This window comes from Bubalus kerabau, chromosome 1, assembly GCF_029407905.1.
Source record: "Bubalus kerabau isolate K-KA32 ecotype Philippines breed swamp buffalo chromosome 1, PCC_UOA_SB_1v2, whole genome shotgun sequence".
Lineage (NCBI taxonomy): Eukaryota > Metazoa > Chordata > Mammalia > Artiodactyla > Bovidae > Bubalus > Bubalus kerabau.
In genome coordinates, this window is record NC_073624.1 from 215,908,176 (window position 1) to 215,978,951 (window position 70,776).

At 48.6% G+C, this 70,776-nt stretch overlaps 1 protein-coding gene and 1 non-coding gene across 2 annotated transcripts; one reads left to right on the forward strand and one right to left on the reverse strand.

Annotated features, from left to right (window-relative positions):
- Positions 1-20,256: 20,256 nt before the first annotated feature.
- TRNAA-AGC (transfer RNA alanine (anticodon AGC)) lies at positions 20,257-20,328 on the forward strand. The gene has a single exon. It is a non-coding gene; the product is annotated as a tRNA-Ala (tRNA).
- Positions 20,329-27,747: 7,419 nt separating this feature from the next.
- On the reverse strand, positions 27,748-35,082 carry CXCL14 (C-X-C motif chemokine ligand 14). Its single transcript, XM_055554355.1, has 4 exons — positions 34,786-35,082; positions 34,506-34,611; positions 30,815-30,928; positions 27,748-27,890 (listed from the first exon to the last, which is right to left on the reverse strand). The coding sequence occupies exons 1-4, from the start codon at positions 34,847-34,849 to the stop codon at positions 27,875-27,877; spliced, it is 300 nt and encodes a 99-aa protein (XP_055410330.1). The 5' UTR covers positions 34,850-35,082; the 3' UTR covers positions 27,748-27,874.
- Positions 35,083-70,776: the final 35,694 nt, after the last annotated feature.

Here is a 70,776-nt window from a genome sequence, read left to right on the forward strand (position 1 = left end):
TCTAAAAAGGGATGACAGAGCGGGAGGTGAAGGGTTTCAGGTGTCCCCAGGGGCTTGCAGGCCAGTGGAAGAGCTCCAGTATTGCCCTTTCCTGAGGCTGTGGGGAGTTACCTGGTTGTGTGACATCAAACGATCTCCTCTCCTTTCTGGTCTCCCTATCCGTAGGTACACAGAAATTATGAGGGACCAGAGAGCTGAGCTTTGCTGTAGAGCTGCAGTCAGTGGCCTCTCTGAGTGGTGGAGTCTTGTTCTGCTTGGTGCAGAATTTATGGTTCTAGAGTTTGTGATCTGTCCTGGGCTTCTTGTCACCATGTCCCCAAGGATCTCAGCATATCCTGGGCACCAAGAGACCCTCAGTTACTTATTTTCCTTAGCTCAGTAGTTGTCCATTCATCCATTGCTGCGATTAATGGGGTCGCAAAGAGTCGGACACTACTGAGCGATTGATCTGATCTGATGAGGTTGGTTAAAAAGATCACATAACTTCCCTGCCTAAAAACCCTTCAAAGGGTTCTCACTGCACTTAAATAAAATGCTCGTCTTTTAATTGTATCCCTGGTCAACAAGGCTCTGAGTCATCTGCCCTCTGCTGACCCGGGGGTATCTCAGCCTCACCGCTAGTTCCCTCTCTCCTTCTCCCTCTGTGTTCCAGCACCACTGTCTTCATTTAGCACTTTTAATGCCCATCAGGGCTTTACAGTACTGTGCCTTCTGCCTGGAGGCACTCCCCCTGTGCTTTCTCCTTCTCAGAGGAGGACCTGCTGATGATCCTAGCCAAAGCTACCCTCCCTGGCCCAGATGTCACTCTTCATCACATCGCTTTGTCTCCGACATGAATCTGCGGGTAGCTTGCATATTTGTGTGTTTGCTCTTCCTTGTCCATCCCTCTGGTTAACTGAAAATTCCATGTAGTGGCAGTGCCCTGTCTTAGCTTATTAATTCCATCTCTCAATGTCTAGAGCAGGGTTTGCCATGTGAGAGGTGCTCAGTGTGTTTTGTGGTTGAATGTGGACACTGATTTGAATGTATTTTAAAGTGTGAAGTGTGTGCCCTGCTCTTGTGTATGTATCCAGCTTCCCAGCTCCAGGAAAGTCTGGGCTGAAGAGACAATGAATCAGGTGTGAGTGGTTTAGCTCTGCATAGTGCCAGGTGGTGTGCTTCTAAGGGGAGGGTGTCTAAGGTGGATCTCTAGGCATGGGGACATTGTCTGACTTGATTGGACAGAGCACATTTCTGACTTGGGTCTAACTCCCATAGGATGGTTTCGTGTCATGCCCAACTCCACAGGACTCTCTGAATCACACCTTTTGCGCCAGAGGAGACCTCCGCACCTGCTGGAGTTGGAGATGTCTCTTCCTTTTATGAAAGAGCTGTGCGACGTGCTTCTCTAAGCAGTGGACATGGGCAGGCTTTCCAGTCCCAGGCAGAGAATGGACATCCCCGTAGTGCTCATGAGGGGTGGGGAAAAGAAGGAGCTTCTTAAAGCAGAGTGACGCCTGAGTCGTTGCTGAGGACAAGGCACGCTTCTGTGGATGACCATCAGCAGGAAGAGACCAGGGACTGGTTCTAGGGAAAGCCGTTTGCAGTATAGCAGAGGCCAGAAGCGTACCTCCATGGTTCACAGGAAATGACCTGTGGTGGTAAGTTTAGGGTGGGAATATGAGGGACCTGCCCTCCTCTCAAGCTCTCAGCGTGCCCCTCTCAGTTGCTCCCTCCCCTCCCGTAAGTCCTGACTCTGCCCACTGAGTACTGTCAGGGGTCCAGCTGGGCTGGATGTGGGAGGAGACCCTATTCCTGCCCTTAAAGAGCTGCTAGTCTGCCTGGGAATCAGAAATATGCAAAGCAGCTGGAGGTCAGAATTTGAATGCGACTCTGCCAGAATGCTCTCACCCGCTTAGCCAGTCACCCACTAGTCATTTATGGAGTGCCTCACAGGCACGGGAGTCACTGTGTGGAGCGTGGGGAAACCCAAGGAAACCCAACAGAGTTGGGTTTCTGCCCCTCTGGAATTTACTTTCTAACAGGAAAACAGATCTCAGCCACAAAAATGAATAAACATCTAAGATCACAGCATCTGTGGTGGTGGTAGTGGGTTAGTCACTCAGTCGTGTCCAGCTTTTTGCAACCCCACAGGCTGTAGTCTGCCAGGCTCCTCTGTCCATGGGGTTTCCCAGGCAAGAATACTGGAGTGACTTGCCATTTCCTCCTCCAGGGGATCTTCCCAACTCAGGGATTGAACCCATATCTCCTGCTTGGCAGGCGTGTCCTTTACCACGCCACCAGGGAAGCCCTGCGACAGTTATAATAAGGGTTAAATGAACAGGGTGCCATTGTGGGGAAAAACAGGAGAAACATACTCAAGCTGAGTTGGCAGGGATCTCTGCGGAGATGATGTGGAAGCTGAGACTTGAAGGACGAGAAGGAGCCAGCCATGGACAGAGCTGCAGGGAGAGCATTCCAGGCAGAAGCCCTAGCGAGTGCTGACTTGGGGGCAGGAATGAGCTCGTATTGTGTGAAGAACGGATGGAGACCAGAGTAGGTTAAGAAAGGCTTCAGGAGTGAGGGGCAAACTGTGGACAAACAACGTATGTCTACACAGCCTGACTAAGAACTGACATCTACTGGTTGCTCACAGGGAGCCTAGCACTGTGCTTTTGTCGCACCTGATTGAATCCTCACGCCACCTGAATACTTCTAATCTCGGAGAGGAGGCAGTGGAAGTCAGTTGCCACAGGCTGTGGAGCAAGTCAGCGGTGGGATCCACTTTTGAACATAAGTCTGATTATTGATCATAACCTCGAAGTGATTCTGTCTCCCAGTGCACAGGAGAACAGTGCAGACTGCACAGACCTGCGACGTGGACAAGGACCGAAAAGGGAGAAACCAGAGAAAGTTGTAGTCATGGCTTTAGGCTGTTGGGAGGATCATGTAGAGAGATGTGTGGATAATCATGTGATGGAAAAACGATTATTAAAGCTCTACTGCAGCTTAGGGAGTTTATTATTCTTAGATGACAGGGCTTCTGTAGAGCCCTTTAGCAGTCTAACGGTGGAAAGCAGCGCCACCTGTTGGTGGAAAAGGGTGATGGCTGTAAAACAACTCAAGAACACTTGGATCCGTCCCTGATGAAGTGTTTCTTGGTCTGGTGGGTGAGGATGTGGTGAGAGGAGTGGGTCCAGGGCTGGGGGGAGTGCAGGAGAACTCAAAGGCACAGCTCTGCCTCCGGAATAGAGAGGGCTGAGTTGGGAGGTTGGGCTCTCCACTCTGTATTCCTCATGGGCACCAGAGGATCTCAGAAAATAGAAAGGCGATGTGGAAAAAGTGAGAGATCTTGAATGGCTCAAGAAGCTCGGAAAGGCTCCAGCAAAGAGGCAAAACCTGAGCAAGCAAGTATTTGTGCATAACTGTGAAATGATGTAAGCTTTTCTCTGCAATATTGTTTGAAATATGAAAGTTGTGTCCCATGTGCCCATCAGTAGGGGGTTGGTAAATAAAGTATGTTGCATACATATAACAGAATGCTACACAGCAGTGAGAAAATGGTGAGCAACTCTTTATGCACCAAAATGGGAAAGTCCCCAAGATGTATTAAGAGAGAAAAAGCAAATAATAGCAAAAACTAAGGTGTAGAACAGTGTGCACAGTATGCCATGGTTTATGTAAAAAGGAGAGAGGATATAAAATAAATATTCATCTTGCTCATCTGAGCCAAAGGAAACTCTGGAACACATATGAAGGTAGTGGTTTAGTTGCTAAGTTGTGTCTGAATCTTGCGACCCCATGGACTATAGCCTGTCAGGCTCCTCTGTCCTCTGTCCTTGGGATTTCCCAGGTAAGAATACTGGAGAGGATTGCCATTTCCTTCTTCAGGGGATCTTCCCAAACCAGGGGTTGAACCTGGGTCTCCTACATTGCAGGCAGATTCTTTACTGACTGAGCCACCAAGGAAGCCCAGAACATGTACGGGAGACTATTAATATTAACATAGTGGCTGTCTGAGTGAATGGGTGAGAGTGAGAGGAATGGGAGTAAGATCATTCATCTCATATCTTCTTATTTTTTAAATTTTAAATTAAGTGTATAAATCCCATATTCAGGGTGATGGTTTTAAAAATGAAACTTACAAACAAAAACTGAGATGAAATTCTGATCCCTTTGTAGCTTGGCACTGCTTCTCCCCCACTGGGTCTTTGCCTCCTTGGGTCCAGAACTGGTAAGCCCTGTGGGCCACATGCAGCCTGGAGGTCTTTTATCCACTGAATTGGAAACTTGTAAACTTTATATGTGTGGAATAACTTGTACCTTGAAGGATTATTGTTAGACTTTGTTCATCCATGTTTTCTGATTCTCATGAGATTCACAAAGTTGCAAGCATAAGCTTTTTGTGCTTTACTGTAATTAGTGATGAGTCCAGGTAGCTGTTCATTTGGTTAGTTTCAGATATTGACTGAGCTCCTATGAAGTTTTTGTGCTAGTCTGATCCCTGGAAGTATTGCCAAGAAGCCTTGGCCCCAGGTTTTGCCCTTGGAGGGCTCACCATCTAATGAGATCAGGCTGTGACCAGCACCACGGTGGAGGAGAGCAGAGGATCAGTGGGTGTCCCCGACTTGAGGGAATCACTCTAATCTGTCTGGCAGAACTGGGAAGGCTTCAGGGAGGAGGGAGCACTTAAATGGAAACTCAGAGCATGAGTGTTGAGCAAATGCACCTCCAGCATAAAGAACCAAGAAGAAATGGCTGAGTTTGTTTTTAGTGCTCAGAGTAAGCATTTTTTTTTTTTTTGGTGATGCATGTACTAAGGGGTACCAAGATTTGTGTGTTATTTTTCAAGGACTCTACATTCATTTAAAAAGAGAAAGATGTGCCTTTTGTTTATTTCTTGTAGTTTCCGTTAAAATTAGTGTAAGAAACCATTTTCTCTGCACCCAGGTCACATAAAAGCAGTTATTGCTTCCAGTTTTATGGTGGGGGCAGGAGGACATCAGAGAAAGCCCCTGTCTTCCTATCTGCAGCCTGCCCCCTCAGCTCTAGGGGATCCAACTTACTATACTGTGGGGCTGGATGAGACTGGGGCCAGGGCCTCGGTGATCAGGGAATGCCACTTCCTGTTGTTGCACAGGGTACTCCTAGATTGCTGTCCCCCTGGCCCTTGACGAGGCCTCATAACTAGGCTGTGTTCCCTGTGTGACACCAGTCGACCTGTCTGAAATAAGAAGTCTGGACAAGGTGATCTGTTGGAGGCCTTCTGGAACTCAGCGCCTACAACCACGATGCCAAACTCAGGGGGAAGTTCACGTCATTTCCCAGGGGATGGGCTCCAGTATGTTCAGGTGGGCATGGCCTCCCTCCACCTTTCTGGCACAATAAAGGTGTCTCTTTCTAAGCCTCAGTCAGAGGCAGTGTGATTCCATGAAAGCATATTCAGGAACAGAGCTGAGGACAGATTGGGATTTAAGCTGAGATCCTTCCCCCTTTTGGGCGTCTCTTCCTGTCTAGTGATACGAGGCCATTGGATCAGGCCCGTCCCAGCTCCAACTTTGCCAGGACGATCCCTTGTCACTCAGTGGCAGACATGGAATCTGGGCCCTGTAGGCCAGCCTCTCCCTTCTGCCTCCCACAAGTGCTTTCTCAAACATGTTGTGGGAGTGAACTGGAGCTGTGTGTGCCAGTGGTCCATGAGAGCCTCTTACTCAGGCAGTGCTCCACAGAGAGGACCTTGGGGCCAGTGCACAGAGGAGTCGTTTGGTCCAGCCTCCCATTAGAGATGGGCTGCCATTTAAATTTGAATGTTGTCCCCAATGAGTTTATGAGACAGGAGGTAGATGGGCCCCTCCAGGGTGAGTAACAGGGGTTTGTTCCTTGTGGACAAAAATTACAAAATATCAATAGCAGGACAACTGAGAGAGGAGGCTGGGCCCGTCCCAGAAAAGAGATAAGAGATGATATATTTCTCATTCTCCAAGTCAAGGAGACCTTACTGACTAGAAAGCTCCTTGGAGGTCAAAAAGGGAGTGATGCTAAACTACCCATAGGTCTTTTCACTGGAATCCATCTTGGCTGATGGGAGGATCCTGAGATATGCCAAACGTCAAATCACAACCAGCCAAATCAAAATGATTGGACAAAGGAAACCTGGAGGAAATGCCCCAGATAGGTGATTTAAACTACCACAAGGGAGTGACTCTTTCTTGGAGTCCACTCTTGTTTCTATCCACACATACTCTTTTCTTTTTTCCTCCTAATAAGTACTTTACTTGCTTCACTACTTTCCATCTTTGTGGAAATTCTTTTTAGCCAGGCCAAAGGACCAGGCCTTTGTCACTGATCACTGGTCTAGTGGCTAGGATTCGGTGCTCTCACCACCATGACCAGACCTCAGTCTCTGGTGGGGACCTGAAGCCCTGCAGAGGCTACCCAAGATTGTTTATAATCACAAGCAACTGGCTGAAGAGAAGACAGGTAGCACACAACTTTGAATTTATCTTTGTTTCTAGATCACAGCATATTATAGTATGAATTAATGTTTTTAAAATCTGCCCAAAATTGTATGGGTCCTGTGGAAAAGCTTCATTAAGTATTGTGGCAGAGGTTCAGAACATTCATTTATTAAATGTAGAACGGAGATGCTATAGCATTCTGTTTGGTATTTTGTCTTGTTGAGGGCCTCAGTGGGTGGATGCAGCCTTCTCTGAGGGCCTCCAAGGGGCTCCTTCCTGAATAGCAGAGGAGCTTTTAGGAGTTGATGTGCAACTATGATCCTGGGTTAAACCAGTCAGTCCTAAAGGAAATCAACCCTGAATATTCATTGGAAGGACTGATGCTGAAGCTGAAGCTCCAGTATTTTGGCCATCTGATGAGAAGAGCCAATTCATTGGAAAAGACCCTGATGGTGGGAAAGATTGAAGCCAAAAGAAGAGGGTGGAAGAGGATGAGATAGTTAGATAGGATCACTGATTCAATGGACATGAATTTGAGCAAACTCCAGGAGATGGTGAAGGACAGGGAAGCTTGGTGTACTGCAGTCCATGGGGTCACAGAGTCAGACACAACTGAGCGACTGAACAACAATAGCAACCAGGTCCTGGGTGGGACCTGGCCTAATTTTTGCAGGATGACTCTTCTTCTGTAGGCATAGTGATGAAAAGGAGTGAGGAAGGAGGAGGTGAAGGTGTGAAAAGTGCTGGATGAATTTGTGAATGAAGTCTGTGGAGCATTTGCCAGCCTTGGGATCACTTAGAAATCCTTTGCCACCTCCAGGGAGTTGTCTGAGCAACCACAAGGTGGTGCTCTTTGTCCACCTCCGAAAGGCATCTGCGCCCTCTTGGAAGGCTTTTCCAGACTGGGAAGTGTGGAGGTGGGTGTAAAGGACTTGCAAGGAAAAGCGCCCAGAGGGCAGCTCCACAGTTCCTTCAAAGGGATTCCAGTGTCTCTGCCTTGAAGGAAATTCCCTTCTTGGCACCCAGACAAGCCGCTTTCTGCTCTAATAAGTTAGTGATGTTTTTATCCCATCACAGTCCAGGGCTGTGAAGCTCAGAGACATTTCAGGTTCCCAGAGCCAGCCTGGGGCGGAGCCCAACTCCAAGTCCACGTCTTTCCCTGATGTACATCCTATCCTGTATCGAGGGGACTTTAGTATTGTCCCCAATAGGTTGCTGCACTGCATTATTCCAGGAGGCATCTCTCCTTAGCAGTTGGTGCTCCCTGAAACCATGGACTATGGCAGCCATTTACTGTCCCCCAAAATAGAGTTCTAGAAAACCAAATATATAAAGCATTATTGTTTTAAAAAACTCGCTCCTTTAAAAAATATAATATATATGCAGAGGAATTAAAGTCAAACAATATGAAAGGGAAAGAAAGTCTCTAATGAAGTTTTCTAATGAAAAGTTTTCTAATGGAAAGAAAGTCTCTGTCTGTTGGCCCCAAGTGTCCAACATCCTTCTCTGGAGGTAGCCATTATTACCAGTTCCTTGGGGGCTCTTCTGGAAATATACACATGTACTTTTGCATGGAACAGACTTTATTTTCTTGGGCTCCAAAATCACTGCAGATGGTGAGTGCAGCCATGAAATTAAAAGACACTTGCTCCTTGGAAGAAAAGCTATGACCAACCTAAACAGCATATTAAAAAGCAGCGACATTACTTTGCTGACAAAAGTCCATCTATGCTATGGTTTTTCCAGTAGTCATGTGTGGATGTGAGAGTTGGACCATAAACAAAGCTGAGCACTGAAGAATTGATGCTTTTGAACTGTGGTGTTGGAGAAGACTCTTGAGAGTCCCTTGGACTGCAGGGAGATCCAACCAGTCCATCCTAAAGGAAATCAGTCCTGAATATTCATTGGAAGGACTGATGCTGAAGCTGAAACTCCAATACTTTGGCCACCTGATGTGAAGAACTGACTCATTAAAAAAGACCTTGATGCTGGGAAAGATTGAAGGCAGGAGGAGAAGGGGACGACAGAGGACGAGATGGTTGAATGGCATCACCGACTGGATGAATACGAGTTTGAGCAAGCTCTGGGAGTTGCACACACAGGGAAGCCTGGTGTGCTGCAGTCTGTGGGGTTGAAAAGAGTCAGACACGACTGAATGACTGAACTGAACTGTGGGCTCTAGAGCATGGGCTCAGTAGTTGCAGAGCTTGGGCTTAGGTGCCCCATAGCATGTGGAATCTTCCTGGAGTAGAGATAGAACCCATGTCTCCTTCATTGGCAGGTGGATTCTTAACTACTGGAGCATGAGGGAAGTCCAAGAAGCATTTTTAAAGCCAATGTGAGGGAGAGGAGTCCAGGGTATGTAATTAACTCATGCACTCAGGTCTCGGGGCTATGTACTCATGGTCCTCAAATAGTTAATTTAATCCATTTGGTGGGAGTTTTAGCATCTGTACTACAGCTCTGGAGATGGGCATCAGATATGACTACCTAGATACTTCAGAGAAGAACTAAAGCAGAGGATATGGGGGGAAGGATCTGTCCCAAGGAAGCCCCATAGCTTCCTGTGTGCTCAATTGCTCAGTTGTGTCCTACTCTTTGTGACCCTATGGACTGTAGCCCACTAGGCTCCTCTGTCAATGGAATTTCCCGGGTAAGAATCCTGGAGTGGGTTGCCATTTCCTACTCCAGGGGATCTTTCCAGGCCAGGGATCAAACCCACATCTCCTGCACTGGCAGATGAATTGTTTACTGCTGAGCCACCTTGGAAGCCCAAGGCCCATAGGGTCCTGGTCAATTACATTTTTAATTGCCCCATTTCAGTGATCATCCACTTAGGGAGTGCTGATCAAATATTTTGTAGGATACCATAAGTGGGCTTAAAAAATTTTTTTTAGTTTATATTGAGGTATAGTTGATTTACAATGTTATGTTAGTTTTAGGTGTACAGCAAAGTGATTCACTTATACATACACATGTATCTATTCTTTTTCAAACAAGAATGGGAGTTTTTGATGATACTGTTATGTAAACTCTTCTCTCCAATGGCTGAACCACTGCAAGGATCCCAGGATCCTTGAGCAGGGCTTTTGTGTGCAATTGGTTGGCTGGTGGAAGTGATAAAGGAGAGAGAGTTGAAGCACTACTTTGGGGAGAGAGGTCAGAGGACATTTATTTGGGAACAGCCTGTTTGAATGGTTCAGTGAGAAAGAAGCCTCTTGAAGAGAAGAAGCAAAATCTCCCATATTTTTGCACCACAATCTATCCTATGGGTCTGTAGATCTTCTCTGCTGAGCACAGGGTTTGGAGAGGGGCAGGGTGGTAGGAGACTGAGTTAGAAAGAACTCGGGCTGGAGTCTGACAGTGTGGGCTCAGCTCCAGCTTTGTCACTTGCTGATTGCACGGTTCTTTACAGTCTCCAAGCTCCAGGTTCACATCTGCAGGGTGGCGATAAGCTTTCCTCTTCTCCAGGAAGCAGAATCCTCAGGTGGAAACCCTCACATTTTAGCTGCTGTGGAAGGGATGGTTTTGATGATGATGACTGGCCCAGAGAGGAATTGGGAACCCGGAAAATGCATGAAGTCTTTGCCCTTAGAAGCTGTTTAGTCTTTGTGGAGATGGAAAGAGCCACTTTCCTACCTGGGAGAGGGTATTTAGAGAACCCAGGAGTCTAAAACTGCCTTGGCTTTTCTTTCAGGATAAATATGCTATTTTAGGACAAGTAAATTAAATCAAAGCTTCCATTGAGTGTCTTCTTCAGAAACCTGCCTGGCACCTTATTTTGGAGGAATGCAGTTAAGGCTTGTTTGTGAAACTATTGGATTGGCTAAAAAGTTCATTTGGGTTTTTCCGTTAAGATGTTATAGAGAGATACTTGAATGAAATTTTTGGCCAACCTGATACAATGCATGTATTTCTTTGTATTTAGAAACATGTATTTAACAATCTATATCTATCTCTATTTTTTTCCTTGAATATATTTAGCTTTTTCAAAAATGAAGGTTTCAAGATTCTGAAAACCATGCCGATTCTACCAGAATGGGGTAGAAAATGGGGACCGCCCAACTCATGAAAATCTTCCACCGACCATTTCTGAACTCGCAGGAATAATGTAGTGATGTGGAGGAGAAAAGGGATCCAATGTTTCTTCCGGGGATTAAAAGTGAGTCCAAAATTGCAAGAACTTGGAGAAAAAGGCTCTTGTTGAGTTTCCCTTTGAATAACCGAGGCGCTTTCTCTCTGAGCACTAAGTGTTGAGAGGCAGCATCCTTACTGCCTAGAAACCCAACAAAGACTGGCTTGGTGGCTGCTTTGAGGTTTCTGTTCCATGTAGAATTTTAACCATGAAAAGATACAAAGATTGGTTTCTTCTGAGTCCTTAACTGAACACCACAAAGGGGGACAATTAGTGGGGAGCTGGGCTGCTGTCTCCCACCAGCTATGCTGCTGCCATTCGGAATCTTGGACCCCACACTCCAGAGCCATGTGGGGTACACCACCCCAGTCTTTCTCCATCTCCAGGGTTTGGAAATGTGCCATAGACTTAGCTGTGGAGTGTGGTGGGTGTGGAGTGTGGTGGGCTCCAGAGAGGCCATGAGTTGTGGATTAGAGAGAGTGGGTTGCTATTTAGTTTTGTAACCACTTTAAAAAAAAAAGTGGTTGTGTCATCTTTACTTGCTGGAGGTCCTAATTTGTAAAATGGGATGAAAATTCCTGGATTGAAGGCCTGCTGTTAGGGTAAGCTGAGATAACTGTAGATAGTGTTGGCTCAGGGTAAGGAGGTAATCGGCTTCCCTTGTGGCTCAGGTGGTAAAATATCCACCTGCAATGTGGGAGATCTGGGTTTGATCTCTGGGTTGGGAAGATACCCTGGAGAAGGGAAAGGCTACCCTCTCCAGTATTCTGGCCTGGAGAATTCCATGGACGGTATAGTTCATGGAGTCATGAAATCAGATTGATTATATTCTTTGCAGCCAAAGATGGAGAGGCTCTATACAGTCAGCAAAAACAAGACCAGGAGCTGACTGTGGCTCAGATCATGAGCTCCTTATTGCCAAATTCAGACTTAAATGGAAGAAAGTAGGGAAAACCACTAGACCATTCAGGTATGACCTAAATGAAATCCTTTACGATTATACAGGGGAAGTGACAAATAGATTTAAGGGGTTAAATCTGATAGACAGAGTGCCTGAGGAACTATGGACAGAGGTTCATAACATTGTACAGGAGGCAGGGATCAAGACCATCCCCAAGAAAAAGAAATGAAAAAAGGCAAAATGGCTATCTGAGGAGGCCTTACAAATAGCTGTGAACAGAAGAGAAGTGAAAGGCAAAGGAGAAAAGGAAAGATATACTCATTTTAATGCAGAGTTCCAAAGAATAGCAAGGAGAAATAAGAAAGCCTTCCTCAGTGATCAATGCAAAGAAAGAGAGGAAAACAACAGAATGGGAAAGACTAGCAATCTCTTCAAGAAAATTAGAGATACCAAGGGACATTTCATGCAAAGATGGGCACAATAAAGGACAGAAATGGTATGGACCTAACAGAAGGTGGCAAGAATACACAGAAGAACTGTACAAAAAAGATCTTCATGAACCAGATAATTATGATGGTGTCATCACCATCCTAGAGCCAGACAACTGGAATGTGAAGTCAAGTGGGCCTTAGGAAGCATCACTACGAACAAAGCTAGTGGAGGTGATGGAATTCCAGCTGAGTTTTTTCAAATCCTAAAAGATGATGCTATGAAAGTGCTGCACTCAATATGCCAGCAAATTTGGAAAACTCAGCAGTGGCCACAGGACTGGAAAAGGTCAGTTTTCATTCCAATCCCAAAGAAAGGCAATGCCAAAGAATGTTCAAACTACCACACAATTGCACTCATCTCACACACTAGTAAAGTAATGCTCAAAATTCTCCAAGCCAGGCTTTAATAGTACGTGAACTGTGAACTTCCAGATGTTCAAGCTAGATTTAGAAAAGGCAGAGGAACCAGAGATCAAATTGTCAACATCCATTGGATCACTGAAAAAGCAAGAGAGTTCCAGAAAAATATCTACTTCTGCTTTATCGATTATGCCAAAGCCTTTGATTGTGTGGACCACAACAAACTGTGGAAAATTGTTAAAGAAATGGGAGTACCAGACCAGCTGACCTGCCTCTTGAGAAACCTGTATGCAGGTCAGGAAGCAACAGTTAGAACTGGACATGGAATGGCGGACTGGTTCCAAATCGGGAAAGGAGTACATCAAGGCTGTATATTGTCACCCTGCTTGTTTAATTTATATGCAAAGTACAAGATGAGAAACACTGGGCTGGATGAAGAACAGCTGGAATCAAGATTGCTGGGAGAAATATCAATAACCTCAGATATGCAGATGACAGCACCCTTATGGCAGAAAGCGAAGAAGAGCCTCTTAATGAAAGTGAAGGAGGAGAGTGAAAAAGTTGTTTTAAAGCTCAGCATTCATAAAACTAAGATCATGGCATCTGGTCCCATCACTTCATGAGACGTAGATGGGGAAACAGTGGAAACAGTGAGAGACTTTATTTTCTTTGACTCTAAAATCACTATAGATGGTGACTGCAGCCATGAAATTAAAAGATGCTTCCTCCTTGGAAGAAAAGTTATGGCCAACCTAGACAGCATATTAAAAAGCAGAGACATTACTTTGCCAACAAAGGTTTGTCTAGTCAAAACTATGGTTTTTCCAGTAGTCATGTATGGATGTAAGAGCTGGACTATAAAGAAAGCTGAGCACCAAAGAATTGATGCTTTTGAACTGTGGTGTTGGAGAAGACCCTTGAGAGTCCCTTGGACTGCAAGGAGATCCAACCAGTCCATCCTAAAGGAAATCAGTCCTGAATATTCGTTGGAAGGACTGATGCTGAAGCTGAAACTCTTAATACTTTGGCCACCTGATGCGAAGAACTGACTCATTTGAAAAGACCTTGATGCTGGGAAAGATTGAAGGCAGGAGGAGAAAGGGAGGACAGAGGATGAGATGGTTGGATGGCATCAGCGACTCAATGTACATGAGTTTGAGTAAACTCATGGAGTTGGTGATGGACAGGGAGGCCTGGTGTGCTGCAGTCCATGTGGTTGCAAAGAGTTGGACATGACTGAGTGACTGAACTGAATTGAACTGAAAGATGTAATAATGGTAACCTTTTATAGAGTACTGTTATTCTCCCCATTCTAGGCTTTATGGCACAGATACTCTGTCTGACTTTCGAAGCTCCTCAGACCATTCCCAGCTCTATATCTTCTGCTTTGACTGAATAGGAGTCCATGATGTCTCCTGTTTATCTTCCTGGTACCCACAGGGATAAGGGACCATGTCCCTGACTGGAATGTGTGTACGTTCAGTCACATCTGACTCTTTGCAGCCCCCAGTTTGTAGCCCGTCAGGTTCCTCTGTCCATGGGATTTCCAGGCAAGAATACTGGGGTGGGTTGCCATTTCCTTCTCCAGAGGATCTTCTGACCCAGGGACTGAACTCAAGTCTCCTGCATTGGCAGGCAGATTCTTTACCACAGAGTCTCAGGGGAAGCCAAGCCTTAGATTGCTCACCTTTAAAAGAGTTTGCAAAACAGTTCCTAACAGTTTAAATTGTTTTAGGATTAAATTATATGAAGTATGTATAGGGCTTCCCAGGTGTGCAGTGGTAGAGAATCTGCCTGGCAAGCAGAAGACTTGAGTTTGATCCCTGGATGGGGAAGATTCCCCAAGCAAGAATACTGGAGTGGGTTGCCAGTATTCTCTGGGGGATCCCATGGAGAGAGGAGCCTGGCAGATTACAGTCCATGGGTTTGCAAAGAGTCAAACACAACTTAACAACCAAACAACAATGACAAACAAACATGGCTAATGCATAGTCCATAATAAGAATTGAATAAATTATTGTTGGTCTTCAACGAATGTTTGAGTAAATGTTTCTGTAGTCAGCATATGAATGGCTTGCCTGTCTACATGTATTTAGTGAAATTAATGTACCATAGCGTTCTCAATTGTATCCTAACCTTTTGAGTTTGCTTTCATTTTTAGTTCTTTATTTTCACCTATAGTAAATAAAGTTGCAGTGAACATCTCCATGCAAGTATTGATTTCCTTGAATGGAATTCTTAAGACAGAATCCTAGGAATGAGATTATTGGTTTACAGAGCTTATTCAGCATTTCCAGAGGATGTTTCCATTTGGCCACATAGGCTACAAAGAGAAATTTAACAATACAAAATACTCAGAAAATGTATATTGTCCTAAGCAATTCTTTTTGATCTTTTTGATGGATGTCTTGCTTCCATTTAACTTCTCATTTTAGCTAGGTAGAAAATCCATGGCTTTAAAATTTTTATGATATGTAATTATTTCAGTTTTTTTTATTCAGTAGAGCTATTATGCATAGTTATTTGTTTTTAAAAGGCTTATTGCTTATAACAATTAATGTAGCTGTTATCTATTTTATGCAACTAGACCTTGGGTTTTTTTCCCCCTTTCTGCCTTTATTAGTGTGTTATGTCCCTTCATAAACATGACAGACAATTGACTCTAACTAGATTAATGTATAAATTAATTTATACATTTATACAAAACCAGAATAAGCTGGCTCTTGTAATCAGGAAAGAAGGGCTGGTACATCTTTAGGCAAAGTTGGATCCAGGGGCTAACCCATGTGGCCATAGTTTTGTCCTTCCATTTCTCTGCTTTAAATCCTTCTGTGTGTTGGCTGTGCTTCTGGACAGATTTTCTTCAGAGGATCCCAGAGATGACATCTAGTCCTGAGAAACCACACCCTTTTGACTGTGATCAACCAGAAGAGAAGCCTTTCTCCATCTTCCACCCAGCAAATCTTGTGAAGTCCCTGATTGGCTTTCCTAGGTCATGTGTTTATGTCTCAGCCAATCAGTGTGCTCGTGGACTCCTGGGGTAAGGTGCTGCTGCTAAGTCACTTCAGTCGTGTCCGACTCTGTGCGACCGCATAGACAGCAGCCCACCAGGCTCCCCCGTCCCTGGGATTCTCCAGGCAAGAACACTGGAGTGGGTTGCCATTTCCTTCTCCAATGCATGAAAGTGAAAAGTGAAAGTGAAAGTGAAGTCGTGTCCGACTCTTCAGGACCCCATGGACTGCAGCCTACCAGGCTCCTCTGTCCATGGGATTTTCCAGGCAAGAGTACTGGAGTGGGGTGCCACTGCCTTCTCTGCCTGGAGTAAGGTGAGGGTATGCCTATGCATTAGTGCTCAGTCCTGTAGGCTCTTTGAGACCCCAGGGACTGTAGCTCGCCAGGCTCCTCTGTCTATGGGATTATCCCAGAAAGCATGCTGAAGTGGGTTGCTGTTTCCTCCTCCAGGGGATCTTCCTGACCCAGAGATCAAACCTGAGTCTCCTGCCTTTGCAGGCGGGTTCTTTACCACTGAGTCATCTGGGAAGACCAAAGTGGATGCACTTTTAAAAGTAAATATTTCTTCATTGACTTCTCATCAATTTACCCATTTAGGTGAGGGTGAGTATCATAATATGTAACCCCTCAGGCTTTACAGGTTAGAGAAGGGGCTTCAAGAGTGGGATATTGTTACTGAGGAAGTGCTAAGGTAAACAGCATGCAAGTTGTGAAGTAACCACCAGATGGCACTTTCGATCTTTCGCCTTCAGGCGGCAGCTGGACCCAGACCGCCTTCCTTGGGTCTTTCTTTAGATCTCTTAACCCACGGAGAGTTAGTGCAAGCTCTGGGAGCTGGTGATGGACAGGGAAGCCTGACTGTGCTGCAGTCCATGGGGTCACAAAGAGTCGGACATGGCTGAATGACTGAACTGAACGCTCAGAGATATGTTCAGTGGAACTCCTGCTTGATGGGTTTCAGAAAAATTGAGGCCTTGCAGTTTGTAAGAAAAGGAACAAGCCTAGTGGGGGTTATATACCATGCGGGAGCGTGGAAAAGCAGTACAGAGTGGACGGACCTATGGATGGAACGGGCTCAAAACCTAGATGGTAGTTTGGCTCCAGTGGTGGTGGTTGGTTCTTTTCTGTTAAGCTTCCTCTCTTTAGCCAGACTCCTCAGTACAAAATTCTGTGAGTTCACTTAAGAATGTGTTTTATGAAAATGTCTGAGTCGGTCAGGAATTTGGCTATCCTCTCAAGAGTAGTGAGAGATCTCAAACCAGAGGCTTCCTGAACCTTCTCCCTCCCAGTGCACAGCCTGCTGCCTTGAGGAGGCCAGCTGTGTGATGGAGAGTGGGGGGCACGCTGCAGGTGCCCACTGCCGGGCACAGGGGTGGACAAGGGCATGGGAGGACACAGGGCCGCTGCTTCCCATCTGCTTCCCCGTAACTCGGGTGAGTGAATGTTACAGTCTTAGGGCCAGCATGGTCCTGTGGGCTAGGGACCCAGAACTTTCTGGTCGTTCGGACAGACCTTATAACCTGGCGGCCCGCAGGGTAGAATAGAGGCTCGAAAAGAAGGACCTGAACTTTAGGGCTCCACTCTAAGAAGCGTTTTCTCACACACTAGCCCCCAGTGGCCACAGCGACCCCTTCCTTGTCTTCCCTCCCCCACTAGTCATAAAATACCTGCTCTGTGCCAGGCACTTGCTGGGGGCTGGGAATTCAGAGACAAAACCTATACACTATTGTCAGAGATCCCACAGCCCAGTTGGGGAGATGGACATATGTAGAAAAACACCATTCAGTGTGGACATGCTGAGGGTGTAGCGCGACAGTGTGATCAGACAGGCCTGGGTTGAAATCCTGGGTTGGCTAGTTGGTAAGTGGATGATTTTAGGCAGGTGATGGAGTCTCTATCAGACTTTTCTTGTTTGTAAAGTAGGGATGATACTATAGACGTCAATACCTATTTCATAGAGTTGGTGTGAAGAGTGAGTGAGAATGTGTGTAAGGCACCTTGTCCCGAGCTTCAGACAGAAGGATTTGCAGGTCTCATTGATTTTCTTATCTTGTATATGTCAAAGCCAAGAGGCAGAATGAACATACTGGGTGATAGAATGTGAGCCAGACTGTGCTTGAAGGTTTGGAGTGCTAGGGAAGAAATTGGTAAGACTTAATTAATTGGGACAGATGTAGAGTGGTGGGCTTGGGTTCAAAAGATCAGTTGCCCAAACCCAAGGATGGAATGCGGGTCTGTGTGGCCTGACACTCTGCTCCTGTATGAAGAGGCCTTGGGGACCATTTAAGTGCCTGCTTAATGGATGTGAAGGGGTCACTAGCACAGTTAACAGGGCTTAATAGAAATCTGATGTCCTGACAAAGGAAATGAGCCACCTCTGTGTAGGAGATGGTTTGGGGAGTTGGGGTGTCCTGGATGGCTAAGGGCCCAGAAGCCATCGTCTGGAATGACTGAGTGGACAGGCAGCTTTTGCCTGGAGAGGGTCACATGTGTCACTGCCTTCCAAAAACATCAGGTGTTGGCACCTGAAAAAGGTATTGTGCTTCCTCTGTGTTGCTCTACAGGGGGACCTTAGGAAGCCTCATTTAGGTTTCTGATTTAAGGATGACTTTTAAAACTTTTTAGCTGACTCGGATTTTTCCAACATAGAGTGAGCTGCTTTATGAGTTGTGAGGCTCCTGTTACTAAAAACATTCAAGCAGCCTCTGGAGGCCCTATCTGGGATGACCTAAGGCAGGATTTATACAGGGTCCAAGACACCATAAGGATAACTTCAGAGGAATACAAGAATCCTCTGAAGCTGTTTACAAGGTTGTGCCTTTCTTTGAGGGAAAAAGAAATAGAGTATTCATCAACTTTTCAAGGGCACCCAGTGTCCAAAGTGATAAGTTGCTCGGTCATGTCTGACTCTTTGTGACCCATGGACTATAGCCTGCCAGGCTCCTCTGTCTATGGAATTCTCCAGGCAAGAATACTGGAGTGGGTTGGCATTCCCTTCTCCAGGGGATCTTCCCAACCCAGTGATCAAACCTGGGTCTCCTGCATTGCAAACAGATTCTTTACCACTGAGCTACCAGGGAAGCCCCCATGTCCAAAAGCAGTTAAAAAATTCACAAGTTCAAAGAAATTTGGATACAAGGTAGGACTAGATTCTAAGGTGTTTTCCTTCTGGAATTTAAGAGTCTTTGGATTGTTAAAATCTTCTTGTAACATGAAATTTTTGTTATTATTAGCTATCATTTATTTGCTTGGTATGTGTCACATGAAATTTTACATATTCTATTTGAATAATCTCATCTAGTATTAAAAATAACTTTGAGATTAAGCACTACTATTATTTCTATTTTACAAGTGATGAAACTGAGGTATGAAAATGTGATCAAATTCTCAGAATGTTCAGGTTCCCTGGATAGATATGTGCCCCAAGTTTGGCCTTTTTATGTCTAATAGATGTGATGCTAATCCAAGTAGGTCCACATAGGGTAGAAAACCACAGTGTTCCCTTGGAAATTTTAAAGGCAGGATGATAATAATAACTACCATGTAGTGACTGCTTACTTTCTGTGTTGAGACATTCATCTCATTTAGTGCTCATGGTAACCCTGTAAAGTTGAGACTGGGAGAAATTAAGGGGTTGGGAGAAATAAAGTAACTTGCTCATGGTTGCAGGAGAGAAGCCTGCATTCTCAGCTCTGCAGACATGAGGCATAAACACTGGGCTGGGGCCTGGGTGTCTTCTGTGTATCTATCCGATGAGGGACACTTTCAGTACATTTGGAGGGAAGTGCAGAAAATCCCTTAGCATCTGAGGTGAGTCAGCTCAGATAGAGTGGCAGGAGGTCATATCCTGAAACCTCAGAACAGGAAGCCAGCCCAAGGACTGAACATGGAGAGGACAACAGTCAGTAAACCTAAAGTGCCCAGGTGACCCTTCCTCTTTGCCCCCCCAACCCCAGAGCTGCCTAGGCTGCAGGTGGCTTGGTGAGCCTGAGGCTCCAGCATGACCTGTGTCTTGGGATTCTGTCCTCTCTCCCACCCCAGCTCCTCCCAGGTTCAGGGAAGGGAGTGAGTCAATAGCCTTATGGTGGGAAAATACTTCAGACTTGCCCACAGCTAACATTCAAAGGGGTCGTGTGTTGTTTGGGACTGCCGTGAGGGGAAGAAGTTGCACCTTTGGGACTCCATAGTTTTCCCCAAGCTTCCTCATATGCATCAGCCCTCTCCAGGCTCACTGGGGGAATAAGATGTCAAAGACCCATATCCCATTACTACTTCTCCGAAGTAGCTAATCCCTCCCTTACAGGACATGCCAACTTAATTGTCAAGGAAAGATATTCCTCAGTCCTCTGGGAAATACAGCTGCTTAACTGACTTTTGTTCTCCTGAAACCAGAATCTGATACTCTCATTGTCTGGGGAATACCATGTGGACAGACACACAGAGAGGGGGACAAGGATTTTGATTTGGGTCTTTATTCAACAGATGGGACTCCCCCAGTAAACAATCTATGGGCATTCACTCCAATCTTTGTCTGGAAAAAGAGGGAGGCCAGGGTGAAACAGGGAAGCCAGAAGATGGGCCAGGAAGATTCTCTTAAGTGCTCTGTGGGGTTTAAGGGTCACTATTACTTCCCAAAGGCCCATACTCACTCAGGTTGTCCAACGAGAGAAATCATTTCTTAGACATCGCACAATCCCAAACCCTATGTACTCTCCCACTAGGCCCTGAAAGTGGGCTGATCATATAATTTATCAACCACACTAGAGCTCTTTTAAGAGCATGGAAGGGAACCCTTTTCATAATTATACTGGGATGACTGTCCTAGACCTGGATTATCTCAGGAAACCAGGACATAGGGTCAACCTACTAGGAGTGTCCAAACCAAGATCTAACTGTGCTCAAGACCACTTGCCTAGACCTGGTGGTATAGCTCAGTGGTAGAGCACATGCTTAGCATGCATGAGACCCTGGGTTCAATCCCCAGTACTGCCATCTTCAGGCTTCCCTGATGGCTAAGATGGTAAAGAATCCACTTGAAATACGGAAGACCTGGGTTTGATCCCTGGGTCGGGAAGATCCCCTGGAAGAGGGCATGGCAACCCACTCCAGTATTCTTGCCTGGAGAGTCCCCACAGACAGAGGAGCCTGGTGGACTACAGTCCATGGATCCCAAAGAGTCGGACATGACTAAGGATCTAAGCATAAGACTACTTGGCCACTCTGTGACTTTGGCCAAGTTACTCAGTTTCTCTTTGCCTGAAACTCTTCATCTATAGAATGGACTAACAAACATAGAGTTTGTTGAGAAAGCACTCAAGTATTGGTGGTGGTGGTGGTGATTATTTTTATTAAACTTTATTGCCCTGCAGAGTATGGCAATCAGCCAGGCTGGTATCTTAGCAGCTGTAAAGGAATTGAGGGATGTTCTTTCTGTCATAATTCTCTTGGTTTATAATACTTTTTGGCTTTACTAATGCAAATACTTAACTCCTGTCTGTCTTTTCTGGCCATTATTTCCAGAAGACAAAAGCCTTTGTAATGTAGAAATGATTCCTGTGCGAGGGCTGCTTTCAAAGACACAATGGGTTGAAAGAGCCTGTTGCTTCACCTTCCCTTTTGCTCCTGGGGGAATATCCTTGCATATTAGATGAGTGTCTCATCTGCATCTAATTCGACATCCTACTACTGTTCCCAGAATATCAGCTCTCTTCGTTGTGAAACAGGCTGTTTATTTTAAATCCAGCTCTGAATTAATTTTTTAAGTCAACATCTTGATGGTTTCAACTTGTTTCTGACCAAAACATTGAGTTGAATTTGATATCATAGTCATTTTGCTTATTCCACGTATTTGGTACATGCGTCTTCTGTCGTGTCTGACACTCTTTGTGACTCCTCCATCCATGGAATTTCCTGGGCAAGAATATGGGAGTGGATTGCCACCTTCCTCCTCCAGGGGATATTCCTAACCCAGGGATCAAACCGGAGTCTCCTGTGTCTCCTGCATTGGCAGGTGGATTCTTTACCGCTGTGCTGCCTGGTGGTGGTGGGGAAAATCTGTGACTGCTTCTACTTAGACTGAATTTGTGTCTATCAGAGGTGGGGCATAGCAGCGATTCCACAGCTGTGGGGCCCACTTTGCTTTGTCGGATGAGTGGGAGAAGCCCTAGGGGAGCATGTGGCTGTAATATTCTGTTTCTGAAAGATGAAATGAGGCACACCCAAAGCACATGGGGCTGTACTGCTTGGCCATGTGGCCCAAGTTCAGTGGATGATGAATCTCTACTTAGTCAACAGTAGGTGAGGCCTGGGTGAGGGCACAGTATAGTCTCGTGGGCTGAGATCGGCAGGAGCTCTAAGACAGCGTGTCCTCTTGGGGCAGAAGCCTATTCTGGAGCCCGACACAAGGGTTTAAATTCTCCGTCTACTGTCTGCTAGCTTTGTGAACTTGGGCAATCTGTATTCACCTTGCTAAGCCTCCGTTTCCTCATCTGTAAAGTGGAGCTATAGGACAGACTCCCCCTCCCCCCTGCTGTGGTGGTTACCAGGATTGCATGGGATAAGGCTGCAAGGGTCTCAGCACAGGGTCTGGCTCAGAGTAAGTAAGGAGTGTACCAGTTCTATTGTCCCTGTCTCACACAGCCCCCAGGGAACTTGGAGAGCCCTTGGCGGAGGCTTGCTGGCTCTATGCTGCCCTCTGGTGGCATGAATTGTCATGGCCTGGTGTGGAGGAAGCTGGGAAGATGTTACCTTAACCCATTATTATCAATATTTGTTTTTATTTATTTATTTGGCTGCACCAGGTCTTAGTTGCAGAATGTGGGATCTAGTTCCCTGACCAGGGATGGAACCCGGCCCCCCTCCATCGTGTGTAGTCTTAACCACTGGGACCAGCGGGGAAGTCCCTTAAGAGTAAAAAAATTGCTTTAGGTTTTATTGCTTCCTTAAGCACAAGCTGGAATCAAGATTGCTGAGAGAAATATCAATAACCATATGCAGATGACACCACTCTTATGGCAGAAAGTGAAGAGGAACTAAAAAGCCTCTTGATGAAAGTGAAAGAGGAGAGTGAAAAAGTTGGCTTAAAGCTCAACATTCAGAAAACTGAGATCATGGCATCTGGTCCCATCACTTCATGGGAAATAGATGGGGAAACAGTGGGAACAGTGTCAGACTTTATTTTTCTGGGCTCCAAAAATCACTGCAGATGGTGACTGCAGCCATGAAATTAAGACGCTTCCTCCTTGGAAGGAAAGTTATGACCAACCTAGACAGCATATTAAAAAGCAGAGACATTACTTTGCCAACAAAGGTCCGTCTAGTCAAGGCTATGGTTTTTCCAGTGGTCATGTATGGATGTGAGAGTTGGACTGTGAAGAAAGCTGAGTGCCGAAGAATTGATGCTTTTGAACTGTGGTGTTGGAGAAGACTCTTGAGAATCCCTTGGACTGCAAGATCCAACCAGTCCATCCTAAAGGAAACCAGTCCTGGGTGTTCATTGGAAGGACTGATGCTAAAGCTGAAACTCCAATACTTGGGCCACCTCATGTGAAGAGTTGAGTCATTAGAAAAGACCAGGATTCTGGGAGGGATTGGGGGCAGGAGGAGAAGGGGACGACAGAGGATGAGATGGCTGGATGGCATCACCCACTCGATGGACATGAGTTTGAGTGAACTCCGGGAGTTGGTGATGGACAGGGAGGCCTGGCGTGCTGCGATTCATGAGGTCGCAAAGAGTTGGACATGACTGAGCAACTGAACTGAACTGAACTGAATGACTTCCAAGATTATCTGTTCAACTTTTCAAAAACAGGAGCACAGGGGAGGGTTCTAAAAGCAGTATGGTGTCTTCTTTGTGTGGGAGAGTGAGCAGAAAACCTATGATGGGCTTCCTTGCCAGTGAGGTTAGGGAGGTCCCAGCCATGGTTCCCTGGCAGACCAGACAGGAGGTGAAGAAGAGGGAGAGGAAGGGAGACGGATGAGCTGGAAGTGGAGGTTGGAGCTGTGCCTGGTTTCCCTGGACGTTCAACTGGGGCATAGCTGGTATTCCTGAGGCCCCTGTGAATTCCCTCACATCTCTACTTCCGGCCCCAGAGCTCTGTTTCTGCTGGCCTGTCTCATCGCACATGGACACAGGAGTCATGGGCCACGTCAGGGACAGGATGCAATCAGGACTTCCTGCCGTTGCCTGAGAACAGCTTGCTATTTGCCAGGAGCCCGCTCCAGATTGATAGGCCTTGGTCAGAGGGGGCCCCTTCTCTGAGACTGGGTGGGACACCTCTTTGGGGTGTCCCCAGAGCCTGCCGTGCAGCCATCTGGCTTAGTGTTAGACTGACAGGAAATTTCAGCAGCTTCTTTGTCCCCACTGTGGACCTGTTGTTTCTAGAGAGGTTGTCCCCAGCATCCAACAGTTGGCGACGCATAGCAAATACCTCGTGATGGAGCAGTGGCTGGCTCGTGAATGAGGCAGTCTGCCCTTGAGGGTGACGGACAGCACCTCACCAAGCCTTGGCTCCCCTCAGTGCTCAGCAGAGGGCTTTGCTTGCAGTGGTGTCTCCGTGAGTGAGTGCAGGATGCACGTTCTCAGGGGACTCCCTAAAACTAAGATTAATTCCTGGTGTTTGAGTACGTCCTAAGAGCTATCATAGGTTCTGGGAGATTTTTACAAAGAGGTGTAAAACATAGTCCCTGGTGTCTAAGACTATGTCTTGTTGGCTGTTGAAGTTCAAATAAAGGCATTAAATTGTAGGAAAAGTCCTATAATAACTCAGGACCCAAATGGGCCATCCAGATGGGTGTTAAAGTTGATACCCAAGTGGTAAGGCAGGTGCCATGGGCTTGCGGTATGAGAGCTGCACAGAGCCCTGTGCTGGGGCTTCATGCTCTGCTGTTGCCATCTTGAAATTCTTCAAATTTGAACAGAGGGCCTTGCATCTTATTTTGTACCAGGCTTGCAGTTGTGTAGCTGGTTCCGACCCCAGTTATATAGCTGGTTCTGGCTGCAGTCCAAGATGATCAGGAAAAGCTCCATGAGGGAGGTGTGGCTGGGTGCAGATGAGCAGCAGAGCTGGGCTGGAGCTCTCCGAGGATGCAGTCGTCCTGGTGTCAGGTCTGGGCAGCACTGCGTACCTGCTCAGGACCTGCCTGTGGGAAGAGTGCGGAGTCCAGGACCTGGTGTTTGGATCCCGAAGTATGCCCATGTGTGAGGAAGCAGTGTGGCTCTGGAGGTGGGGCCTGCAGGGGACCTGGTCTGCCTGTGGGCAGAGGAGCGTGTTCACACCTCCCCAGGGAGGCCCAGGAGAACCGCTTAGAAGGCAGCCTGGCTTTGCTTTGCCACACTAGAGTTACCCTCCTGTCTGGAATGCAGTGGGTGGATGCTCATAAGGCTTCTGGGAAGCTCAGAGAAGAGAAACAATGAGAAGCAGTTCTGTAAGCGGGAAAAAGAGTGTTTTCCCTGGAGCCAAGCACAGTTCCTGGCACTGCGGGGCCCTGTTGATGTTTGGCAAAGTTTGGAACTGAGAGCCCGTTCTTAGTGGTCCAGCTAGTACCTGTCTGTTAGAGGACAGGGTCCAGGTCATCCACGAAGCATTCCCAACCTCTGTTCTCCAGGGGCACACAGTCCCTGCAGGGGATGAGATGTTTGCCCATAAGACCTCCGCTCCTTCTGCTGACACCCTGGGGCTTGAAGTCCAGCTCTCCTCACTCTTACTATCTGAGTTTCTCATGCAAATTGTGTCCCCTGTCTGGACACCTTCGACACAGCACTTCTGGGAGGGTAGAGAATGAGCAGCAGGGCCAATCCCTCGGCTAGTGCTTGACCTGCTGTTGGGGGCATTGTTACTGTTATTAAGAAGCCAGTCAGTGACTTGCAAGGTCAGAGAAGGGACAGGACTCATGGGCCAGCAGGGCTGGAGGAGGAGATGCTGGGATAAAGTAGAACCCTGAACTTGGGTGGGGAGATGAGTGTAGTGTGTCTAGAGTGAGTGGAGGGCAAAATTTGCAACTCAGGGATCAGCACCGAGAATCCTACACCCCCGGTCGTCATGCCGTCAGGTGAAGAGGCCTTTGCATTGGCAGGGCTGGGCTTGAGAAGGGTGGGATTTGGGGGAGGCCAGGGAGGATCCTGCAGTCAAGTTTATTATGGGGGCCCTGTCCTGGAGAGGCCCCACCCCAGCACGGTGTGCTGATCTGGGGTCAAGAGGTCTCAGAGCTTCTGGGAGAGAGGGGCTCGGCCTCTGCTCTCCCCTGCCCTCACACTGCGGCTTCCCTGTTCTGCCTGTTGGTGCCTCAGCTTCCCTGTCTAGTCTCCCTTCTTTCCCCATTAGGGAGGGAAAGCAGGACCATGCCAGGCATTCACGGTCACCCTGCCCATCGTGGCCTTGACCCACCCTGTCCCGCTTCTCTCAGCAAAGAGACTGCCAGCCATTGCAGTGGTGTGAGGGGTGACCCTGGGCAGCTTCTGTGACTTCTCTGGGCCTTAGTTTTGTCAGGCTCACACTTGGTGGGACTTGGTAGTGCCAGGAGATGACAGAAAGGAGGCAGAAGTGCCCTGCTGAGGAGGTGCTTGGGCAGGGTCCTTGCTGTGTGTCCTGGCAGAGCCGGGAAGCCATCCTCAGAGGTGGAGAGACATGGGTGCCTGGCTCCTGGTGAGGCAGACAGAAACTGCAGAGCCAGGCATGTTCCCTTGGGCAGTCCTGTGGAGAGTGGGGGTCCAGGTGGGCACAGAGGGGCCTGTTTCAGGGCCTGGCTGACTGGGATACGTGAGGTGCGGGGCCGTGGATGGTTTTTGCAAAACACAAAGTGGCCTGGTCTTGCGGATGTTAAAGGAGCTCACGTTTACCGAGTAAGTGTTCACCATGCCCAGGCATCCTGAGCGCTTCCGGTGGATTGCCTCCTTCAGTTTCCAGAAGCGCCATGAGGTGTGTGCACACGTCATCTGCATCCTGCCGGAGCAGAAAGGCACCCCCAACATCTCGCTGGCTGTGGCTCCCACACAGCCTGGTCCTGGAGCCCTGGAACCTCCAGGTGGGCACTTCTTGCCTTTGTCTGAGTCCCACTAGAATCCTGGGGCCCTGGACCACAGGGCTCCTAACTGGTCCCCTTTCTGTTCCCTTCCCTAAGTGGGAACATTACATTGACCCTACTTTTCTGTTCTGATGAACCTGGCCCAGGTGTGGGAGTCAGGCAGGGAAGAATCAACAGCCTTGAGACCTGGGTTTCTGTCTTCAGGGCATTCCATAGCGGTGATAGTGCTGACTGTCTGGGAAACACCAGTTTTCCCTCCCAGTACCTTTGTCCCTGTTTATTCAGGATGTAGTAAACATCTGATTGTCAGCCTGCCTTAACTAAATAGAAAAAAAAGTCAGTACTCTAGAATTTTGGTACATTTCAAATATATTTTATTACTTTTCTTTTTGTCTTAGAAAGAATATCAAACCTGCATGCAATGCTAATGGTTCCTGACATTTACATAGCATATGACACCATAGGGCAATGCGGCATATAACGAAGGGGTCCATGTAGGGCTGGCCTTCCTAAGAGAATATTTACAAAGGGAAGGGCATGTGGTCATCTTAAAGAGGACTGCTCCAGAAGAAGACTGCACTGTTTAACACTGAAGGGTTATGTCGGGAATCACAGAGAGATTGCTTTAGTACTGCATATTCCATTGTCGAGAGGGAAAGAAACAGGCTTTGAAGGCTCTCGCTCGTCAACAGCACGTGTGTCTGTAGTTGTATATTGTGCATGTATTTGTATAGATTTAAATTTTCTCCTAAGATTTTCACTGACAGTAACTTCAGGGGCTTTCAAAGCATTAAAGATTGAAGCGGTGAATTTTTCACAAATGCTCACATTAGAGAGAAGACCCAATCCCTTCCTTAAGGACCATCTATCTGCTTCACCATCTGAGGATCTTGGAAATGTTTCCAAGGATGTGTAAAAATTAACCGCAGGGATGAAGCATATTTCTCTGACAGCCAAACTTGAGTTCGTCAAAGAGCAGATGCAGAGAAATCTGCTCTGGCTTGCCCTGTGACTGGGGCCGCTGCCGAATCCCCCCAAGGCTGTGACCGGCTGTGAGCCCAGGAGAGCTCGTGGCCCCTGTGACGATGCGCCAGGACTTCTGAGCGGAAGCTTCCGGCACTAGGAAGGGAGCGATGCTGTTATCAAATGTCTCAACCAAGTTCCCTGTTCCTCCCAGGCGCTTATAAAGCTCAGATGTACAGTGATGTCTGGACAAATACAAAAAAAAAAAAAAGCATTTTTTTTTTTATACAAAGGAAAGGCATGAGTTTCCCCACTTTTCGGTAAAAAGCGGCTTGTGATGAAATCTGGAGCGCAAGAGAAGAATCTCACATCTGGAAGCCTTTTGCACACAGCTATAAAATGTAAAAACTGACCCTCGGTAAAAAGTGCTTTGTAACAATATTTAATTTGTGTCTTATGCCTGTGAGAAAGAAAGGGTTTGTTTTTTGAATCTGCAAAGTCCTTTGCTTGTTTCCCAACCGGTGTGAAGTTTTCCCATCAGGGATTTTTCACCCTATTCTTCATAGACCCTGGGAAGAGAAAACACCCACGTCAGTGGCTCAGGACATGAGGCAGGTAACAACGCAGGCTGGTGTCTGAGCTGCTCTGCACCTGGCCTGGGGAGTGCCTCTCCCAGGACCGCAGGAGCCGGGGAGGAGCAGGGACATCACAGAGGAGGCCCTCACATGGCCATGAAAGCTCCCCCGAACCCGGCTTTGACCTTTCTAAACAGCCTCCACCTCTGCAGTTTCTTTTTATCCTCAAAGCTCTAGGAAGCAAACCATCCAGGTGTATGAGGAGACCAGGCACAGGAGACTTAAAGTCAGCCCGATGCACACAGAATGTCATTGGTGGGAATGACATCTGTCTCCAGTGTGGAGGCGGAGGGGAGTGGACAGGGGCACCCCCGCCCCCCATTTAGGCTTGTATCTTTGTGTTTTGTCAATCATACGTGTCCTCCAGGAAAAAAAAAATCCCACTTCTAGCAGGCAGTGCCTCAGACCCAAGGATGGTTGGCGGGGCTGCAGCTGTCACCAGGGCCAGGGGCGCCAGGTCACTTCCTCTAGCAGTTACCAGGCCTGCGAGCGCTCCCGAGCTGCCTTTCCCCCTCACCTCCCCAGCCAGCTCTGTTTAGGTCCTTAAATTCCTTCCCTCCTGCCTCATGGCTGCCTGCTGTGGGGCCACATGTCACATTCAGAGAGTCTATTGCTCCCTCTGCCTTGGTTCTGATTTCTCAGTAATGATGCACTGGAATCAAATGCCTGATGCTTCCGCTTCTGGTGGCAGTGAAGGCTCTGGGCTCAGCTTCTGGGAGCTCTCTAGTCTTGCCCATAGCCTGGGTTGGCTGCTGCCTTCCCCTGCCTCTGTTCAAGGTGCAGCATTCTCCTTCTCTCTCTGCAAAGATGACTTCAAGATAGTTCCTTTATTGGGACTTCCCTGGCAGTCCGGTGGTTAAGATTATGCATTCCGATGCAAGGGATACAGGTATGATCCCTGATGGGGGAACTAAGATTCCACATGCAGTGCGGTGTGGCCAAGAAAAAAAAAAATAGTTCCTTTGTCTCCACGGAGACATTTTCAACCTTTATAGGGGAAGGGGAGGTGAGGAGGACAAGGAAATGCCCACATCCTTTTCCAGGACACCTCGACATTCTAGGAAGGAGGGCATGTGGTGCTAAGTCGCTTCAGCCGTGTCCGACTCTTAGTGACCTCATGGACTGTAACCCACCAGACTCCTCTGTCCATGGGATTCTCCAGGCAAGACTACTGGAGTGGGTTGCCATGCCCTCTTCCAGGGGATCTTCCTGACCCAGGGATTGTACCCATGTCTCTTGTGTCTCCTGCATTGGTGGGCAGGTTCTTTACCATTAGTGCCCCATGGGAAGCTAGGAAGGAGGGATGAACTCATTTTGTAAGAAAGTGATGGGAGGCCTGGGAGCAGAGGTGCCCTTATGCTCTCATCCATGGAATCTGCAGGAACAAAAAAAGCAGGGTTGCATGGGCCAGACCTGCCCCTTTTCCTCAAAGCCCAGGTGGAGGGGTAGGGGACAAAGTGCACAAAAGCCTGAATCTCCCAGCAACCTGACGAAGACTTGCCAGTGCTTCTGCGAACTGGCCCTGCAGTAGCCTCATTCCACTTTTGATGACGCAGGGCCCGGAGGGTGACTGGACGGGACTGGACAGGACATGTCCTGCGTGTGTCATGTGAGCTGCCTGCCCTGACCAGAAAAAGGGCTTCATTCTCATCAGATTTTATAGAAAATCATCTCTCGCTCTCATCACTTTCTATTTCAAGCAACTGCAGATGAGGCAGTTTTGGAGCAGCACAAAAGGCTCAGGTACTGGGGATGGGCCCAGGCGTCAGCTATGGGAGAGCTGGTCATGGGCAGAGCTTAGGCTGGAAGGGCCTGCTGGTAGGTGGAAGTGGGGTGGGAGGGCGGGGCTGGCACTGCTGTAGGAGGTCACCTTCCGGTGACACCAGGAGACCTAGCTCCCTGATTTGTGCTCCCAGGCGAGTCACTCCCCACCCCCACTGAGCTCCCCTGTGGGATGAGGTGCAGGCCCCAGCGCCTGAGGAACTCATCTGTGTGTGTGTGTGTGTGTGTGTGTGTGTGTGCATGCACATGTGTACATGTGTGTGCACGCTTCCTAATCACGCTCTGCGAACACAGTGTAAACAGGCTCTGAGTGTGTGAGAGGCAGGTCTGCTCCAGGACAGGCTCACCTTTAGGAAGCAGAGGGGAGCCAGGAACTTGTCTGCCCTTTGAGGCCAGACATGGGACCTGAGGCGATCAGAGCCAGGAAGATCTGACTTGGAAAGCTCTTTTCTAAAAATGGGGAAACAGCCCAGAGAGGGCAGACATCTGTTTCAGGGCTCTGGTCAGCTGGCCGTTGCTGCCCCTTAGGGTAAGAGTGGCTCTGATTCTAAAGGGTCAAGCCCAAGGTCCCTCCCTGCACCTGCTGCAGAAGGAGTTTATCAGGTTTCTGGGCAGCAGAGGGGCATGGGGCACCTTGAGGGAAGATGGTGTGGTTGGCAAGGAGTTATCCTCATCATCGTGTGGTTGTAGCCAGTTTTAGAGTTAATGAACCTTAAGCATTGTGTTTCACCAAACCACACAAATCACCGAGCGATCCACGCCAGGTGCTCATCCAGCCATTCGACCGGGGGAAACTAGGGGTCAGAAAAGTTACCTAAATAAGGAGAGGAATTAAGACTATCACAAACTTTAGTTCACTAAAGAACTTTCGATGCTTACAACTGTCCAAGAGAGCAGTAAGTGTAGCACTAAGTGGTGAGTTCCTTGTCCCTGGGAGTACGTAAGCAGCGTCTGGGTATCTGCTTACTGTGACATGTGGGCGTTCATGCCTTAGAAAGGCTAGATGACCTCGAGGGAGTCGAGGATCTGGCTTTGGTAGGATGGTGGGAAGGAAGGTGAGGGGTGGTGGGCCATACCTGCGCTTCTCGTTCCAGGCGTTGTACCATTTGATGAACCGCTTGGTGCTCTGCAGCTTGGGGTGCAGGCAGTGCTCCTGACCCCGGTACCTGGACATGCTCTTGGTGGTGATGCTGAAATGGAGGAAGGTGAGGTGGAGGATTGAGAAGCCAGAATGACAGCCCCTCCGTGTGGCTCCCAGTCAGGGCACTGAGAGACTGTGGCCTCCTTTCAAAGAACCATACCCCTATATGCACTCCCTGGTTCCTTCATAAAAGTTTCTGGTTGTCCCCTTAATCTCTGACTCCACATTCAGGTCTAGCCTTGTACAGAGTGATGGGCTGTCACTTTTTCTCCTGGAGCCCCCAGAGTCTGGGAGAGTCCCTCCCCACCCCCCACAGCACTCATGCCTCCCTTAGGGAACAGATGTCAGGGGACCCTTCCAGCTTCTCCAAACTTGGGATGGAGATGTGGAAAGAGCTAACGCCAGCATGGTATATGTGCCAAGACCTCATTCCTTGGATTTGAGGCACTCCATGGCTGGGCTTGAATGTGCTGTGGTCTCTGTCTGATCTTCTAAACCCTAGTTCCCTGGATCCTCTGCAGATTGTTCTGGGGCTGGGCATTTGTTGACCTTGAAGCTGTCTTGTTGGCCTTGAAGCCCATTCTGACTCCTGAGTGTGAAGTCCCAGTTATCTCACCCTTGGGAAGGAAAATAAGACCGCCCTTCAGGTCTCTATCCACCAGTGTCCCAACACCAGTGGAGATATAGCCACATGGTAGAGAAGCAGGTGGCTTTGTACAGAGTGTAGAGCCTGGGTTTGCATTCCAGATCTATCTCTGGGAGCCTCTTTGAACCCGGTTTGCTCATCCATAACATGGGTATAAAGATAGGACCTACCTCTTAGGGTTATTGAGATGGTTAAAGATATAATCTATGCAAATTGCCTAGCACCATGAACAGTTACTGTTATTAGCCATTGTTGTGGAAGACAGGATGGCCAAGGAGAAGCCTTGTGAGGTCCAGGCTGGGAGCGGGGGAGGGCAGGAGAGGCTGCTGCCCAGAACTGCTGTGTCCTTCTCGGCCAGGACTGGGCCAGAGTGGCAGGAGTTCAGGTAAGGAGGAAGGATGGTGTTCAAGAATGAGGGCCCAGCTAGTGGACATGGGAGAAGGGAAGGCAAGAGGTGAGGATGCCACTCCCTGGGAGGTCGCACGCAGGAGGGAGGCATGCTGGGTGCTGGGGTGTAGGCTGAGGGGGCAGAGAGAGCTGGTTGGAGGATGGGGTGGGAGGAGTGGCAAGGGAGGGAGTGTGGTCCGCTAGCACTCCTTGGGTTCCTAACTGAAGTGTTAGGGTGCCCGGGCCAGGTTCTAGAAAGGATCAGGGTTGCCATGAACTCTAGGTCTGCCAGTTGACCGGGAGAGGAAATTGAATTGTGATACCTCAGTGGGGACAGAGTATTTATGGGCAGCCTGTTCTCTTCCCTTCCCTGTGCTCTGAGTTTCCAGGGCCCTCACCATGGCCTCAGCCTCCCAGGGCAGGGACAGGCCTTGTGCTAATGCCAGGTGGCTGGGTTCTGCCTTCGTCAGCCCTCTCTATGAGACCTGGGACTGCCTGGGTCCCTCGTGCCAGATCTCAAGCATGGGGCACTACTGTGGAGTGGAGTCCAATTCCCTCCCCCATAGTACCTGGTCACTCCACAGGAATTTAGCCTGTGTGTTGCTCTCTGCCTACAATGCTGCTTTTGCACTTGGAATAAAAGGCTGTGGCCAAGCCAGATAAAAACCCCCTCCTCAGTTAGGTCAGTGTGCAGGCTGAGGATCCCACATCCTGAAGATTGGGGCAGCAGGGGACCCCATGGAGCTCAAATGCTCAGTCATAACACGGGGACTTGGAAACTTAGTTGTGGGGTGAAGACATGAGGATTTCTGCCCCCAGCAATTATGCAGAAATTCTGGGCCCTGTGTCCCTGTCCTTAGCCGTTCTGGGATACTGAGGGTTTCAGCAAGAGCTCCGGGGGTACGTGAAACAGATTGCCCTTCCTAGAATCTTGACTCTCCTGGATCCTTCTGAGTGCAAGGACTCCCACTTGCAAAGCAGGCTGCACCCTGAGCCTCATCAGAGATGTCTAGGTGACACAGGATGAGCTGGAAAACTTTCTTTAGTTCAGCTTTGGGGCTAAAAACCTTCTTTGGTCAAAAACGCTGGTCCCTCGTGCAGTCTGAAGAGCTCTAGGAGCTTAAGAAGGGAGAAGACCTCCAGCTCTTCAGGGACAGGGGTTGGGTCCTGGGTGTGAAGTGGAGGTTTAGAAGAGGGTGTGTGCAGGGGTCTCCTTGCCTGGCTGTCAGTTTCTGTTCTATCCTGAAAAGGGTAGCCACGAAAAAGAGCAAGCCTGTTGACGGCAGGTTCTGTCCTTTGGAGATATCACTACATCTTATATCCTATTCCATTTCTCCTGTGAGGACTCAGTAGCTCAGCTTGGTATGTGGGGCATCCTTCAGCACTGAGAGGAATGCAGAGTTAACTTGCCATGTCCCTGTCATTTTCAGCCTGAGAGAGCTGAAAACCCTGAGGGGCTTGTAGCTCTTCCCTCAACTGTGTGACCTCTAGCCCCCTACCCTTTTCCGGTAGTTTTTCTGGACCTTGGTCTGCAAGGTAAGGGGCGGGGACAGGAGTCACTTTAGGTACCCAGGAAAGAAGGCAGAGGGATTCAGCTCAGGCCCAGTATTTTCTGAACTCCCCTAACTTCAGCGCCACTGTGCAGCCCCCAGGTGGCAGTGGGAGGGGTCGGGGAGGGGGTGGGTGGGAGCTGCCGTGCAGACACTGTGTGGAGGCCTTTGGGCCAGCAGGGCCAGTGAATGGAAGGCACTTGCCCAGACTGAGAATAAAGTGTGTCCTGTTTCTGGGGGAGGGAAAGAGGGGCCAATGGTCCATGGCAGATATTTGGTAGCGGGTTTGCCAAGGGCTCCCTTCCTGGCCAAGAGCGTATTGATGGGGAAACAGTGGTGCTGGCCTCAAGTGGTTAATTGGGAAGGCAGAGGAGCAAGGAAACTCAGTGTTCTCTTGCTCTGCCCCACTTTTTAAAATATTCTCTGCATCCCCACCAAGCAGTGCTCCAGCCTCATGGCATGTTAACCCCAGCAGAGCCCTTTCCACAGGAACCCGCAGAAGTCCAGCTGGTGTCGGAAGACTGAGGAATCGCTGGAAGCCAAAAACCAGATGGCTATAGTCCCCCATCCAGAAAAAGGCCCTGAAAGGAGGTTCCTAGGACTTCAGACAATGTTTGTTTTAATCTTCTCCCCAGTAACAGGAAGGCAGCACGCTTCACAGTTTGGGTTCAAGTTTACTAGTTCTGGGTGTATTTTGAGTGACTTCAATCTGGTTGTTCTAAGTTGGCACAGGGAAACCATTTAACCCTGGATTGTCCTAGAAAGGTGGACTGTGCCACACCTAGGCTATCCGTCGCAAACCTAGCAAGGGTGAACTGAGGGGAGAGGCTGTTTCCGGAGCACAGTACTGTGACCCTTTTTTCAAACTCTTCCAGACTGCCGTGCCAGCGTCCTAAGGACTCGCTGGGCAATTGCAAAGGCTCGCCAAGGCCTTGACAAAGGCTGAGAGAAAGGTTTGTTAGGCTGACCCAGCCCCAAGTTGTGCCCCAGCACCGGGTTTAAGAGCAGCGCGCACAGGCTCACGGCGAAGAGCGAGAACTCACATAACCATCTTCTCCTCGCAGTGCGGGTACTTTGGCTTCATTTCCAGCTTCTTCACGTCGCTGTAGCGGATCTTGGGTCCCTTTCGGGAGCACTTGCATTTGGACCCTGAAAGAGAGATCGCGCGGGGGATCGCTCAGTTGCGCGCGGGGTCTCCGTCGCAACTCTGACCACCCTAGATGCCCGCCCAGACCCTCCGGGATCCCGGGACGCTTAGCAGTTGGCGCCGGGGGTTCCCCAGGACGGGCCGGGCAGGCGCCCAGGGACCTCCCAGGAACTCACCGTCCACGCGCGCGGCGCACAGCGCCAGGAGCAGCAGGAGCAGCGCGGCGGTCAGGAGCCTCATGCTGGCCGAGAGGCGCGGCGCGAGCAGGTTTTCGGGGAGGGCGCCCGCGCGTCCGTATGCCGTGCTCGGCTCTTTCTGCCCGGAGCGCGCCTCCCGGCTCCGCTCACTCCCGCTGCGCCCGTCGGTGGGAGCTTCGGGGCTGTGGCAGCGCGCTGCGCTGTGAGCTCGGCTCTGGGCTCTCTCCACAGCCTCCCTCCGCCCGCCCAGGCCTCTTTTAAATCCGCTCCTGCCCTCGCTGCGAGCGAGCTCATTAATATGCAGAACCACGCGGTGACTCACTGAGATTTCTCAACGCGGCGGGGGGAGGAGACCTTCCCCGCCCGCCGCCCGCCCCGGACCGCGATCGCAGCAGCGCACACTCGGAGCCACGCGCGCACTCGCTCCTCCAGAGCTCACATCCGCTACCCTCTCGCTGTCACACGCTCTCTCCTTCACACACTTGCACACCCAGGGTCTGGCAGGCACACAGAGCCAATGCCCGGCGCCACTTGACGGTGGAGAGAGGCTGCTTAAGGGCACGGCTTTTCTGATTCACAAGGTTCCCTCTGGCCTGCTATCGTGAGCCGCGCTGGAGACCCAGGCCCGAGGCCCAGATTTTCTGAGACCTGAAAGGGATTTGGGGCAGGTGCCAGGTGTGAGTGCCAGCAGGCCTGACTCTAGGGCGTGAGCTGTCTCTATTGGGCCAGCAGCCCTCGTGGCCAGAGCACAGGCCAGGTTTGGAGAGTGGTCACGGGAAGGATGTACAGCAGCGCAGCCGTGTCCTGTGATCCTGGAACTGGCTCAAAGAACGTGTGTGAGACGCTTGGTTACTCTGAAAGGAAGGCTTCCAAAAGTATGTGGTCCCACAGGCCATCACAGGTTCCACTGTCACATCATTCTCAAAACTTAGGTGGTGGCTGGTCAGGGAGACATGACAGTGATAACCATCTGGATGAAGTCCATGCCATGGACATTGTGCCAGGATATATGGTGTGGTGTGGACCCAGGCATGATGACAGAAATTCCAGCTCCATGACTTACCAGTGGTGACTTAACCACTCTAAGCCACTCTCATCGTCTATAGGGTGGGAGGAGTCACAGTGCAGCTGTGAGAATTCCATAAGATCAGAGCTGGAAAGTGTTTGAGTACCTGACCAGCAGTTAGTGCCCAGGAAATGTTACCTACTGGCATCATTATTTTATGTGTATCTATGACATATTATGTATACTTATATATAGTATATATGTGTGTATATACATGTGCATATGCGTGTCTATATGCTGTGCTGTAAGTCACTTCAGTCGTGTTGATGTGTGTCTATGTGTGTCTATATGTGTATATATATACACGCACATAAAATTCCATTTTTTTTTTACAAGTTTCTTTCCAAGTTGGTATTTTAATTTCCTTACTTGATGGGTATTATTGGAACAGGCTCAGAGAGAAGGGCTTCCCAGGTGGCGCTAGTGGTAAAGAACCCACCTGCCAGTTCAGAAGATATAAGATACGAAGTTTCAGTCCCTGAGTCGAAAAGATTCCCTGGAGGAAGGAATGACAACCCACTGCAGTATTCTTGCCTGGAGAATCCCATGGACAGAGGAGCCTGGTGGGATATGGTCCATGGGGTCACAAAGAGTTGGACACGACTGAAGCAACTAAGTACCCACACAGAGAGAAGAAATGACTTTCCTAAGATCACATAGCCAGAAAGCAGGTGAGGCCAGGAGGGGCCCTGGTGGTGTGGCTGCAGACCTGGGGCTCCTGTCCCTGGGCCATTTGGCTTCCTTCAGGCCTGTGTGCCCTTCACTTGGTGAAGCATTTCCTTGAAAGACCCGGCAACAGAAGACAGAGTGTCTCAGACTCCGAGGGTCCTTGGACTTGGCTTCCAGACCAGAGCTGGAGCCAGGGCAGAAGCTGCCAGGCTCTGGCAGCTCTCACAGCTCTGTGCTGTCAGTTCAGTGGCTCCCTGGGGGCTCAAGTGCCAGAGAGGATCCTGGGGGGATGGGATGAGCAGGCTGCTGAGGGCTAGGGTGGGAAGAGGCTCTTCCGTCTCTTCCTCCCGAGAGAGCCTTGGCTGCCTGGTGGGGAAGCTGAGCCGTGAAGAGCCAGCAGAGCCTGTGAATGGGCTTCAGGCCATGTCCTGAATCCTATGCAAGCAGTGGTCTCTATACTTAAAGCAAGGCCAACTGATGGGTTTATGCAGAGGATAAGTACAAGGGAGTGATTTTTGTCATTTATGTTAATTTTTAAAAATTTTAAATAATACAAAATTAGCATGTTTGTTACGGAAAAATCAGAAAACACAAGCCTAAGAAAACATAAAAAATACACACATAATTCCATCCACTCAGCAATCAACACCAAGTTGCTACAGTGTTATCTTTGTAAACCGTTCTGTTTTGCTTAACATGCATGTGCATCAGTGGGATCAGCTTGCATGTCCTATATAATAACTGGCTTGTTTTACCTATCATTACATCATCAGCATTGTCCCATGTGACTGGTCTTGCTTCTACAATATCTCTTTTAATGGTATTGTTTGAGGCCATATAGTATAATGGCTAAGAGCTTGGTGTCTGGAGTCAGACTGCCTGGGTGTGAGTCCTAGCTACTAGCTGTGTGACCTTGACTTGTAACCGAACCCTTTTGGGTACTGATTCATCTGTAAGATGGGAATGATAAGGGTACCTATAGCTTGATGAGAATTAAATGAGATGGTGCATGTAAAGCTTTTAAGGGGGTCTTTTGCACAGACTAAGTGCTCAATAAGTGCTATGATTATTAGTATTTTGGATGCAGTATGTCCCATTGTATGGGTGCACCATAACTATTTTAATTACTTACTCTCTGCTGGACATTTGGGTTATTTTGAATGATATACTTTTATAAGCAGAGCTGTATGACAAATATACTTGTAGCTCAGTTTTGCCATAGCCCTTTAAAACTTGAATCATATCTCAGAAATATAATCACTAGGCCTTGGGGCATGCCCATTTTAAGGCTTTTACTGCAAATTGCCCTCCAAAAATATAGTACTTTTTTATTCTCCAAAGGGAATTTCTTTAATACATGACTTTTGCAGAGCATCTGAAATATATATATATATTTAACAAAATTATTTTTATCATATTTATTTCAAGAATATGCTGATTAATTAAGTGGGATCTAACAGCACTAGGGACCATGGGCATTGTGCTTTAATAGGAGGAAGTAGTTGACCCTAAAAATAGGGACCACATTTCTCCAACTTTCTGGACCAGATCAGAGGTCAGACATTCCAGTGTTTTGTCCCCAGGTTTAAGCCTTAGTCTGTGTATGCTCATTTTTGGTTTGCAAAATATAGCCATTGTATCTTTGCAAATAGGGCTCATCCCTGTTTGTGTGAGCAATTTGGCACTGTGGGTCCAGGGGAGGACAGGGGCCCCTGCTGCTGGTGGGTCTGTGGGTGAAGCTGCTCAGCTGGGAGAGGGAAGAGGGGTTTGACGCTAACTTCAGGGCACAGAGTTTTTACCAAGCTCAAGTGGGAAATCTTTGAGTAGGTGGAGGTTCAAATGGGTGAGGTACTTCTTTGTATGTACAATGGCATCACATGACTTGAGGAGATCCTAGGCATGCAGTGAAGGACTCACACATGCCCTGCTCTCTGGAGCTCAGTCTAGTGGGTATGCGTGTGTGCAAGTGTGTGTGTGTGACAGTGCCACAGCTATTTACAGTCATGCTGTGTTCTATAGAAGAGGCAGATGAAAAGTGTGGGGGCACGGCGGAAGGAGGAAGCAGAAGCGAGGAGCCATCCCTTGAGGAAGTGGAAAATGGGCTGAGACTGGGGATCTGCCCCAGGGTCTTGTTGTGATCATATCCATTGAGCATACACTGCACTCCAGGCTCCCTGCATGGTGCTGGGGATTTAAGATGAGCAGAGGCAAGGACTTCCCTGGTGGTTCAGTGGCTAAGACTCTGCGTTCCCAATGGAGGGGACCTGAGTTCAATCCCTGGTCAGAGAACTAGATCCCACGTGTCACAACTAAGAGTTCGCATGCCGCAACTAGAGATCCTGTGTGCTGCAACCAAGACCTGGTGCCACCAAATGACATAAATGTGTGAGGATGAGTGAGGCAGATGTGCCCCTGACCCCAAGGAGCAAAGAGTCTAGTGGAGAAGAAAGACATTAATCAAGGGACCACAGACACACATGAGACTACCTCAGAGCTAGGTGCAATAAAGGGAAGCTGGTATTATGACCTGACCGGGGAAGTGCCCATTGGGTTGGCATTTGAAGGATGAGAAGGAGTTGACCAGGTGACAGTGGGAGGGAGGCCACTCCTGCCCCTTTCCAGTCCCTGCTCCTCACACAGTGATCTTCAGGAGGACCCCTTGCTTAAAGCCCTTCTGTTCCTGAGCTCACGCAGAGCCCCACTCAAATCCCCAGCAGGTCTCTATGGGGTCTCGTGACCAGCATCCACCACACTGCCTTGTCTTACCCCTCACATGCGTCCACCCTGTCCCCGTCTCAGCAGCTTTGCACCTGCTGGCCCCTCTGCCCAACCTGCTCTTCCCCAGCCAGATGTGGGCAGCTGGCCCTCTTCTTACTGAAGCCTCAGCTCGAATATTCACTCTTCAGCCCCCATTGCACTGGCATCCCCAGCCCTCTCCCTCCCAGCAGACTGTGCCATTGACCTATGTTACTTTTTACATCGTATGGACAACAAGTTCACGTTACACTTTTTTTTTTTCAAAGATTTATTTATTTATGGGTTTTCGTTGTGGGCTTTCTCTAGTTGTGGTGAGTGGGGGCTGCTCTTCGTTGTGGTGCGTGGGGTTTTTCTTGTTTTGGAGCATGGGCTCTGGGCGTGGGCTGGGCTCCAGTACCTGTGGCGCATGGGCTTGGTTGCTCTGAGGCATATAGGATCTTCCTGGACCAGGGATCGAACCTGTGTCCCTGTATTGGCAGGCGGATTCTTAGCCGTCAGACCACCAGGGAAGCCCTCGCCTTGCACCGTTGTCATGTTTGCTCTGGAGTATATCGTGGTCATCCTCTGATTTCCTGGTTCTGTGACGGTAGATACTGGATCTGTCTTACTCGTCCTTTGTGCCCGCAGCAGTGTGTGGCACGTAGTAGCGGCTCATTCCGTACCTTTTGAGTAAATTTAAAAAGCATGTTTCAGGCAAAAGCCCAGAGATGTGAGAGAGCACTACTGAGTTCACGCTGTGTAGACTATAAGGTCATGGGTGTGTGTGTGCACACATGCATGTGTGAGTGTGTGTGTAGGGGCTGGTTAAGGGTGCCCATTGGTAACGCCATATTTTTAGGAAAACCAGTTCTTCCCCAGGCCATTGGCTTTAGAAAAAAGACCTTGGAGAGGAGAAGGAGATGAGTGAGCAGTAGTGTGGTTTTCTAGGAAACCCCATAGGTATCTGGGCACTGCCTCCTGAAAGGGTTAAAGGCTAGGCCGGTCTCACTAGGGAGGCCAGAGATCCCCAAGCCGCAGGAGGAGACAAAGGGACTTTTTTTTTCAGCATTCCTTTATTACGCTTTAACCATGTAGGAGGCTCCTTTAATTCTGTGTTTCTATAAAAACAATGGACAGTGGGCTCTTCCTGAAAGTAACTTTTTTCCAACCTTGAGCTGCTAACTGCAAAATAGTACATCTTATTCATGGAAATGATTTTCTTAAGATATGTTAATGAACTTAATGAGTCTGCATTACTGACTCCATGGACATGAGTTTGAGCAAGCTCCAGGAGTTGGTGATGGACAGGGAAGCCTGGTGTGCTGCAGTCCATGGGGTCCCAAAGAGTTGGACCCAGTTGAGCAACTGAACCTATGTTAATGAAACTATGTATCTTGTTTAAAAGTCTGTTTTCCTTTAAGACTTAGACAATATATCTTGCCCAGAGACATCTAGTCCAGAGAAGGCTCCCCTTGTGCAGATATGTATGTTGTGGGAGAGAGCTGCACCTGGTGGAACTCTCTCAGCCTTGAGGTGTTTCTTTTATCTATGATCAACAGTTTACTAATGAGTATAAGATGGCTTGCAAAAACTGGCAAGGGGGAGCACTCTCCTGCCCTCTTCCAGTGCCTCTTGCTGGGATCTTTCTCTATCCCTGTTGCTTTAATAAAATCTACACAAAACTCTGAGTGACTGAGACTGTCTTTGGTCCCAGGGTTAAATCTTCTTCTTCAGAGGCTATGAATCTGGCAGGACTGTTCACAGTAAGCTATCATCTTGGGGGCTCATCTGGGATCCCAAGACAAAGTGCAAGCTTTCATCTATCACTCCTAAGTCTGCTGAGAAGGTGCATCTTGACTGGTCAAAGCTGGTTTCCCGCCCTGGGAGCTGGGAGACATGGATTCTTCTCTACCCCTACCCCTGGGCCTTCCCAGACTGACCTTCTCAGAGGGAGAGTCCCTTAGTATTTCCCTGATGATACAGAGCCATTCTAGATTCCAGAACTGAAAGGGGCTGGTGCCCCACCTAGCCTTCATTCTGCAGATGACGATGTTGAGACCCAGAAATGGGGTGGGCATCACACAAGCATTCCAGAGCATGAACATCAGCCAGGTCCTGCCCCTATCTGCTTAGACCACAGTGAAATCCTGGGCTCCAAAGACCTGTCTGGCCCTGACAACCACTCATTACAATGGGAAGCACCCCAAGATACCTGCTTTCATTGGGTGGTGTAGCTGCTGGCTGTGTGTGAGCCTGGTGGGTGCCCCATCCTCTAAGCCCCTCCTTCTGCTGAAGTCTGCTTGCTTTTCTCTGAGTGTCCAACCCGTGGAACCCAGGGCAACCAGCTGCCTCATCTTTGATAGTTCTTCTTTAGCAGTCTTGTGTACTGACCTCCTTCCCAGGGCCTTGCTCTGAGGTGGAGGGGATGTAGGACTAAGGTTCCCCAAGTTCTTTACATTTGGAATGCTTAGGGAGCCTGAGCATCATAAGCCCAGAGGAAGTGGTGCAGGATGTAGCCAGGCAGTGTTGAATTAGGCTCCAGTCAGCCCCATGGCCGGAGAAGGCGATGGCAACCCACTCCAGTACTCTTGCCTGGAAAATCCCATGGACAGAGGAGCCTGATAGGCTGCAGTCCATGGGGTTGCACAGAGTTGGACACGACTGAAGCGACTTCAGCAGCAGCAGCAGCAGCCCCATGGCAGCTGAGGGTTGACTGAAGGTGCTGTGGATTCTCCCAACATGTGAGAGAATGCTGGCAGCAAATATGACAGACAGACAGGTAGCATTTATTCATTCAACACTACCTCATTGCAGACAGGCATCTTTACTACGTTAAGAATGAAGGCAAATGCATTTTCAAAGAAGACCCTAATGTACAAATGAGCAAAGGCCATCAGAGGAGAACTGGGGGAAAAAGGAAGAAAAGCAGTGATTAGCCAACCCATGAAAGAATGTTCATCCTCATTAACAATCGAGGTAAAGCACATTAATGCTTCAGTATTGTGGCATACAGTAGTGAAATATTTATTTTAAATAGTAATGTCTAAAGCTGCAAACTGAGGAAAGGCCACATAACCATTACTAGAAGGGTGAGATTCGGGGAAATCATATTTATTGAATGTATCCAGAGTGTTTCATGTAAAACTATTTCATCCTTTTAATCCACTTCAGAAAATCTGTTTTAAAAGTTGACAAAGGAGAAATGCCACATGCAAAGATATTCTTTGTTAAAAACAGTTAACCTGAAAGCCCAATGCAAGGGAATTGTTACCTAAACAATGAGAGTTCTAAATGAAATATTATATGGGTGTGAACTCATGATTACAGAATCTGAGGAATTCCATGGAGTAAATGCTTATGTAGTATGTAAAGACCACATAAAGTCATGTAAATCCTGTGATTGCAAGTATGTAAAACAGCAACCACTGTATAAAACATGGCAAAGACAGAGATACAAACATCATTCTCTCTGAGTGGTGGGACTTCGGGCGTCTTTTAAGCTTCTCTCCTTGCTTTCCAACTTATTTGAATGTTCTTAGTATAAAAGGAACTCAAGAGCATTCAGTGAAAGAGCGAGGCTTGGGGCAAACCCCCATGATAGGGGTTGGGCATGGCTGCCATTGGCTGGCCCCGCAGAAGAGGCACATTGAGTCCTTGGTGGTGCAGGTAAACCCTGCACTGAGGACCAGGCCCCATCTTTGGTGCTGTCCTACTTTTCTTGGCATAGCTCACTGACCTATCCCAGCAGCATCACCTTGCCTTGTCCCGCCTTGCCTTACCACTGCTTCGTGTTGGCAGCCTGGGTTCTAGTTTCTTCTCCAGACCTCTGTAAGAGTCCTGCCAAGCCTTGTCTCCTGACATGGCCCTGGGGGCTGCCTCCAAGCCTCCACTGCACCTGACTCTCTACCAGTCTCCAGCCACATCTTGCCCTCTAGTCTTCAGCTTCTGGAAAATATTAAGCTGCTTCCTAGCTCCAGGCCTCTGCTGGCTGCTTGTTCTTCCTGAAGGCCCTTTGCCTCTGGGCCAGGCTGGTTGCTGTTTTACTTAATGAATCTGCAAAGAGGTCTTTTCACAGGGACACCTTCCCTGACTAGGCACCTCTGCCCCTCCTCTCCCCTACCCTGTCTCAGTCTGGGAGAGCCCATGGCTCTCTGTATGGCGCATAGCCCCATTTTCTCTGTAGTACCACTCCTCACTCCTGCAAAGCCTTCTTCAAGGTCTTTCCCTCTTCAGTTCATGAGCTCCAAAGGGCAAGGTGGTTGTTTTGTTTCTTTCCTTTTTGTACCAGTGCCCCGGCACCAGCTCAGGGCCTGGCACACAGCAGATTCTCAATGAATGAGTGATGAATAAATTGACATGTATCACACTTTACTTCAGTCTAGTGAGCTCTGGAGTCAGACTTTCTGGTTCAGAACCCTAGACTACCACGCAGTATTTCTGTGTGCCTCTGCTTCCTTGTCTGTAAAGAGGATAGTAATAATAATATTACAAATGGGATTGTGGTGAGAATTAAATGAACTAATACAGGACAAGCACAGAGCATAGTGTTATGTTGCATGGTAAGTGCATGGTAAGTGAAATCAAGATTGCCAGGAAAAATATCAATAACCTCAGATATGCATATGACACCACCCTTATGGCAGAAAGTGAAGAGGAACAAGAGCCTCTTGATGAAGGTGAAAGAGGAGAGTGAAAAAGCTGGCTTAAGACTCAACATTCAAAAAACTAAGATCATGGTATCCACTCTCATCACTTCATGGCAAATCGATGGGGAAACAATGGAAACAGTGACAGACTTTATTTTCTTGGGGCTCCAAAATCACTGCAGACGGTAACTGTAGCCATGCAATTAAAAGATGCTTGCTCCTTGGGAAGAAAAAAAAAAAAACTGTGACAAATCTAGACAGCATTTTAAAAAGCAGAGACATTACTTTGCTGGCAAAGGTCCATCTAGTCAAAGCTATGGTTTTTCCAGTAGTCATGTATGGATGTGAGAGTTGGACCATAAAGAAGGCTGAGTGCCAAAGAATTGATGTTTTCAAACTGTGGTGCTGGAGAAGACTCTTGAGAGTCCCTTGAACTGCAAGGAAATCAAACAAGTCAATCCTAAAGGAAATCAATCCTGAGTATTCATTGGAAGGACTGATGCTGAATCTGAAGCTCCAATACTTTAATGCGAAGAGCTGACTCATTGAAAAAGACCCTGATGCTGGGAAAGATTGAAGACAGGAGGAGAAGGGGACAACTGAGGATGAAATGGTTGCATGGCACCACCGACTCAATGGACATGAGTTTGAGCAAGCTCCAGGAGATGGTGAAGGACAGGGAAGCCTGGAGTGCTGGAGTCCCTGGGGTCGCAAAGAGTCAGACATGGCTGAGCGACTGAACAACAACAACAAAGTGCTCCATAATTGTCTGTTCTGTTTTTAAAATAATTTTTATTATAATATCTTCTAGACTCACCCCCACCCCAGTCTGTGGGTTTGATTGGCTAATTCCTTTTGCTTTATATTTATAAAATGCTTATATAGCATGTACTCTGTGCCAAGGAGTATTCTAAATGTTATACAAATATTTATTTAATCCTCATAACAACCACATCTGTTATAAAGTGTATAAAAGGTTATACCCACTTTACAGGTGGGAAAACCAAGGCATAGAGAGATTAAGAAGCTTGCCCAAGATTACTGGCAAGTGGCAGACCTGATTTTTGACTTCACGCAGTCTAGCTCTAGAGATCTGCTCAGAACAGCTGTATGCTGCCTACTAGGAGGGGGGAATGAGAAACACTCCCTCTCCTTTGCCCAGGCCTTCCTGCTGCTTTCCTCTCCTGTGCTGCTGGCATCTGGTACCAAACTCTTCTCCTTGGAAGGTGTCCCAGGCTTCCATCCAGCTGGGGTTGCCAGGTTTAACAAACAAAATACAGGATGCCCATGCAATATTTGGGAGCATGTGTGTGCATGCTCAGTCACTTCAGTCATGCCTGACTCTTTGTGATCCTATGGACTGTAGACCACCAGGATCCTCTGTCCGTGGGATTCTCTGGGCAAGAATATTGGAGTGGATTGCCATGCCCTCCTCCAGGGGATCTTCCCGACCCAGGGATCAAACCCCCGTCTCCTGCGGCTCCTGCATTGACAGATGGACTCTTTACCACTGAGCCACTGGGGGAGCCCCATTTGGGAGCATGCTCAATCTAAAATGTGTTCATTGTTTCTTTGAAATTTATATTTAACTGAGATTCCTGTATTTTAACTGGCCACCGTACATCCAGCACAGTGGTGGCAGCATGGTTTGGTGTCACCCACCTTCAAGTGGTGGTCGGGGACACAGATGTGGACTGCCCTGGGGTCTGCCGTGGTGGGGGTGGGGAGAGGAAGGGAAGGCACACGTGTGAACTCTCTTGGAGGGCAGAGTGGGCCTTCAGGCTCTCACGGAGAGGGAGGAAGACTTTTTACAGGCAGGAGACCATGAAGGAGGACCTTCCAGGTGGAGGCAACAGGTTAAGCAACTGCTCAGGAAGGGGAAGGCCAAGGGCATGCTAGTACATCAACAGAGCACTGAGAGTTCAGAGCAGGGATTGTGGTGGGAAGGGGAGGGTTGGAAGGCTGAATATGTAGATCACAGCCAAATTGTGCAGGGCCTTGACCCAGGAGGAGTCTGGGCTTCATCACCTAGGTCATAAGGATCCACTGGAGGATGTCAATCTGGAGGGCTATATGATTGGTTTTTGTCTCGTAGGATGATATATTGGGTGAAGAAGAGAGAGAGCTGGAGGTGGGAGGCAAGAGAAACCTGGGTCAAGGGAAGTCCTTGCCCAAAGGACAGGGGATAGCACTTTGCACCCTTATCCCTGGAATTCTTTGCTTTTTCCCTAAAAAATGTAGTGCAGAGAGGGAACATAAAAGATGGTTTTCAGTCCTCTTTGTTATCCAGAGGGAGATGTTTCCGATTTTGTTATTTTTTATTTCTAGCCACCCTCTGTCAGTGGGTCTCCAGCACCCAGAGGAAGGAGCACAGCAGAGGGAAGGAGGGGTCTGGGGTGAGGGTGGGGTTGTTCCTAATTTGCTTCTAAATCAGCATCTCAGGCAGATGCAGGAGGACAAGGTCAAAGGCACTGCTCAGAGGATATACCTGCCAGGTGAACATTAGCCTTAATTCATCTTGTATGAAGAACACTCTTTAAGCAATTATCTGAGACACATTGCAGTTTTCTGTCTTAGCAACTGGCCATTGCTTCTGAACACATTCAGGTTCTTAACGGTGAGCGATTTAAGGCTGTAAAAGAATTGTCATAAACAGCTCCCCGGAGCCAAGAGCACAGCCCACATTTTAAGCACATAATGGAATCATATCAAAAGCAAGGAGGGGCGGCAGGATCCATAAATCCTCGAAGTGCAAAATCTGTCTGTGGTGAAACTTGTGCTGAAGAGGAACCAGATGTGGATGTTGGGGAGAGAGGCGGCAGGAGGGAGTGAGGCAGCAGCGGGAGCTCTGGGGCTGGAGACTCAGAGGAAAGGGCACTGTGCACGGGGAGATGCCGCCCACTGAGAGCTGGCAGGGGCGCAGGCCTGGGGGCACTGGGCAGGCTTGTGTGGCTAGGGGGTCAGAGTCCAGGGGAAAAGGCAGAGGCTAGGTTACAGGGCTTGTTGCTGCTTCTTCAGCTGGACCGACACAAGCATTTTACAAACTTTTCCTGAATCTGTGCCGCTGAAGACACGGCACTTGGAGTAGTTCTTTAACAATGGATTTGAAATAAGACAGAAAGACTTTGTCTATCCTGTAGAGGGAAAGAGTAACTAATACATGGAAATCCCTTTGGATGGGGTAGAAAGCGTGTGCCCAAATGGTCTTCCTTGGCTTGAGATGGGGCCGGGGGGATATGTTTTATTATAATGTGTCAAGTCCTTTGGAAGCATCAAGGTAAACACTTGCCGGGCACACGCTCTGTGCCAGGCACTATAGCGGGGCTGCAGGGGCCTTCCAAGATGCCTGCAGTGGAGGGGGCCAAAGGCCAGCAGTCTGAGAGGAATTCTGGAAAAGGGCTCCTGACACGAGTTCTGGGAGTTCAGAGAGGATGGTGTAACAGTCTCATTCAGAAGGTGGGCAGGAGAGCTGTCGTAGAGTAGATAGGCTTGAAATGGACCTTGAAGGGTAAGAAGGTTTCACTTGGGCAGAGAAGGAGTGAGGGAAACACAGGCCCCAGGGACAGGACAGCAGTGGCACAGGCTTGGAGGCCAGAAAAGGTGTTGAGCCAGGGAGTGGCTATGAGATGGTGCAGCATAAGAAGTGAGATTGCGGGCAGTAGAGGTGTTGAGAAGAGCCTTGAACGCTGGTGTCAGGAACTTGTAATTAATGCTGATTGGAAAGTTGAATTTGATGCCTGGATCTGTTTGAGGTCATTTTAACTCCCATTTCTGTAAAGAAGAAAACTCCCTAAACGAAGCAGCTGCACTATTCTGAAAACAGTATAGGAGCACCAAGGAGAAGAAAAGGTACGGTGGAAGCTTCCACTTTACCAAGAGCTAGTCCAGTCTCAGCCCAGGCAGACTTCCACATCACTGCAGTCATACTGTACAGTCTGGGTATGCTTGTTTTTCTGTGGTACACATTAACTCATAACCACCCCTGCCCTATTGAATCCCCACTTTAAATGGCCCAGGGAGTCTTAAAGGGACCCTGCAGTAAAATACAAACTTTCTGAACTATGAACAGTTCCCAGCTTGGTGGTTTCAATCTGGGGTTCTCAAAACGTTTCTCCAGTTCTCATCTGTAGTGGTCTGGAGCATTCTCGAGGCTTTCTTCCCCATTTCACTCAACCACATCCCCTGCAGTGCCAGGAAAAGAGACCTTGTGTCTCACTTGCCCAGGTCCAGAGCAGGGGGCTGGGTTGGGCTGAAGCATGCCTGGAGCAGGACCAGGGCTGATGGTGATGCTCTGGGAAGACCCCTTCGTACAGCCGGCACTGGGCACAGTCCTGCAAGGCCCCAGGTTGGCTCTCCAAAAGCCAAGATGCTGAAGGTCTGAGGCACTGAAAGACTGGTCTATCGGAACTTGGTTTCTGGGGACTTCCTTGGTGGTCCAGTGGTTAAGAGTCCACCTTGCAATGCAGGGGGACACGGGTTCAATCCCACATGTTGGGAGCAGCTAAGCCTGTGAGCCACAGCCAGAGAGTTTGTGCACCGCAACGAAGATCCCATGTGCCACAACTAAGACCCAGTGAGCCAAATAAGTAAATAAATATTTAAAAATGTGGTTTCAGGTCACTACTAGTGACACTTATGGGTGTTTGGGTCTTGCTGAAGCTGCCCATTTTCAGTGTATTTGGTGGTGAACACATTTTTATGTAGTTTGAATTTGGGATGTGTTATGTGATGCAAAAAGGAACATTTTATAGATGAATTTTCAGTCCAGCTTGTTGATTCTCCTGATTATAAATCTCCTGATTTGCTTTGTGAGAGGTAGAGACAGGAATGGCATTTCTGGGAGTATCTGGACAGTGGGAATTGGGGTGTTCTCACCCAGGGCTCACACATATCCATCCCACACCTGTGGGTGGCAGATAAACCACTGTAGGGAAAAGGTTGTCCTGGGCACATAAGACCTCTCACTCAGAAGAGCCGTATGAGCCTGACTCTCATCAGGCGGGACCTCTCCCCCTCCTTCCTCCACACCCACCCATGGGCAGCCAGGGCTCTGCCATGGAGAGGATGAGGAGCAGGGGAGGGCTTTCCTACTTCGCCCCTGCCCTTGGGCCTGGGTTCTGGCCAGCCTGCTGGGGCCTGGGAACTGCTCCCTAGTCCCTGAATGCCTTTGCTCCATGTCTGGGGCTGTAAAACTGCTTGGGGCCCCCAAGAATGCAAAGGAGCCCTTTATTTGTGGATTTTTCTTTTTTAATGAAGGCACCTGGTTCCCTTACGCTCAGGACTTCTGAAAGAGCTGAGGGCCCGAGCTAGTGGAGGAGAACACAGGCCCTGCTGGGGGACTGTAAAGCTTGAGCATTTCCAGGTCTGCTGCTGGCCCACCCCCACCCCAGCACCTGGGCTGGGGGCTGCCCTGCTCTCCATCCTGGGAAGAAGGGCGGGAGGCTCTGTTGGAAAGACAGCAGCCTGACTTTGTCAGGCCTCACATTCGGATACCCCGGTGCTCTAAGCTTCGACAGCCGCAAGGGACGTTTGCTGTAGGCCTGCTCTGTGCCAGGCCTTGTGTAGTGCTGCCTCGCACACACTGTCTCTTCTAATTCTCAGCCCAGCCCCGTGTTCAGTGTGCTCCCCACTGGTGGAAAGAGTCAATGGGCTTCCTAAAATCACTCAGCATCTGGGCAGAACTGGGCTATAACTCACATCTCCTTGACTCCAAGACCCACGTGCTGCCACAAGCATATACTGTCCCCAACTCCCACCCCAGTACCATCTGGTGCTCAGGGAGGAGCTTCCAGGGTGTCCAGGTGCCAAGGCTGCCTGTCACCAAAGCTCTCCCCTACCCGAAGGTGGCTGTGATTCCACTATTAGACTGCACTGGTCTGGGCGAAGGCAGGGCCTCCCCTGGTGGTGAGGCAAGTACAAAGCATTAGAGAGCCTGACGACACCCTGCAGGGCAGGCATTCCCATCCCCCTTGGGAGAGAGGGCAGAGAAGGGGCTGCTTAGTCAGGGCGCGGGGGTGGGGCGGCAGCTTGTGGCTGTGTTTCTGGTGCTTGCACAGGATTTGTATATTACTTAGATGTTCACGGCTGGTCCTTCTGTGGGATGGAGGGTGACCAAGGCCCACACTTGCCTGTCATCGCTGCCTTCCTTAGCCCCCTGCTTTGGTTTGAAGTGCTCTGGGCAGTACCCTGCCTCACTCAACCTCAAGTGTTCCTTGTGTTCTGCTTATTTCTCCCCCAGAACCTTCTCCAGGCCTATGGGAGCTACCATTGCCCTTATACCAGTACATCCTGGAAGCCTGGAAGTTTATGCCTCTAGGAGCAAATCCCTGTCATTGCGGAGTGGGAGCCGGTAGATAAATGCTTGGCTTTACTTTTCAAAGGCCTGGTTCTGGGGGTGCTCTCCATGCTTCCAGAGACCCTAGCAAAATGCAGTCCCCATTGTCTCTATCTTTGACCTGGATAATACACCCTATGGTGACCTCTTCTCCTCTAGCCTCACCCTCCCTGCTCCCTCACGCCTGCTTCTTGGAATTCCTTCTAGATGAACCACTCATACTCAAGTCCTGGTCTCAGACTCTGTGAGGGCAGATCCTAAGCTAAGAACCTCCCTTGGCTGACCCGCCCCCCAACTCTTCAGAGCCAGTGGAGAACTCCTGGGGCCTGAGAATGACAGCATGAATGAAAACCACCCAGTCCTGCTTGTGTTGGAGAGACTGAGGCCCAGCCCTTCATCTCTGTGGTCTCAGCACTCAGCCGAGGCTGCCAGAAACGGATGCAGTCTCTGATCCAGCTCATCCTGGAAAGAGCTCCAGGACTGCTCTTTCTCTCCTGAACATCTTTGTCCTCTCCTGGAAAAGTCTGTTAACATCTATCATGGTTAGATGTTTATACCTGTGGCTTGCAGTAGGTGATTATCAGATCAGTGTTCTGGCATTGTAGGTCCAGAATGTATATGACATATGTGTCCACTGCTGAATGTGGGCCATCCTAGAAGAGGGTGTGTGGAGGGCTTAGTGGGCAGTGCCATAGGGACCTGGACAGGGGAGGGGCAGGTGTTGAGGGAGAGAAAAGCTGCAGGATTTGAGAGGAAGAGGAAGGCAAGCTGGAAATAATAGAGAGAGAGAGAATGCACACATGCCTGAAATAGTCTAGACCTGGCTCTGGGAAGCAGGACCCTGGGAACTCGGAAGGTAGGTGAGGGCACTGGGAGCTCTGGGAGGCGCTAGTTTCCATGCGGATCCCAGAGGGTGGAGAACAGACATTCGGGCTTTTGGAAACTGACACACCGAAGGCCCCAGTGGCTGTAGGCAGAACTCTCAGAGAGAGCACAGTGGGGGTCGGGAGTGGGAGGGCGAGAAGCCTGGTGTAAATATCCTTTTATTCAAGAATGTTGATGATCCCCTGGTCTACCACCGAAGGTCTGAGAGTTCTAGCAGCAGCCCAGGGGGAAACTCCCCACCAGAACACAGCAGAACTCCTGGTGAGGTGCCCAGGGCTCAGGTCCAAGGGCTCGGGGCTCCGTCTAGGCTTCAGGGTTGTACTACAGAAAGAGCTACTCCATCCAGCTCCGCTGGCCCCTCCTCCCTCTTCTCTTCTGATGCACCGGTTCCCTCCTTTCCTGGTCGTGGCTGATACAGTCCTCAGCATCCTCTATTCCTGGACCAGAAGCCAGAGTCTCTGCATCCAGAGGGTAAAGCACACAGCAGGCCACCAGCAAGATGCTGGTCTACCCTTGCGCCTGACCGCCCTGTTCCTGGAGAGGCTCCCGTCAGCTGGCTGGCTGTGCTCTGACCGTGCGTCAACCTCAGTCACAGCCCACGTGTCCTAACCTCAGTTCAGCACTCACCAAGTGTGTATCATTTCCAACCTCTGGCAGATCCCATCCAGAATGGAAAATGAAAAAGGGGGCTTTGATGGATCTGGGGAAGCAATTTCATGTGATTAAGCCGCATTTGCAGTTGATTAAGCAGCATCTGCAATTTCCGGCACCACAGACGGAGTTCCAAGGGCTTCCCCCAAGAGGCAGATGGAGACGGCATCTCAAGGGCCTGAGTGATGAGCTAAAGCCATCGCAGTGACCTGTTTCTGTGGGAACCTGACTTCCAGGGCTTTGAGGGGTAGCCCTCCCTCCAAATATTCTATCTCTGTTCTAAACATAGGTCAGACCTTGTTCCCTGATTTGGGGTCTTGAAGATGTGATCAATGTATCTTTGAAGTCTGATTATAGCTTCAGTTATAATCACTAAGAAGCTAAACGATGAACAAATGTTCTGAAAATGTGAAGAATAGTTAATGTGGAAACCGGTGTTCGTTTTGGAATTGAGGCCTGGGAGAAATGCCAGAGCCCTGGCTTTGTAGCTTCAGATGCCAGCCCTCCTTAGGCTTGCGCTGGCCCAGGCTGTGAGCTTGGTGACTGGAGTGACAGCATCCATCTGGTTTCCCTGGTGCGACGTCTGACACGCCGCAGGGGCCTCACGGGTAATACCGAGAGAGTGCACACTGCCCTGGTGGGATGACACCAGTGAGGACTGGGCTCCATCTAGAATCTCTCAGATACTGTGACTTCAGCGGGTGAGGAGGCAGAGGGGTTGCCACAATGACTTCATGTTTGGTTTCTGAGGACTTGAATTTTAAAAAGCCAGCTCTTTTTACATTTTGGTCTTTGTTGGGATGTATATCTGTTTAGTTGCAGAATTGCTATTTATTTAAATTTCCCTCGGGAGAAAGTGACTTCAGCTGGGGAGACTTGGCCAGAACAAGAGCACTGGTGAAACCTGACACATCCCTAACCCTCAAACCCTGTGGCAGCATAGACTGCAGCAAGAGGCCACGTGATGCAGTGGGAGGTCTGGGGCTTTGGAGCTGGACACCACCAGGTTCAAATCCTGCTCTCTCACTGCCTAGCTGTGTGACTTTGGGCAGGTCACTTAACTCCTTTGGTCTCAGTTTCCTGATCTGTGAAACGAGAGCGTTCAGAACCCTCCTAGGATGGCTGGGAGGATTGTATGAGGTAACGTTGATAGCACTTATCCCAGTGCCGGCCACATAGGAGGGGTCTGAACTGTGTCTATAGGGAGGTCATGGTTGAGTTAAGCCCCACTGCTCAGAGGTTGGCCCTGGAGGCGAAGGGTAGAAGCAGAGCAAGCCAGCAGTGAGGATGGCATCACCACCAGAGCGGCAGGAGGAAGTGAGCAAGTGGATACAAAGCCTGGCAGCACCTCCACTAATCCCCAAGCAGTGGCTCCACATCCCTCTTGTGGGGGCACTTTACAGTGTGAGAGCACATTCATATGTGATATCAGAGGAGCCTTTTTGCTCCCCTGTTAGACAAGAGGCCTGGTGGTCATTAGACTCATTTCATAGATAAGGAAATGTGCAAAACACATGGTGACCATGCTCAACCTCATAGGCTCCCGGAGACTGGAGCTGCTGAGGGTCCCACACTGGAGGGAACGTCTCCCAAGGGAAACACAGAGATACCAATGGGTAGACACCACTGCCCAGAAATTCCAGTGGTGAAATTTGTTTCTGGTGTCCAGGAGCATCTTCCCATCAGGGTCACCCATCCAGGGAGTTTCCTCTGGGAAACTTCAGAGTTTTGCTGGGCAGTTGTGACATTCACGATCGTGGGCCTGTTGTGTAGAGTCTGGAAAGGAGGGAGTGGAGAGAGCAGGAGCTTTGGATTCAGACAGGCTTGGGTGTAAATCCTGGCTGTGCTTCTTTTATTAATAGCTTTGTGACCTCTCTGTGCCTGTGTTTCCTCATCCTGAAATTTGGTGTAACAATAATTATGTCTACCACATAATGATATTCTGAGGACTACATAAGGAAATACTCGTAAAGTGCATGATATAGTGATTGACACTATATCATAAGAACTTTCATCATAATCCATTCATTCATTCAACATGTTGTATCTACTTAACAGGCATCAGCAGGTGCAATCACTAAGCACAAAGATGGTGGCTTTCCTGAATGGTCCCTCAGTGTGTGTGTGTGGGCAGCAGTCTCCCTGCTCTGGTACCCCTAGAGTGAACATCATCATATGCAAGATACCATTTTCTGGGCACCCCCCACCTGTCTCAGCCAGGCTCTTATCCTCACCTGCCTCGCTTAAGGAGATCTGATGCATTCACTGGCAGCTAGGGCTCAAAAAGTAAGCTTAAACAATCCTTACGTTATTTGTTATTGTTGTTGTTCAGTCACTCAGTCGTGTCTGACTCTTTGCAACCCCATGGACTGCAGCATGCCAGGCTTCCCTATACTTCACCATCTCCTGGAGCTTGCTCAAGCTCATGTCCATTGAGTCAGTGATGCCATCCAACCATCTCATCATCTGCTGTCCCCTTTTCCTCCACCTTCTATCTTTCCCAGTATCAGGGTCTTTTCCAATGAGTCAGTTCTTCGCATCAGGTGGCCAAAGTTTTGGAACTTCAGCTTCAGCATCAGTCCTTCCAATGAATATTCAGGATTGATTTCTTTTAGGATCGACTGGTTTGATCTCCTTTCTGTCCAAGGGACTCTCAAGAGTCTTCTCCAGCACCACAGTTTGAAAACATCAATTCTTTGGCACTCAGCCTTCTTTATGGTCCAACTATCACATCCACACATGACTACTGGAAAAACCATAGCTTTGACTAGATGGACCTTTGTCAGTAAAGTAATGTCTCTGCTTTTTAATATGCTGTCTAGGGTTGTCATAGCTTTTCTTCCAAGGAGCAAGGGTCTTTTAATATCATGGCTGCAGTCACTGTCCACAGTAATTTTGGAGCTCAAGAAAATAAAGTCTGTTACTGTTTCCATTATTTATCCATCGATTTGCCATGAAGTGATGGGACTGGATGCTATGATTTTAGTTTTCTGAATGCTGAGTCTTGAGCCAACTTTTTCACTCTCCTCTTGCACCTTCATCAAGAGGCTCTTTAGTTCCTCTTTGCTTTCTGCCATAAGGGTGGTTTCATCTGCATATCTGAGGTTATTGATATTTCTCCTGGCAGTCTTGATTCCAGCTTATACCTCAGCCAGCCGGGCATTTCTCATGATGTACTCTGCATGTAAGTTAAATTAGCAGGGTGACAATATACAGCCTTGACGTACTCCTTTCCTGATTTGGAACCAGTCTGTTGTTCCATGTCCGGTTCTAACTGTTGCTTCTTGACCTGCATACAGGTTTCTTAGAAGGCAGGTCAGGTGGTCTGGTGTTCCCATTTCTTTAAGAGTTTTCCACAGTTAGTTGTGATCCACACAGTCAAAGGCTTTAGCATAGTCAATGAAGCAGAAGTAGATTTTTTTTTTCTGGAATTCTCTTACTTTTTCTGTGATCCAACAAATGTTGGCAATTTGATTTCTGATTCCTCTGCCTTTTCTAAATCTAGCTTGTACATCTGGAAGTTCTTGGTTCACAAGCTATTGAAGTCTAGCTTGAGGGATTTTAAGCATGACCTTGCTAGCATGTGAAATGAGTGCAATTGTACAGTAGTTTGAACATTCTTTGGCATTGCCCTTCTTTGGGATTGGAATGAAAACTGACCTTTTCTGGTCCTGTGACCACTGCTGAGTTTTCCAAACTTGTTGGCATATTGAATGCAACACTTTAACAGCAACATCTTTTAGGATTTGAAATAGCTCAGCTGGAATACCATCACTTCCACTAGCTTTGTTCATAGTGATACTTCCTAAGGCCAACTTGACTTCACACTCCAGGATGTGTGGCTCTTTGTGAATGATTACACCTTCGTGGTTATCGGGGTCATTAAGAAATGCAAAAAGTCAAAATGGTTGTCTGAGGAGAACTTACAAATAGCTGTGAAAAGAAGAGAAGCCAAAGGCAAAGGAGAAAGAGAAAGATATACCCATTTGAATGCAGAGTTCCAAAGAATAGCAAGGAGAGATAAGAAAGCCTTCCTCAGTGATCAATGCAAAGAAAGAGAGGAAAACAACAGAATGGGAAAGACTAGAGATCTCTTCAAGAAAATTAGATGAACCAAGGGAACATTTCATGCAAAGATGGGCACAATAAAGGACAGATATGGTATGGACCTAACAGAAGCAGAAGATATTAAGAAAAGGTGGCAAGAATACACTGAAGAACTATACAAAAAAGATCTTCATGACCCAGATAACCACGGTGGTGTGATCACTCACCTAGAGCCAGACATCCTGGAATGCGAAGTCAAGTGGGCCTTTATTCATAGTGAAAGCATCACTATGAATAAAGCTAGTGGAGGTGATGGAATTCCAGCTGAGTTATTTCAAATCATAAAAGATGATACTGTGAAAGTGCTGCACTCAATATGCCAGCAAATTTGGAAAACTCAGCAGTGGCCACAGAACTGGAAAAGGTCAGTTTTCGTTCCAATCCGAAAAAAGGCAATGCCAAAGAATGTTCAAATTATTGCACAATTATACTTATCTCACGTGCTAGCAAAGTAATGCTCAAAATTCTCCAAGCCAGGCTTCAACAATATGTGAACCATGAACTTCCAGATGTTCAAGCTAGATTTAGAAAAGGCAGAGAAACCAGAGATCAAATTGCCAACATTTGTTGGATCATCAAAAAAGCAAGAGAGTTCCAGAAAAATACCTACTTCTGCTTTATTGACTGTGTCAAAGCCTTTGACTGTGTGAATCACAACAAACTGGAAAACTCTTCAAGAGATGGGACTACCAGACCACCTGACCCATCTCCTGAGAAATCCATATGCAGGTCAAGAAGCAACAGTTAGAACTGGACGTGGAACAACAGACTGGTTCCAAATCAGGAAAGGAGTACATCAAGGCTGTATATTGTCACCCTGCTGATTTAACTTATATGCAGAGTACATCATGAGAAATGCTGGGCTGGATGAAGCAGAAGCTGGAATCAAGACTGCCAGGAGAAATATCAATAACCTCAGATATGCAGATGAAACCACCCTTATGGCAGAAAGTGAAGAGGAACTAAAGGCCTCTTGATGAAAGTGCAAGAGGAGAGTGAAAAAGTTGGCTCAAGACTCAGCATTCAGAAAACTAAAATCATGGCATCCAGTCCCATCACTTCATGGCAAATCGATGGGGAAACAGTAACAGATTTTATTTTCTTGGGCTCCAAAATCACTGTGGATAGTGACTGCAGCCATGATATTAAAAGACCCTTGCTCCTTGGAAGAAAAGCTATGACAACCCTAGACAGCATATTAAAAAGCAGAGACATTACTTTACTGACAAAGGTCCATCTAGTCAAAGCTATGGTTTTTCCAGTAGTCATGTGTGGATGTGATAGTTGGACCATAAAGAAGGCTGAGTGCCAAAGAATTGATGTTTTCAAACTGTGGTGCTGGAGAAGACTCTTGAGAGTCCCTTGGACAGAAAGGAGATCAAACCAGTCGATCCTAAAAGAAATCAATCCTGAATATTCATTGGAAGGACTGATGTTGAAGCTGAAGTTCCAAAACTTTGGCCACCTGATGCGAAGAACTGACTCAATGTAAAAGACCCTGATGCTGGGAAAGATTGAAGGCAGGAACAGAAGGGGACAGAGAATGAGATGAGTTGGATGACATCACCAACTTGATGGACATGAGTTTGAACAAGCTCCAGGAGTCGGTGATGAACAGAGAAGCCTGGCATGCTGCAGTCCATGGGGTCACAGTCAGACACAACTGAGTGACTGAATTGAACTGAAAATCTTTTTTGTATAGTTCTTCTATGTATTCTTGCCACCTCTTAATATCTTCTGCTTCTGTTAGGTCCATACCATTTCTGTTCTTTATTGTGACCATCTTTGCATGAAATGTTCCCTTGGTGTCTCCAGTTTTCTTGAAGAGGTCTCTAGTCTTGCCCAGTCTATTGTTTTCCTGTGTTTCTTTGTACTGTTCACTTAGGATGGATGGCTTTCTTATCTCTCCTTGCTATTCTTTGGAACTCTGCATTTAGGTGGGTATATCTTTCCTTTTTACCATTGCCTTTCGCTTCTCTTCTTTTCTCAGTTATTTATAAGCCCTCCTCAAGCAACCAGTTAGCTTTTTTGCATTTGTTTTTCTTGGGGATGATTTTGATCACTGCCTCCTGTACAATGTTAATAACCTCTGTCCATAGTTCTTCAGGCACTCTTATCATATCTAATCCCTTGAATCTCTTTGTCACTTCCACTGTATAATCATAAGGAATTTGATTTAGGTCATACGTGAATGGTCTAGTGGTTTTCCCCACTGTCTTCAATTGAGTTTGAATTTTGTAATAAGGAGTTCATGATCTGAGCTGCAGTCAGCTCATGGTCTTGCTTTTGCTGACTGTTTAGAGCTTATCCATCTTCGGCTGCAAAGAATATAATCTATCTGATTTTGGTATTGACCATCTGGTGATGTCCATGTGTAGAATCATCTCTTGTGTGGTTGGAAAAGGGTGTTTGCTATGACCAGTGCATTGTTATTTATAGCCAAATGATTTTCTGATTTTATTGATTTTTCATGTAGAGAGGCATTTCGTATAAAAAATTTTATAAGAGACTCTGAGTATTCTGTATATTTGATTTCCATGACTAGAGCCTAGGGGTACTTTCCAAGAATATTTTACATAAGAGACTAGTGATAACTGTTTCTATTCAGCTGGTAACCATAGAGATGAAACTCTATCAGATCAAAGTATGAAGGTAATTAACTCCCTGCAAATTATAGCTATTGAACTTATGCACAAGACACATGAATTCACTCATAGGCTAAGCATCCAAGAAGAAATCTCTGTGGGGAGGAAAAGGATTAGCAAGGGCTCTCCAGCAAAGCTGTGTCGCCCATCCCAACCAGAGGGAGGGCCTTTGAGGCGCCTTAGGTTTGGCCAAAAGGGGTTAACCTCTGTAGCCTTCAAAGTCATCTTGAATCTCTTCCATTCACTTCACAATCCAGGTGTCTTTTTGCTGGTCCACCAGGCCAGAGCTTGTGGATGTGGGAAAGGAAATGGCCTGAAACGCTCAGCTATGAATTTGCCAAGGAGTGAGTGGTCATTAACCCCCTTTGCCTGTAATCTCCAGGTACCACCTTCCCCATACTTTACTTTACAAAGGGGGAATTTTCTCATCTATATCATCCACTAAGCAAGGTGACTACATTTTTAACTTTTAAATAGATTGACCCACCTGAGTGTCCTCCCTGTTATCTACAGCACCATCCCTTTCAAAGAGTGCCTATCCCAGCAAGTGTCTCCTGTCTCCTTCTGTCAAGCTCCTCCCGTTGCTCACTGGAAGCTCTGAAAAGGCATGCCTACATGGCAGCCTCCAGGAGACAGTGTCAATCTGCTTCTACCAGTGCCGTGTAGTGTGGTGGTTGGGGGTGCACGTCCATCAGTGCTCTGTAGTGTAGTGGTTGGGGGTACACGATCAATGCTCTGTAGTGTGGTGGTTGGGGGTGCACGTCCATCAGTGCCGTGTAGTGTGGTGGTTGGGGGTGTACTTGGCAGTGAGCTGAGATCCAGCTCTGCCACTTACCAGCTGTGTGACATTCCATGAGACTTAACATCTCTATGACTCAGTTCTCTTTTCAAAAAGTAGATCTGTTGTTAGGGGATAATGCATATAAAGGGCTTCCCCAGTGGCTCAGTGGTAAAGAATCTCCTGCAATGCAGGAGATGTAGGAGATGAGGGTTTGATCCATGGGTTGGGAATGTCAGCTGGAGGAGGGTATGACAACCCACTCCAGTATTCTTGCCAGGAAAATCCTATGGACAGAGGAGCCTGGTGGGCTACAGTCCACAGGGTTACAAAGAGTCGGATGTGACTAAAGCAACTGAGTACACCCACAATGCATATAAAAGCCCTAAGCTTGATGCTGTATCACAACGGAGCAAGGCAGTTTATAATCCCAGTTTGCAGTGGTGGAAACTGAAGTTCACAGAGAGTAAGCAACTTGCTCAAGATTGTGCTTAACCTTGGAAGGTTATTTTGAGAATTAAATGAGCTAATGTGTTTAACGCCCATAGAGGACTGCCAGGCACATATATATCAGTCTCCATTCCATACTAGAAACAGAAACCAAGTTACTGACTTTGAGCAACCGCATTGTGGGGGAGGGCAGAGGAGCGGGTCCCATGGGCCTCTGGGCGGATTCCTGGGACAATTCAGAACTGATGCTCCAGAGCAGGGCCACCTGCTTCTGTCCTGACTCTGACACTGGGGTTAAGAGCACAGGATTCACAGGATTCACTGTTGTGGCTGGGATCCAAGTACCAGGAAGCTGAAATCAGGAAACCACTGTTGCTGCGTCACCACCCAGGTGGCGCTTGTGGTAAGGAACCCACCTGCCAATGCAGGGAACGTAAAGGATGCGAGTTCGATTCCTGGATTGAGAAGATCTCCTGGGGAAAGGCATGGCCACCCACTCCAGTGTTCTTGCCTGGAGAATCCCATGGACAGAGGAGCCTGGCAGGCTATAACCCACCTCCAGGGGGTTGCAAAGAGTTGGACACAACTGAAGCAATTCAGCACGCCCGCATGCACTGCCACCACGGTAGCCTCTTGACAACCAGGAAGCTGCCAAATGAACGCTGGAACCAGCTGCAAGAACCCCCAGTTTTCTAGGATCTTGCTTGCTGATAGAAACAGCCCAAAGTGATGGAAGGCTAGATCTGCGCCTCCCCTCTGCTTCTCAAATCTGGTGTGATTGCATCCAGGTGGCACAGCCTAGTTGACATCCCCAACCCTAGCTGCAAGAATCGGGGAAGCATTTTAGCTTCCTGACCTCCCCAGCTAGAAGGAGCATGGAACAGAGGTTGAGAGAACCAGACCACAGAATCCAGTACAAAGTACCCATTAGTATTGTTGCGATTGTTCAGAATATTTGACATTGTTATTCTCATGGCCCTCTCAGGCAGCTTGGCTTCAAGGCTCACCTGGTTGATCAGCCTCTGTGAGACATTGCTAAGGTTTGCCTTTCTCTTTGAGGACCTCCCTTACCCAGTGGTTCTCCCTGAAGAACTGGCTCATGTAATGGCATCGTCATGCCTCACTCCGCCACGCCGGGAACTTGGGTGCCTCCAGCGTACACTTCTTCCTCATTACCAGCGTGCTTACCTCCATCCGCCATGGAGCCCTGTACAGTGCCTGCAGTGTCCTACCCATCCTTTCATCCTGTTGCCACAGTCCTAGTCAAGTCTTCATCAGAATCTCTGAGCTGGAGAGTGTGACTGCCTTCTCCCAGGCCTCCCAGATTCTAAGCTTGCCCCCTGAGCTGTTTGTGCCCCTGACAGCCTGCACATCTTTCATAAACACAAATCTTTGCCCCTGACAGCCTGCACATCTTTCATAAACTTTCCCTCACTCCCCTGCTTTGAGCTCCCGAGTGGCTCCCTGGCCTCCTGGCAGACCCATGTTCAGGGCCTGGCCCTGGGCTCCTTTTGTCTGATCCCTCTAGTCTCGTGGTCTCCTGGTCTCATCTGCCCTGCCACACTCCATTCATCCCTGCAGCCCCTGTGGTTCCCTGAACATGCCGTGCACTCTTACATGCCCAGGCCTCTCCATGTGGCCCCTGCCCGGAATGTCTTTCCTGACTCTGCCCCTGGGATCTTTGGGTCATACCTCAGGACTTCCTTGAGGCTGCCTCCTGGCGCAGTCGTCCATGACCTCCTGTGCATGTTCCTACTCCTACATCTTTGTTTGAGCCCTCTGCCCCTTTAACATCTTTGTGGGAGCCCTCTGCCCCTTTAACATGATGGCTACCTCACCAGGAGAGAGCTCCTTGAGTGTAAGACCAGAACTTTCTTATTTTCACCCCCTGTCCCCATCTCCCTTGGTCTGTTGCTGGCTCAACCTCTCTGCCAGAGGTTAAGAAACCTCTTCCCTCACTGTTCCTCCATCTAGACTTCTTCTCCAACTGTCCCCTTATTGGTTCAGCAGTGGCCTCGGACACCTGCTCTCCCTGAGCACCAGGCTCTGGTGGGGCTGCAGAGGGTGGGCTTTAGGTAAACTCCAGGCCTGTGCCCTGGGGATGTACAGCCAGAGAGGAAAGCAAGTCTAAGTGACAGTGAGAGAAAAAGAGAGCAGGTCCAGTACTAAAAGCAAGGACTGGAAAGTGCCATGGGGTCCTCCGTAGGTGGGCAAGCAGGAAGGAATGCAGAGAAGGTAACCCGGGAGTCTCTGCAGAGCTGGTCCATCTCAGTGGGGGACTCTCCCATGCTGTCCTCTTCCTTCTGGCCAGCAGCCTGCTCGGAGCCCTTCCTTTTTCACCTTCCCCAGAATGGTCCTGCCTCCTGGTTTGGCAGTTTGCCAGTGGCTGTCTTGTCAGCAAAGTTCCAGTTTCCCTGTTACTGATGAAAGGAGTTGCTCCTTTGACATGCAGACCTCAGCCTGCCCCTTGAGGGGGAACCCAGAATTTGGGGATCTTGTGTATGTAGTGATGGCCCTTATCAGTATATACCAGGAAGCACTGAGTGCTTCACACAAACTTGCAGCCTAATGATGAGGCCCGCACAAGTGCCAGCCAGGTTGTGCAGAGGAGGATGTTAAAGCAGCAGCAGTTAGTGAGTGGCAGAGGCAGGACTGGAAGCTTGGGATGGCCAGACTCAAGAGTGCGGGCTGTATCACCACGTGCACCTTTCTCATGACAGTGCTCCTGCTATGGAGCTCAATGTTCCTGGGCAAATGCTGCTGAGAGATCAGAAGTGGCCACGAGGAGCGGTCCATGACCTTGGCAAGAGCAGTGTCAGGGCAGCGATGGGGCAGAGCCAGCTTGTAGTGGTTAAAGTGGCAGAGGGCAACGAGGGAATGTAAGCAACTCTTTGAAGTACCCTAGCTTTGATGGGAGGAGAGTGGATGCCAGGCTGGGTGAGGGTGGAGAAGTGGGCTATGAGGAGAGCTGTGTCCTCTTGTTTCTCAGTGAGTGAGCAGGGCCTGAGCATGTTCAAGGAGAGGAGACAGAGGATGGATAGCGAGTTGGAGGAGTTGCAAGACAGAAGTGCTGATGGGAGGGCGCCCCCTAGAGGTGGGGAGAGTGGGGAGCCAGAGCCCAGGGATGGAACTGGCCGCAGTGAGGTCAGGCCGCGGGGAGAGGTGCAGAGTTCAGGGGCAAGAGGCCATGGGCAGGGCACAGGTGCCTCCCCAGGTGGCAGGTATGAAGTATGTCTTCGTGTCTCTGTCCTCAGTCCTGGTACTCTTCTTTAGCCCTTGTACTGTCCTGTCCTGTCCAAGACTTATTTTGTCTACCTTGTTATTTGATTTCCCTCACTTGGCTGTGAGCTCCAAGAGGACAGGGGTTTTTGTCTGTTGTGTTCACTACCCAGTGCTGAGGACATTGCCTTGCACATGTTCTGAATATTAAATCAATAATTATTGAATGAAAAATTGAATATTTTCTCTATGAGGTCAGGGTAGATCTGCAGCTGGCAGGAAGGGGGCAGGGTATGGGGGAAACTTGAGAGCAGGGGGTGGAGAAGAGCAGTTAGGAGGGGGAGTGTTGACCTAGGGGACCACAGGAGCACCCCAGGCAGCTCCCTGGGAGACTGTTGGAGTTTACCAGTGGGCTCTATGTCAGAGTTCAGGTCAAGTGTGGTTCCAGAGTCAGGGTTCCCCCAGATAGGTGAAGGATACTGAGGCTGCAGGGCAAAGGGTGAGGTGTATCTGAGTTGGTGACCTGGAAGACAGTGAGTCTGGGGTTTGAAATGGCACAGGGTGTGGCTGTAGATGTGGGAGGCTGGGGCTGAAGGTGGGTGAAAGCCACCAGCAACAAGGAGGTCAAAGGGCCAATGGCACCCATGGAGGCTGAGGCACCCTGGATGGCCCCACCCAGGCCTCCAGTGAAAGAGGAGTTGTGAAGGGAGTAGGTAGACGACCTCTTCTGGAAGAGGAGCATGAGACTGCAGAAGTCTCAGATGGATGGGAGCTGGGGCGCTGACAGAGAGGTCTGATCTGGAAGCAGCCCTGGGAGTGAAGACCGCTGGGAGCCACCTGCCAATGCAGAAAGGAGTCGCCTGTGTGCAAGAGGCCCGTGGGGAAGTGGTGCCCATGGGGAAAGCTGGCTCCAGGCAAGGCCCAGGGTAGAGGGAGGAGAATACATGATGGAGTTACTGTGTGTGTGCGTGCATGCTAAGTTGCTTCAGTCATATCTGACTCTTTGCAACCTCATGGACTGTAGCCCGCCAGGCTCCCCTGTCCATGTGATTCTCCAGGCGAGATTACTGGAGTGGATTGCCATGCCCTCCTCCAGGGGATCTTTTTGACCCAGGGATTGAACCCTCATCTTTTATATCTCCTACATTGGCAGGTTTTTTACCACTAGCACCACCTGGGAAGCCCCAGAGTTACTATCAGTTCAGTTCAGTCATGCAGTCATGTCTGATCTTTCTGACCCCATGGACTGCAGCACACCAGGCTTCCCTGTCCATCACCAACTCCCAGAGCTTGCTCAAATTCATGTCTATTGAGTTGGTGGTGCCATCCAACCATCTCATCCTCTGTCATCCCCTTCTCCTCCTGCCTTCAATCTTTCCCAGCATCAGGGTCTTTTCCAATGAGTCAGTTCTTCGCATCAGGTGGCCAAAGTATTGAAGCTTTAGCTTCAGTCCTTCCAATGAATACTCAGGGTTGATTTCCCTTAGGATTGACTGGTTTGCTCTCCTTGTAGTCCAAGGGACTCTCAAGAGTCTTCTTCAGCACCATGATTCAAAGAATCAGTTATTTGTCACTCAGCTTTCTTTACGGTCCAGCTCTTGCATCCATACATGGCTACGGGAAAAACCATAGCTTTGACTAGATGGACCTTTGTCAGCAAAGTAATGTCTCTGCTCTTTAATATGCTGTCTAGGTTTGTCACAGCTTTTCTTCCAAGAAGCAAGTGTCTTTTAATTTGATGACTGCAGTCACCATCTGCAGTGCCATCTATAACCATTGTTAATTCTTCCCTAGAACCATGGTTCCAGAGGGACCATGTGCTCAGCAAGGGTCCCATGGGGACAGCCAGGAGGGCTCCCACCTGGACGATCATGTGTGCTTCTCATTTTGGGGACCGCTGTCTGATTGTATGGCTGTGCACATACCTCCCAGGCTGCCTGAGTTGGATTCCTAGACCTGATGGCTCCTGGGGGTGTGCCCTTCTGGCCAGGTTCTGGTGGGGAGCCTTTGGGGTTTGCTATGTTCAGAGCACCTATTGCTCCTTTATCTGCTTCTTCTTTACCGTGCACAGGCAGGGTGCTATGGTTCTGGGCTGGGCTCTGCTGCTATCCTTGCCCCTCATCAGCGTTCACAGTAGCTGGAGGGCTGCTGGGGAAACTGAGGCTGGAGGGACACAGCCAGCACTGCTGGTATTAAGGGTGCTTTCATGTCTCTAACTGCATGCCCCCCCCCCCCCAATTCCTGACCACAGACCAGCCTCATAGGTTGCTTGTCACTCCTTCCTTCCAGCATCCATGCCCTCGTTAATTTTATCCAGCAAATCTTCCTTGACACCACCCGTGGCTTGTCTTTGTGCCAGGAGTCAGAGGACACAACCTCAGTCCTGGCCTCTAGCACTCAGAGGCTTGTCCAGAATGGGGCTGTCTATCAGGGAAACTTGTGGAACTTCAGAAACTTTGGGGAAGTCATGGCAATGACCTTGGAAAGAGGAGTCTATTCCTGTCTGTCCCTGCCAGAACATATCTAAGGGAAAAAAATCCATTTGTATTTCTCCATTCTCCTTTCTCCCTTGGCCAACCCCCTCGGGGCTCAATATAGCACTCAGCGCTTGTGCTGTGCTGGAGTTGTCAAGGATACCTCTGCTGGCCTCATTACAGCTTCTCATGCTGGGAACTGTGTCTTTGGGTGTGGTGGTTGGTTGATTGAAAGTAGGTTAATGTAATAAGGTAGAAGAGGCCTATCCAGGGCCTTTCCGCTCTGGTGCTGACATGGCGATGGCTGGGACACTCCACATGGAGCACTGTGGGGAGTAGAAGAGTAACGTGGTCCTCCTTCTCCATGTGGGCAGGGTCCCCATCCTTGCCTTCTCTGCTCTCCATGCCCAAGCCCTGAGCATGTCAGTTTGTTGATTTGAGGGTTCCCCAGCTCAGGGACAGTGGTGCTGGGGTGTCCTGGGGAGGTGTACCCCAGGACCTAGCTGAACTCCCCGAGGAGTGGCTGGGCTGAAGGGGAAAGCCTCCTCTACTCCCCTTCACGGGCTGGTGCCTGCGTACAGTCATGCCTCCATGCCGTCTCCCCCACTGACCTTCCGCTTGCTCCTACCACTTTGTAGCCCCCACTTCTACACTCCTATTACCCTCCCTGGAGTGCCTGCCCCTGCTATTTTTTCACTATAATAACCCCAGCACCGAGCACAGTATCTGGTACATAGGAGGCACTCAAGCATTTGTTGACTGACTGAATGAATGAACAAATTATCCCTTCCCTGGTCACGTACATGGAAAGTCAAAAACCAACTGCGAAGAAGGCACTAAGAGCAAAGAGCTGACCGCTGCCTGGACTCACCCATCCATGAGGGGCTGAGTCACTTAACGACTTCAGGCACAAGGTCTTCATCGGTGATCTCGCTGCCCACTGTCCTTGCAGGGCTCTGCTGGGGACCACGGGAAAACTCCGTGCACAGTGTTTTATGCACGCGGGAGAGGTTGTCACTGCCCAGGGCTGCTGTCTCCCGAGGCACCTCCTGCTGCCCTGCCCCGGGAATCTGGCTTTTGCTCATTCTCTGCCATCCTGGACAGGCCTGGGAACCTTCTAGAGAAATGTTCTTCTATCCACGAGCAGCCCATGTGTGTTGGAAGGTTTTGTCTTCACTTTGTCTAACTCCTGGGAGAACGTGTGGTTCTTCCCTCTCCTCTTCTTGGTGGGGACCACAGGTTATACGTCTTCAAAGAGACTGCCCTCCCTCCCCAAGCTTTCAGCTTCCTTGTTGCTCTGGCTGGCAGGCTCTCACCTCCACTGGGCTCTTGCCCTTTCCTGCTGGGTCATGGGGACTGATCAGGGGCACCTCCAGTCTGTCAGCCCCCACCCAGTTGCCAGAGCAAGGGCCCAGCCAGGCCAGAGGAAGCTGCACTACTGAAGCCCCAGAGATGTCATGTGTGCAGGCTTTGACCTGAGTTTGAGTCCAGCAATGTGCTTGCTTGCTCAGTGACCCTGGGAGGTTACATCATGTGTCTGGGCCTTGCTTTTTTCTTTTTATAAATCTGGGTCAACAACGTCTGCCCCATGGGTTTATTGTGACAAGTGACTTCAGTGTCAGTCACCTGACCCAGGGTCTGCCACTTAGTAGGAGCACAGAGGATTAAGTACTTCCACCGCTTGGCTGGCATAGATCAATAAATTTCCTGCCTTTGACTTTTGTAAAGAGTGCACACAGAGCCAGGGCCCATGGCCAGTTGCGTGAGCCTCCAGCAGCCAGAGTCAGCTCTGATGGACGAAAGAGGATTGTTGATGTCTAGCTCCTCATATACTATACTAATGTGTGCTGCTGAGGTGCCTGGGGAGACTTGAAGCTAAACATTGTCCCACGATTGCGTTCACCAGTGTGCCTTCCCTAAACCATCACAAAGTACGTATCCAGGCATTCAGTATTCCATTTGTCATGAATTCTGGATGCGATTTGATTCAGTGAGACTTTTAGCGAGGGTGGGTAGACTTATGAAGATCTGGGGGTGAAGCCAGCTTCCAGATTCATTCCCCACATCCCAGTCACAGCAAAGGGTGTGTCTACAATGGTTTGGCTTCTTGCACCTCTACTCCCTAAAGGCTTTGAGCTATGGGGTTGGGGATTCGCTAAGAGATGCTTTGTTTGTGTTTGTGTTTTTCCAGTTGCAAAGGATTTGCTTGTTCTCAGCTCAGCTTTGTAGCCGTCAACCCCCTGCATGCAGTTTCCTGGGTAAAGCTCTATTCCAATCAGCTTTTTTTGATTGTCAGGTGGTCAGTTACATAAAATCAGACAACACTGTCTATCCATTCAGCCTTGGCTCACAGGAGGCACTGCTATGGAGGCCAAACAGCTGGCAGAAGTCAACCTGTGGGAACTGTGGGAAGGAGCAAGGGCACAAGATCCAAGTCACATAGGCTCAGAGGGAGACCAGACAAGTCCCTAATCCTGTAGTCCAGGCCTGGATCCTGACTGGGGACTAACAGCTGAGAAGTCTCCCTTTTTGTCTATATTGGGCATAGATTTAGATTTCATTGGTTAGCTCTGCACATTGAGACTCCTCTGAAGAGTTCCAGACTCCAGCTCCCTAACCTTCCACCCCACCCTCCAGCTCCACAGCTGCTGTGTTTTTTTTTTTTTTTTTCCCTAAAGATGCTTTTTGAAGGTTGAAGGTGAATGACTTCAGGCAGATGGTTAGCCTAATTAAGGTTAATGCCTCCTGCAATTACCAGTCTGGCTTTGAGGAGTATCCCATTCCTCCTTTGCATCCTCAGGGCTGAGTGGAAATACAGAAGAGGCAGTCCCACACCCCAGCAGGCCCAGCCCTGCCTTGGCTCATCACTGTAGACTTCCCCTCCCTAGAGCTGGGGTTGCTGGTGCGGTAGCTTTCAGGGGCAGGTCAGCTCAGAGCCGCAGGGAGCCTTATCCCCTGAAACTGGTAGGCTTGGGTGGTAATAGCCAGTTTCCTGCATCCTTCACTTAGGACCCAAGGAAGGGGGCTTCAGAAACACATGTTCCAGCCTCTGGCAGGTCAGAGCACCCGAGAAGTGTTTGCTGAAAAGAGAAGCTGGTTTCTTTAGGAATAAGATTCTAACGGTTCTCTGAGTGCTGGAATAGGCTTCTGTAGCCCCACCGGTGCTCCGTGATGGTGGCTAGGTTGTCTGAGCCATGAAGTGGAAGAAGGAAGTGGAGGGTGACCAGGTTCCTGACCTCTCCTGGGACTCTGGTTCCTCGAGGGTTCTTATGTCATAGACTGAGGCCTGGTGGGCCATTACTTTGTCCCCTTCCCAGTTGCACCTCAGTGGAGAGGCAAATGAAGTAAGTATGGAGGAAAGCAGACGCGGTGGGAAATGATACATGGCCATGACTTATCGAGTCCTTCCTAGAGGCTAAGTTCTTTGACATGCATTGTCTCATTTAATCCTCATAGTAACCCTGTGTGGTGGGTTCTATTATTATGCTCATCATACAGAAGAGGAAACAGAGGTTCAAAGTTGATAAGAAACTTAACCAAAGCCCCACGGCTATCAGAAGCAGCAGGGCCGGAAGACCATCCCAGCCAGTTTGACGACAGGGTCCTTTCCATCCCAGTGGACAAGGCATGAGTGGATATTGACCAGAATCAACAGGGAAATTAAAAACAAAAGCAAAACACTCAAACTTGGCCCAGGGCCAGGTACTTCAGGTTTATCTGTCTCCTTAAGCCTCATAGACATCCTTGTCAGGCAGGTATAAGTGCCCCTGTTTTAGCAATAAAAAATGAGGCTCAGGCAAATCAGGTGACTTGCCTGAGCCAGTCAGTAGAGAACAGTGATTGCCTGGGGGCAACGAGGTGTGGGAGGCCAGGGGTCACAGCTAATGTTCTTAAAAGGAGTGTTTTGTTGGCACTGTTTCCCCTGTTTGCTATAAATAGCCTTTCCCAGTGGGTCCCACCCCCAACCTGGAAGTCAACAGTTGAGGCACCTGATATTCAGGATCCTTGCCTTTTCCTGCAATCAGTAGAAGAGTAATTTAGACTGCTTCAGGGAACTTGGCTGGAAGGGACTTTGAGGTGCCACTGCCCCACTCATGGGAGGCCAAACCAGAATGTTATGGAGTCAAGAAGTCAGGTTTCCAGAGACCGCAAAGGCAGCTCAGCATGATGGTCGAGGGCTTGCCTTTGGAGCTGGACAGCAAGAGGTGAACTCTAGCTTTGCCACTTGTCTGCTCTCTGATCCCTCAGGGCCCCCAACTGCAAATGCAGATGATAATAATTCTCACCTCAAAGCCTGCTGTGATGAATTAATTCTTGTGAAGCACTTAGAACAGTTTCTGGTACAGAGTAAGTGCTATGTGGGTGTTCATGAACTAAAAACATTCAATGCCACTGGAAAAGGCTTTTGAGTAATTTTAGGTGGGAACTGTAGGATGCAAAATTATGTATATTATGCTTCTAATTTTATTTATATATTTATGCTTTTATATAAATGTTCATAATAATTATCTCTGTCATGGGAATTAAGATGGTTTTTCTTTCTTTCTTTTTTTTTAATAGCATTCTCTCTTCACTATTTTGTGCAATGAACATCAATTACTTCAAAATTAAACCAAAAAATCCTATTAAAATTACAAAACAAAGGCTACTCCTCCATGCTAGGCTCTACCCCTCCCCCCCGCTCCCCACAGCACCACTCACGTTGTAAAATCAGTTCTAAGCGGTAAGAGTAGTGTGCACCTCTGAAAGGTTGGGAGTTCTTGTTTGGAAGCATTCAAAGGCTTTTTGTCTTCTGAGTGTGAGGATCTGGCTGGGAAGGTTTGGGAACAGCGAGGTTGATGTCCTTGTCTGTGGCTAGCACATAGGTCTTCTAGGGTCTCATCATCCTAGATGGCCCCCATCCCCTGAAGAAATGCTGCATGTGTCCATGTAAACAGTGGATTCTCTTGGTTGAGCTTACCTTGGCCCTTGATTTCCAGAAGCATGAGCATTTAACATCTTCGCTGTCATTGCCTGACTTTCTTGCTTGCAGTTTGACTGTCCTGAATCGCACATCTTTAAAACTGGTAGTAAACTTAAACTTGGAAACTGTCCTGAGTTTGAAGCCAATGGAAAGTCTTGTGAGGCTCTTCTGCATTGTCTTGATGACTCCTTGGCAAGGATGCTGATTTTACTCCAGCACCAGAAATAAGCAGAGAGATATTTGTGTTGCCTGAGAAAATGCAAATTTGGGGAGATAGATACCTGGCTTGGGAGGGTGTTTGTCAAAGAGCAGTTTGTTGGTTGAAGCTAGTGTTTCATAAGATATTA

Bases quoted from the DNA above. Each gene is read 5' to 3' on its own strand.
- CXCL14 (XM_055554355.1), bottom strand. From the start codon at position 34,849: ATGAGGCTCCTGACCGCCGCGCTGCTCCTGCTGCTCCTGGCGCTGTGC. The intron at 34,612-34,785 runs GTGAGTTCCTGG...TCTCTCTTTCAG, and splicing joins GTGCGCCGCGCGCGTGGACG to GGTCCAAATGCAAGTGCTCC. The intron at 30,929-34,505 runs GTGAGTTCTCGC...CCTCCATTTCAG, and splicing joins TGCGAGGAGAAGATGGTTAT to CATCACCACCAAGAGCATGT.